The following is a 71918-nucleotide window of genomic DNA, read 5'->3' as shown; positions in this document are numbered from 1 at the left end:
TGAGTTTGAGTTTATCTTTCAGGTTGTCAAATTGAATCGATAGGTCGGGTGCTGTTATCTCTGGCTATATTGATTTCCATGAGGAGGTATGATTATATGTACAAATTATTATACCTTTGCTATTTTACATGTAGTTATTGTGATTCCAAAACACAACAAGCCATTAAATCATGTCCTCAACATATTGTTCACACAGACACATGTGACTGCTGCTTCTCACACAATATTAAAGGAGAAGGTTCTGCTTTTTAATTTCCTTTTAAAGATAAGATTTAAATGAATCCTGTCACAGGATGAAGGGGCAATATTTTCATGATCTCGATCACCACGAGAATCAGGAAAATCCCCACAATCATGAGCAACAGGAAAATCCAAACTATGTTAACATCACGATAGACAGAAGAGGTGAGTACAGCTCTACTGTAACAATTGTCTCAGTCTTTAATTTTATATATAGAATACAATATATATATTTTTTACATTTTTGTAGACAAAGGGTATATTTTTGAAACAAGCTGAAAATTGCAACGTATCAACTCGATCCTTCAACTCACAAATTAACTTACATTCATTTCCATCTCACCTACTGTTTAAATTCCTTGAAATCCTGAACATTTTGAAAAGTTTTTAAAAATTATTTTATGATATTTATGATGACCAAGCAACAGACAAGAGGTCACATGAAGGTAGGGCGTCTTTTTCACTTGTTCTAATATTCTTGGGTGTAGTTTGGACACAGTACGTTGTTGTTACGTTCTCTCTAATTCTTCATATTTAGCATCTTGCAGTTACTGTGAGCGCTCTGAAAAAAACTGCAGTATACCTCTGTGCTGCTAAGCTAATTGGTTTTTGATTTCTGTTTTGGATGAATTTTGGTGTTAACCAAATCAGGAGGTGGAGGTCTCAGACACAGCAGGTGAGAAGAACAGCAGCAAAGTGACCAGATTCAAAGCAAAGAGTAGGAGGAATGGAGATGGGGAGACAAGTCAGGAGTGTGGTTGTACTGCCCTCTATTGGTAACTCCGGGGAGGAGCCAGGCAGGATGACGGGGTTGGTGGAGAGGGCAAGCTGCTGAGGAGGACTGGAGGAGACGGACGGTGGCCTGGAGGAAGGGATCGACTGAGGAGAGAGGAAGCTTAGAGGCAGGAGTGAGGGACACACTCATCCGTACTTGGTGGGGAAAAATCCACCATCCAAAAGTCCACAATACCTATCCAGGTCCGATCAGTACAGTAAAGTTCCAGAATCCTTATCCTTAAGACAGTTTCCATCAGAGAGTTGCGTATCCAAGAGCTCAATAAACAGACATCAAACTAGAGAAGCAGACTGGAAAGTTCTCAGAGCTGCGTTAAAACAGGCAGCGGCACAGGTGAAAACAATCAAGGCTGATGAGGTGACCAAAAACAACGCCACAACAGGAAGTGGAGTAGAGGGACTACAAAATAAAAGTCAGGAAACAGGAAGTGGAGATTTTGCTAGTTTTAATCCTTCCTCCTCTTCACACTGTTCACGTGGAGACCTCGTCTTAACCTTTTTTCAGTGTAAGTGATGGTGGTCAACTCTACCGTCCTTTAACCGTTACAGCAAGTCCAGACTTAGTGCATCGCTGCATTACATCAAAGTGACCACAAGGTGGCAGCATTGTATTGTAATAGCTAACAGGCAGCAACGCATGGATCTAATCCATTAAAACTAGATGAGTCCCCAGTATTTCTTTTTCATTTTTGTCGTCTTTGACTGATGTTTGATAGAAAGTACAATGCCCAGCTCTATAAAGGAACTATTTAAACATTATAAAACAATAACATGGACATTTTTGAAGGAAATTAAGATATTTGGGTTTGAGTGTGTGATGGAAAATCAAGTATTATTAAATGATGACTACATTTAATCCTTAGCATTTTACCTAGTTATAACAGCAATAGTATTCAGTGTACTTTTGAAGACTGTTTAAAAGATTGTATGTTGTTTGTCTTATAAAACTTTGTCTCATCTGTATGTTTTGTGTTGAAGTGTTTGCAGAACTGCTCCAAGGTCAGTTACTGTCTAACAGCAGACCATCCCACACTGAGTCACTCCATGCTCACAGGTGCTTATCAAAGTGCTGGAAAAGGGAAAAGGTTTCCATAAAAGAAGAAAAAGGCCGGGGGCAGTGTCCTGAGGGTGGACAATGTTCTGCTCAGCAACAGATGCATGACCTGCTTAGGTTTTTGGCCAAATGATTGGGTTCAATAATTTAGTGCAAAGGACTGATGGAAAAGACTCACAGTCTCTTCCCACTGTCTTGTTATACTGCCTCATATTCATTTTGCAAGGTGCCCCTTACTGGTTTTAATGGTATTTTGCCTAATTTTAAGCCATACTGTACATATTTTAACCATTGAACTTTTAAATTATGAATTGTCACATATGTATGTTGTCACATATCTAGAATAATTTTGACAGAATATATATTCAGGTCTTTCTAGTTAGTGTTGGTGTATGTGGTTTGTGTTGATCTCACAAGAGGCAGTAAAAAATAGGAAACAACAAAAAAATAATAGGACAAGAATGTTATTGCATAATTCCACAGTTTTTTACCTGAAACTTTAAAGCACCTCATCTCACAAATGACCAAACTGTAAATTGCACCATTTGCAACATTGTGGCCCAACACACACTGAGTAATTACAGCATAAACTGTTTGACACTTGGCTCATTTATATCGTCTCACAACAAATATCAGCATATTAGCCATAGTCACATGTTATCGAGTATAATAAAGGAAGGCAAGGTGATCTATGTAATTATCTGTCTTGCAAACAAATGCAGATTTTAACTATTATCAGCATCAGTATAATATCAGTTAGAAAATAGGGTGTTAAAGAAAGGAAAGAATGAAGGTAAAGCTTTCAATAAAGATTTAAACATTTTGAATTGATGATGTTTGAAGATCACACCTGAATTTCTGCAACACCTTTGAATGTGTGGCCTAAGATCTAAACCACAGAATTATAGCAGCCACAAAATTCCCAGGATTAACTAATTGCTTTGACTCTCCAACGAAGAGAAATGTCCTTTAAAACAGGTAATTAACATTTTCTGACACTTTTCCTTTTTAGTGTCATTAATGTCCTTAAAACACAAAAGGGAAATAAACCAGTTCAGACACGATCAACACGATCACGATCTTTGAGAAACATTTGGTCATGTTGGTAATAACCAGGACTTCAGAGAGGAAGCCTTTCACGTCAACGTCTGCTGCAATACTCCATCAATCCACAGGGTGGAGGTAACACAAAGATAAACAGAAATAAGAATTTACCAGGGCGACTGCAGGTTCTTAAAATGCCTTCAATTCACATCCTATTGGTCTGAAATATTTGAAGATTTCCAGCTCACACATGCAGAACAGGAAGCATAAAATATCAAAAGCAGAGACCACCAGCACGTTGTAGGAGCGCTCGATTTTCTAACAGTTCATCCCAGACTAGCAACTGAAAACAAACGTACCCTTGGAGGTCAGGCTGACGGGCTGCAAACACTGCAGGGGGCACAGAGGGAATCAGAGGAAACTGGAAAGAAACCACAGCCTGATCAGAAATAGTCACCTGTCAAATGAAAGATCAGAATGTAAGTAGTTAGTTCTGAGTCCTTAAGTGAGTCTAAAGTGATCAAACAGTGTTTGATCAGCCTTCAGTTCATCACGTTGTTAGGAACCTGTGTTATCTCCACTAGATGAACTAGTTCAAGTCTCAATTGAAGGACGGGTTCTATATTTTAGAGTTACTGCTGAATAGAAAGGAGAGAAAGTCAGGATGCTACAGAAACATGGAGAAAGGAAAGAAAATCCACAGAAACTGTCCATCTTACAGTTTTAACATGCAGAATCGAATATTGGAACCTGTTATATATTAAGTAAAATGTGTCTGGGTAAATGTTGTATGAAGTAAATCAAAAATTATAACCAAAAAATGATTCAATGTGCCTGCAGCTTCTCACCTTTTGTCTCCTATACAACTCAACTGCATTGTTCTGTCTTCAGAATGAGGGCAAACAGATTAAAGCTCATTTTCTGTTCTCATGACATTTCATCCTGAGTCCAATATAATGTAATGAGTCACAAAAAGTGAAGTAGAGAGTGAAAGCAGACGTATCTACACCATGGATCAATCAATGCACACCTGAGCACACCTGATCCAGGTAATCAGCAGTGGCTAGTGGGAAAACAAGCAGGTTTGCAGCCCCCAAGGCCCAGAGGTCAACACTCCTGCTCTAAATCAAAAGACAATTAACCAAAATTGATGGGAATTTTTGGGAAAGTAAATCTATCTATCTAATATCTAGATATTTTCTGAATGACGATATGTCAAACGTTCTGCCATTTACATACTGGAGTTTGTCGACATGAATCGCACAGTTTAGGCACAGCTGACTTAAATGTTTCTGGCCAGGCAGTGTGTACCTTGAGTCTAAAGTAACATTGTACAAAGACAGTTTGAAACCGTCTGGACATGGACATGTGAATATGACATCCAGTTCATCATCTGCTAAGAGACTTTATGTTTTGTTCTGAATGTGTTTCAAAGGAGTAATTTCCTGTGTGGTCAAGTGAGGCATCATTTGTTTTTATTGTTCCTGTTCTTATCCCATGAGTTCAGGGTCCCCCTATCAGACCCTATCAGCCTGAGAGACAGTGTGACCCATTTTTGTTATTTCACTAATTTGTAGATGAAAACAAATGATGACAGACAGGAATGAGCCTACAGAACATCAGATGTTGGCTTCACAATATTTAGCTACTTAGTAGCTGAATAGTTCTTTCTCCTCTGATAAAAAAGTTACCCAACGTGTCTTTGCCCGTGTTATTTACTGTGGGTGTGGACATTGGTAGAATGTGGAGCTTTAGTTGTCTTGTCTGCTTTCAAATGCGAATCCTGCCATATTATTTTGTCTTTTACATTTGCTACTTTGTATCATGTAACTCGTGATCCTCCAGACAAGAGTCATACTGCTGAAAACCTTTGTTGAATGCAGATACATCACTGAGCAAAAATGAACTGACCTGTCTTGCAAAGTGAGTTTCATGTTCAGATGCCCCACAGCTGCAGTATTTTTATTTCAATTTGGATTCATTCTTGGATATGGACGTATTTTGACAGAGCAACTCTGGGATATTCAGGAAATGATCTCACACCACCTCTGAAATGCACTAAATAACCATCTTCCTTTATAGAATATGCTGATCATCCACTACATTAATATGACTGTTTGACTTTAATGGTCTTAGAAGAATAGATTCTTCTACACATAATTAATGTCTGTAATTTGTTCAAAGTGTTGGTTGAACACTTTATTCTAAATGGATAATAAATGTTTGAATTGATTTGCAGTGAGAAGGGCAGCTTGGGGCCTACTGCTTCTATTCCAACTACTCTTTTATACGTTAGAGACAAATGTCAATAGAAAAGAAATAGCCTGTCTTTAAATCAAACATTTTTATTTGACCTTAGTTTCTTGCAAAGCAGAAACACACAAGCATCCATAAATCACATGTACTCTACTGAATTTACACACATTTTGGAAAAAGAACAATTTCAACATTTATTTTAAAACTTAAAAAAATCAAGAACAAGCAAATAATGTCTTATTGAACAACTTAAAACAAAGACTGAAATCTTCTAACATGTTACATTGTCAGGCCTAACTAGCTCTCAGCGGAAACACAATCAAAAGAGAACAGATCAGAACAAGCACAGGAACAAATGAAGTGTATGATGCAATCACAAAGCAGGCACAGCACATCACCAATCTTTAACCTTTGTCACCTTCACAAACGGTCCAAGGCCACCACCTCCTGCTCCTCCTGCTGGACATAGGAGTCAGTCGTTAGTGTCAGTGTAAGCCCACCTTCACACACACATACACACACTGCACACACATCACATTACTTAGAAGCTCTGATCTACAGAGGAGGAGGAGGAGGAGTTGCTATGGATCAACATCAGAGAAAACAGGAAGTGTTTGTGAACAAGCCAGTAGTTGGCCAAACTTACCTGAAAGAGAAAATGGGGAAATTATAACCCAGGAATCATTTTTCTAGTGCATTAAAGACGTTCTTAAAGCACATAAGTGAGAAAAATGCAGACATTTTCTCTGTGTGTGGTTCCTGTTTTATCCTCAACTATTCATCCACGACAATAGTTACCTGTTCATCAGGGCCGTTGTTGATGACTCCATGGACTCTAGGTCGACAGTTTCCTTACTCTCTGCAACGTGACCATCTCTATCACGTCATCTTTGGGGGTCCTCTCTGAGGTGCTGTTGACAGAAAGGAGGATTGGCACAATAAGTCTTCCCAGGTCCACTTGACTCATAATTTGAACATTTTGGATACAGTCCCAGGATTTAACAGTGCATTTGTTGAAGACTACATGACGACATTTTCTTTTTCTTTCTGAGGATTAATACATATTTACTGTACTGAGTAGCAGAGACAATACTCACATGTCCAGATTCCCTGAGCGTCCAGGTGGGATAATTCCCTTCCTATACAGGAAGTAGAGGACACTGCTGATGGCCAGCAGCAGCAGACACAGTATGATGACTACTATGATCACCCCACTGCCCTTAGCTGCATGAACACACAAACACAGAGAGCAAGAAAATCCTGTTAGTTCACTTCATCTAACAATTGTTCTCATCTCTGAGCTGCTACTTTGACAGCTGCGGTGTTTAAGAGGATTTGACCTTTGCTTCACTGTGTACCAACCACATAAAATAGTTTGGTTTCTTTATTTGTAGAGCACTTTTTGGCTTATCTTTGAATACATCCATACATACATACATTCCTCCAGCTACTCCAGTTTTCTCCCACAGTCCAAAGACATGATGTTAGGTTAATTGGTGACTAAATGACCTGTAGCAGTGAATGTGATTGTGATGATGGTCTTTCTCTGTATGTCTCTCTGTGATGGCCCTGAGACAGACTGGAGACCTGTCCGGGCTGTACCCTGCCTCTCACCCAATGACTTCAGCCCCCTTTTCCTGAATTCTATTGTTCAGATCAGATGTTTGAATTTGTTAAAAACTAAGATTGTGGTATTTATTCTATCACACATATTTTATTATACATGATTGATTATTAGATTTTCCACTAGTTGTGTGTAGAAACCGTTTCCTCTGATTGTACAAGTATTTTTAGTTAAGTCAAACTGATCATGTAACACCTGGAAGAGGTTCAGCCCCTCAGGACATCAGTGGATATTTAGAAAAGCAAACAAACATTTATTTTATTAATAATTCTCAAGAGAGAATCAACACTACATGTATTTAGCTTATTTTTGTTTTCTTTCAAAATTCCGGGACATAAAAATAATGTTTTTACCACTGCAGAGCATTCGGGCAGAATATCATGATTGAATTGCTGGAATTTTCTGGTGATCTGACTTTTCATCTTTTATGAAACGGGACATTTAATATGTCAAAGATCTGCCAGCAAACCAAAGAGTCCCTGCATGAAACTATAAATAATGTATGGAATTGTCTCACACAGAACTTAGACTAAAGCGTGAACACAGAAAGAAGAGAGATGGGGCAAAGGGGAAAAGGCATCTGACAAAAGAGCTGTCAGGGCAAAACTCTTACCAGGAGTGAAGGGAGCTGGTGTGGTGACACTGGGAACTGTGAGGAAGAAAAACAACACTTAGAGAGTGAGCGTCTGTCCAAGTCCACCACTGTTAACCCAACACACACACACACACACACACACACACGGAATTACACCCAATCTCATGTCACACTGCAGGTGTAAGGGAAGATTGCTGACTTCATCCACCTGTTGAAGTGACAGCTTTTTGTCCTTCACATACAAACAACTTTCACATAGATCATAGATTCATTCTTGCTTTATTTGAGCAACGATGCTCACGTGATATCAGTCCCCAGAGGGACTAGTGGTAGCACTAAAGATCAGCATGGAGAAAGAAGAGCACAGCTCTCTCACAGGACACACTAGTGAGGGTAACCTGGTAACATTCGTGTCATGTGATTTTTCCCTTAACTGTTGCTAAATGCTGATTAGTGCGAGCTAGTACAAGACACCATCTTCTTGTCTTTGGTGAAAAGAGCTTAGAGAAAAAGACAATCTATGAACTTAGCAAACTGTGCTTTATCCCACTGTTAACAATAAGTAAAGGATTAACAAAATTGGTTTTCAGAGCCTTTAAACTTGATTTAGCAGTTTAAACCTTAATGAGCATTGAGGTCACCCTACGTCTCCTAGTTCATCCCCTAATGTACAATCGCTAGTTTGGTCCCTAGTTAGAAGCCACATTCTACTGCCTGTACCATTAAAGCCCGACAGTGACCAAAACTTTTCAAACAGGCTTTGAAACTTTCAATCCAAAATAACTCAAATGCTGTATGAAAAACCTTTTGCTGGTTATTCCAGATTTCATACACTTAGAATTGGTGAAACACATACAGAAGCACAATGTTCTGACTTTACTGTGGTTGTGCTATTTTGTTTGTTTTTTTCCAATATGATGGAAAAATGAATAACATGAAATCAATTCAACAATTCAAAACCTGGCTGTTCCCTGCACTAGACAACTGAGAATAAAGATTAATGGTTCACTCGCTAAATGGCCCCTTTTTTAATAATCCATCCACTCATACATGGAAAGTGAGAGAGAAGCTCTTACTGGCTTTAATGTTGAAAGCTTTGACTTCAGTGCCCACGTCATTGGAAACGTTGCAAAGAGCTCTGATGTCCGAGGTGACATTTACTGACACCACACTCTGAGCCACGTACTCGTTCGACTTTCTTACCACCTCCTTCCAGTTCTGTGGAGACACAAACACACCTTGTTGATGAAGAAACCATGTGTTTTATATTGGCACAATAGAAATGCTCTTCACAGCTGGTATAACTACAGTTGGGTGCAAAGCTTTGCATCTGTACCAGAACAAACGTTTCTTCATGAGAAGTGAAAGTGAGTGGAATTTTCATCCCATCAGGCTGCGTATCTCATTTGAATTTAAAGCAAACATCATCTTAAATAATGACACTCTTTGTATTCTCTTTGTATTCATTCAGAAATAATGGCTCCTGCACCTACAGAGAAACGATCTATGTACAAGAAGAAAGCAGGAAACTCTACAATGACTAGAATCAGCCCCCAAATCTGGGTAAGTTGGAAGTCGGACTCTACCATGAGAGAAATTTGAGGGCTTCAATGAAAAACACTGCTCCCACCATTGACATGACTACAAACAAAGCTCCTCTAACAGAAGCAGGTTAGTGCTGTGTCGTGAGCCTTCTTGGTGACCTGGGTGCCGATGATGTTCCAGGAGATGCTGGGCAGTGGAGAGCCTTCAGCCTCACAACTCAGGTTCACCATCCTGCCTATTGCCTCCTCCAGCTGCACTTCCTGATCCTCTCCAACCAGCTGGGGACCACCTAGACACACCCACACACACATATATTTGCTGAGTGACATAAAGCATTTCCTCAGCCCTTTGCCCTCACCTCACCTTAGAATTGAAATTCTTAACCCTCAAACATCCCAGTTCATATCTACTCTCCTTTAATGCTGAGCTAGTGTCAGTGGAAGTCAACGCTTCCTGCACAGATGTTTCACATGAAAAGCCCTCCAGTGACCTGAAAGGGTCCAGTTCACCTTTTTATGGTAGGTTTGGAATGTGAGAAAAAGAGGAGGAGGTGGCTGAGCTAGGGAGCCGTGTGGGGCCACTGACCTCGTACAATGATGTGAACAGAGCCGCTGCTGTGCAAGGCCGGGAAAGAGGGAGCAGAGACCTCACAATGGTACTGTCCTGTTGTTCCATAGGTGGCGTCCTGCAGGTGCAGTGTGTTTCCCGTGCCTACCTGCTTCCCATCCTACACACATGTAAACCATAAACACACACACTAATGCAGCTATTTATTAGCTTTCACATCATCTAAACATATTCATTATCCTTTTCTTTTCTACTGTTTTCAGTAAGATTTTCAATCCAGTCTCTGGTCTACTGTGTACATACCTTGTACCAGACAGTGTGTGTTTTCAGAGAGGACAGGGCATTGCAGGTTGCAGTCAGATCTTCCCCTTTGAGCATCACCTCTGAGTCTTTTGGCACCACAACAGCTGGGTCCAAATCTGAACACAACAAACAGCAAAGAAAAGGAAATCAAATGCTGTAGGAATGGATTTATCGCTTTCTTTCACATGAGACAATCAGTATGGAGGTGGAGTCTTTGTGTGTGTGTGTGAGGCCACTTCTCACAGTGCACAGGGAGCTGAATTTCTCCTTTGACGTCTGCGTATTCGTCAGAGTCCAGAGGGCGACACTGATAGATTCCGCTGTGGTTTCGTGACACCGGTGACAGGATCAACACGTGGCCACTGCTCTCCAAGTCCACATCCTGGTCCTGCTCAAAAATGAATGAAAGTTGTCATCTCTGTCCATGTTGTGGAATGTTACTAGCTAACGCCAACAATCTCAAGGGGACAGGGAGTGTAAAAAGAATAGTTTCCCTAACCTTACTGGATTTCAAGTTTTAATGTTGCACACTGCATGTGATACTCATCATGTGGTGAAACAGACTCCATTAGGGGGATTCAGTGGGCCGACAATATATTTAGGCCCAATATCTAAACCCACGGTATTTGAAAGTAGAGATGGAGGCAGACAAGGCCGAACCGATATTACACCACGTACTGTGAAACTTACTTGTTTTCTGTGGAAAATGAAGGATGGAGGGGGGTTGCCATCACCACGGCAACGCAGCTCCACTGTATCCCCCTCTTTGACCAAACCCTGGGGCAACTCCCTCCACATCTCCACCTTGGTGCTAGGGTCTAAACACACACACACACACTCAAATTAAGAAGGCTTATTCAGCGAGCTGCTAAAGTCATTTTACAAGGTCATTTCCAAGAAAGGCTCAACGTTAACTCACAGTAAACAGTGATGTTGACGCTGTTGGACTCCAACGTTCTGACGCCTCCTGGGACAAAGAAGCTGACCTCACAGGAGAAATAGGCATCTTCATCCTCCCTCACCGCTTTATACTCCAATGTGCTCTGGACCGAGAAAAAGCCTCTGGGATCTCTGCTCACATTTGCATCTGTCAAACACAATACAGATGTTTAGTGTAACAATGGACAGAAGTTCTATGAAACTGACACCTATTGCTGTAGAGGTCACAAAGTGCATATTCCAACTGTTTCTCTGTTGCTGTCAGCTGGTAATTAGGTGATCTAGACATCTGGTCCTCATGATTACAACCCTGGCAAGACTACAGCTGCTATCAGGCTTTAATAGAAACACACTGATGCTTCACATTAACAGCTTCGATTGCTAACAGAAAATTCAAAGTGTGATACAGGTGAGACCCAGACACAGTGTCTCATCTACACTTTGCACTTACGTCCTGCTGAGGACATCAGTGGCATGCTGTTCTTGTACCAGGTGATGTTGGGCTCAGGGAAGCTGTTACGAACCTCACATGATGCAACCTGGATGGAAAGTCACATTGGCCAATCTTTAGCAGCACTGTACAGGAAACTTGATTTCAGGGACTAACAGTGTCTAAGATTAAGTAGGCCCACCTTAGATGGCATCTCATTGGTCACAGATATTCCTGTCATAACACCCTTGATCACTGGGGCGTCTGGAGGAGCTGAGTTAGAAAAAGAATAATTACAAATCTTACAGATTGGAATGTTCCTTTAAACAACAGCTATTTTGAAATCCATTTAATGTTTGGTGGGTTTCCTTACCAAACACTCTGAGATCGGTCGTGACCACAGCAAACCCAAAGACCTTCTCCTGCACGTGGCAGATAAACTGCCTGTTGTCAGAGAGCTGGACATTCTGGATGGTGAGTTGAGCTTCCTGATGGTCCAAAGTCACATTGATCCGATCACTGTAGTCAGTGTTGTCGACTACTTTCTGTTTTTTGTCATCACCGTAGAAGATCAGTTTCCGAGAGACCCTTATGTCAGATGTCTGCAGAAAAGAGGACATGTAGTCAGGCTGACACATCACCTTTAACTGTGTATCATGGAGTAAAATGCTGTGTAAAATGTGTGTCCAGCTGACTGCTGCTGTGAAACAAACATACAATGTGAGCCATCGCTCAGCTGAGTCATAACATACGATATTGATTGATAGATTCTATGAGCTCAGCCCTGAATGACACATTATTCAACACTACACTGATAGAAAAGTTATTCACTCACACAGCCTGTGTGTCTCCTTTGTCCTGACAATATGATTAAAGTGAACACAATCAAAAGCTGCCTGCAGGACAAACATTGATGTTGATGTAAAATTTCCATTGGAAATAAATTCTCTCTTATAAAAAAATGGTTTTATTGTTATGCTGCATTATAGCTTAGATTTGTCTGTGGTTTATTTTATGTTTTCAACATTTTTTATCCTTTTTTACTGTTGCGTCGACAATGAGGGAGGCAATTAAATAGCCTGATGATTCAATTACAGTTGTGGGTCACTGGCCATGATTCAAATTACTGACTTTTAAGCAGCAGACCTACACAAGAAGTGAGCAGTTGAATTGTGTCAGAGAGTTTCAGTTATACTCACCACAAACCACTGGACAAATAAATCACTGGGCTGATTGTTCCCATCAGTGACGTTATACTGGCAGAGGATTTGAGCAGAGTCACCCAGGTAAACCTCAACAGTCTCCTGTGTTGTCAGCTCCCCCTTTGTCCAGGCTGAAAAACACATAGACATGCACATAAATCCACTACACAGTCAGCATTGGTTCTTCCTGACCTACATCTAATTCTGATTATGACCCTCAATCCTAATTGTGCTCACATCTGGCTTTAGATTCCCTGCATTCATTAACAGGAAAGGTCAGTACAGTCCCTGATCCCTCCCTCGACTGTAACTTCTTATAGCAGCCCATGGATTTGTCATCACAGTCTAAGAAAAAGTGTCACTTTACTGCTGAATTTTTAATGTCATGAAATAATGTATCTGTGAGTACAAATCATCTGAAGGTGGAATTATCAAGCTCCTCAAAAGTGGAACTTAAGCTCGGTTTAGTCTTTAGGACTACAATTAAAAACTATCTTCTATTAATATGGGTTAACTTTAGCTGCACTTTACAGATGTATTATGTTGGAAACTGTCACAGTTTAGTGTTGGCAAATACTGAGGGACACAAAACAACAAGAGCACAAACATAGACATTTACTTTTGAATAAGTGTTTTAAATATGAAGAAAACCACTTTGCAAGACCGAGACCTTGGTGTTTTAAGAGTCCAGCTGCCACCCTGCTGCTCCCCCCCCACCACCCTGTCAGCCCTCCTCACAAACAATCATTTTCTGGCCTGTGCTCGGCCAACCGTTCCTTTTTTTTTTGAGCATTCAAATATCAGGACCTTGATAGTTACTGAATTAGAATAATCAGCACAGACAATATTTCAGCAATGCAATGTTTTTACTGGAATTATGCTTAATTTTCTTAATATTCTGTTAAGACATGTTTGTCATACAAAATACAATCTAAATACAATCTAATTGAAAAATCTTCATATATTCCTTAAGTACTGGAAAACAGGACTTTGTTTAACTCACCCATATAGATGAGGAGAAAAACCACAAATGTTCTTTTCAGGAAAGCCATGTCCGCGTTGCTCGTCGTATCACACCAAAGTGGCTTCTTTACTTGAACTTACCAGAAACCCGCAGGAACTAGAATCGAAGTATCTTTCTATTCAAAGGCAGCTTATCAGTCATGTAACAGTTTCAGCATTCTTTGCGTTTCTTACGTCACCAAAAGTTTAATCGGAATGTTGCAAAATTGATACAAATGTAATAAAATCATTCTTTTACATCATTTAATAATTTAAACTGGCTGTATGAACATAAGAAAAATAAAATGGTGAGAACACATTAAAGTAACAACCACAAACAACAAAATATATTTTTTATTAAATGGCCAAAATCACATGGGTAACAATAATAACTACCTGGAATCACATCTGATAGTTTTTAAGTAATAATCTCAATTAAGAGCTGGAAAACTACATGTTAATTGAATAATAATATTGCAGCTCCTCAGCATTGAGGCATTTTAAATCATAGTAGCTGTATAGGTCACAAAGCCAGGCCCCTTTATGTCAGCAGATATAAAGCTTTTCCTCTGTTAGTCTTGTTCTTTTAGGATATTAAAAAGGTGCATCTTGTTATCTTGCCTGAGAACCTGAGGGCACCACAGACTGTGGACTGTTTCAAAAAACAGTTAAAGACTTTTTTGTTTAGAAAAGCATTTTAAAGTGATCATTTTAAAATGATCATTACTTTTTACTTTAATGCTGTGCTATTCTATGTTTTATATGTTTTGTAGGCTTTACATGTTTTATGTTTTATTCCTGGTCTTAATCCGCTTGTGTAGCACTTTGAGATTTGTTAGCAAATGTAAAGCGCTTTATAAATAAAATGAATAATTATTATTATTATTATTATTATTATTATTATTATTATAAACTGCTTTGATTGACAGCTGAAATGAGATGTGCCAGAGGAGAAGAGGAAGCAAAGCGATATTTAAAGAAAAGCTTAAACATTTTTAATATTGTAAGTTGACCTGATCATGTTGTCAATTCTCACTGAAACAAACTTATTGCAGACAGTGCTGCATATTCTGTTTTATCAAAGAGAATAAAAAAGATAGATCCTTTAAGTGTAGGTCTATGAATATCTGAATATATCTGAATATGAATGAATATGAATATGAATATATCTCATCAATAACTCCATTACTAACCATTTCAATCAATATTTAGTTCAATGATGTTCTTTACTGTTCACAGATCAGGGTTCAATGAGCATAAGTCATAAGCATAAGACCTACATATAAATTACAATAGTTTTATATGCAATTGATAAAAAATTTAAAAATTGTATTTTATATTTGGATTTTTTTTGTTTATGGCGTGATGTGGATAAATTAAAATGAGACATCTCTTCTGTTCATGGTCAAATTGACCCGTTTTAAAGTTAAGAATTTAAAATAATACTTAAAAGTATTTTTTCACTTTGAAACTTTCCTGCTTGGCTTTTTTAGTGTAATCAATCAAAATAAAAATGCTTCAGTTCACATATTTCTAACCCTCGTACATGTTCATGTTACAAAGATACTGTTCGGGTCAATTTGACCCAGTGACAAAATACAAGCTAAAAACAGTCAGAAAAATCAAATACTATTTGTTTCTTTGCAACGATGAGACATAATACACCGCTGTCTCACACTCACACACACTCTTGACTTCATCTTTGAAGTGTGAGAATGCAGGTGTTGACTTTTGACAGGAACCTTCTCAGTTCTCGTAGACAAACTCCACCCACATTGAGTGGTCACTCAGATGTGTATTTGGGGACAAAGACCACTGAATTTGACCATTTTTTGATGTGAATGGCTTCAAAGAAGAGGTCAAGAAAATGTGTGTGTGTGTATGTGTGTGAGACGGGGGTGTATTATGTCTCGTAGTTGCTCTAACACTTGCATCTCGTGAAATGTGAACTTTTCTGATAGGACTTTGCTTTGATGTTTTTTTCCTTGATTTAGATTTTTGCTGCCTTGTACCTCACTTGTAAGTCGCTTTGGATAAAAGCATCTGCTAAATGTAGCTGCTCTAAATGTCAGCTTTCAACAAAGAGACAGAGATAAGGCTGCACTGATACTCACCCACTGATCAGACCCTACAAACAAAAGCTTTTCAGCTCTGTCTATATGATCATGGTAAAGTTAAACTTGCATTGGGAGGCAACACTCCTCCCAAAGCACCAACCTCACAGTTAACATGATACCAACATCTTTAGGAATAAAACCCAAACTAACTACATATGCTACATGTCACTAATCACTAAAAAATACATTCATCTTTAAAAAAAAAAAAAAAAAAGGTTCACAGACTTCAGAACCCAATAAGGTGCTTGAGAACTTCTCAGTTTGAATTAAGTTTATTAAAGAGTGTTATTGTTGGCAAAGCAGGATGATGATGATGATGATGATGATGTTGCCCTACGTCTCGCTGGATGGCGCTGATCTCCAGTCTATGAGGGAGACGAGCTGAGTCTGGAGGGAAGTTAGGGATCTTACGGGGAGGGGTGGAGTATGGTCCTGGCAGTGTGTGCGTGGAACGGAGCCGTGGTGGATCTTCAATCCCTCACGTGGAGGGAACTCCACAAACCTTAGTGAAACAATATTCAAAAACCCCCAAATCCCCTTTGAGTGAATATTAATACTTGGTAACACTGAAGAAGTCCGTGATGCTTGATTCAATAAACATCAGTCTGAGCTTCACAGGTAGGAAATCACATGGAGAGACAAACACTTATGCACGTGAATCAAACATGGACATGACATGGAAAACATTCCCTTTGGTTGGCATGGTTACAAGGGTCCGTGATGAAACCTTAGCAGTACTCACAATCCTTAGCGTCATTTAGATAGTCGGCACCAGAGAGAGTCAATATGGAGCCGTTACTCCCTAACACAGAGCGGCAGGCGGAGTCAGGTCAACACACGCACCGTGGATCGCAACGATGAACTCTCATGAAGGCTGGAAAGTCGCGGTGATCACGCAGACAATGTGACAGCTCGGTGAGGGAACTGAGGAGGTATATAAGCAAAGTGATGAGAGCAGGTGAAACCGATTACCGGAAGTATTACAGGAAGTGGCTGCAAAATAAGAGTCCTGAGGGAGGAAGTGAACTCGGGGATCCTGACATTTTTAGATGAAAGCAAATGATGGCAGAGAGGAATGAGCCTACAGAACATCAGACTTTGGCTTCACAATCAGTACTTTGCCCGTGTTATTGACTGTGGGTGTGGAGGTAGAGATGAGTTTTCCTAAAATGTAGGAGTCCATAAAATGAACATGACTTGTTTTGTCACAGAGAAACCATCCAAAACTTTCAGCAAATCACAAGGCCATCAGCCTTATAATACACTTTTTAATCGCTTTTCTGGTTTCTGAATAATCACAGATTTAGTTTGAGGCACTTTTTGGTGAATGTTCAGCTACAATAAAGGTCTTATGGTGCTGCCTGATTTCTCTGTTCTTCATAGGCTCTTTTTTTTAAACATTGAGTTTCTGTAAAATGTCATAATAAACATTGAAAGTCTAAAAAAAAAACAGTATGTATGTTACAGTGTGAATTTAGGTAATAGGACCCAGAAGAACAGACACAAGGGGAAGGTATAAGATAGTTTATTGATAATGGTGGAAATAGATGATTGGTGATTCAAAGGTTGGGGAGTCTGAGTTCAGGTTGCAGTTTACAGAGCGATAGAAGGGGGGAGATCGAGCATTGTAGCTGGAGACAGCAGGGGATTGAACATACGGTGCACTTGGAACAGGTGAGTGAGTGGGGAGAGCAGAAACAAGCAGAGCAAAAAACAAATGAAATCAAATAGATTTCATACAACAGAGTGAAATGAAGCTGACATATATTTGAAGTTCAAACAACTACCCACCTTTTTCAAATCTAAATCAACCAAACAAGGACAACTGTTTACCCAACATGCAATAATTCATCCAGATAAAATGAAACACTGTTAATAGAAGGAATTAGATTTTTGATTTGAGCCAACATTTTAAGAAGCTCCTTTGATTTATATTTTACATTTTACACTTAGTAAATGCTTGTGGTGCGTCAGAAATATTTAATTCAGTTGGCCAAAAAAATCCATAAGAATCCTTTCAGTCCCACCTCTGTCCCCAAGTCCTTCCTGTGGTCAGTGCCAGAGTGTCTGCTGTCTCCCACACACTCATCCTCACAGTTACTGGTAAACTCTGCTGGTCTGCTGATGAATATCATAGGTGGTATAATATATATAACATAACATAATAATTAGCCTTTTCAATATGAACTAAAAAGTTCTCTTCATTACTTTATTGCTGTGTACATTTTAATAATACTCCACATTCATTTGCTGCCACGTTTTATTTCTTCATTGGATCTGTGTGGTTTGTCCATTATGACTAAAAGCCATTGGATGCTGCATCTCTGTTCACTGTATCTATAGATTATTTTGAAGAATATTTTTGGAAATGTGGAAAGAGCATTTCTCAGTCCAAAGTGAACAAAAGTGATCTCACACCACCTCTGAAATGCACTAAATAACCATCTTCCTTTATACAATATGCTGATCATCCACAACATTAATATGACTGTTTGACTTTAATGGTCTTAGAAGAATAGATTCTTCTACACATAATTAATGTCTGTAATTTGTTCAAAGTGTTGGTTGAACACTTTATTCTAAATGGATAATAAATGTTTGAATTGATTTGCAGTGAGAAGGGCAGCTTGGGGCCTACTGCTTCTATTCCAACTACTCTTTTATACGTTAGAGACAAATGTCAATAGAAAAGAAATAGCCTGTCTTTAAATCAAACATTTTTATTTGACCTTAGTTTCTTGCAAAGCAGAAACACACAAGCATCAATAAATCACATGTACTCTACTGAATTTACACACATTTTGGAAAAAGAACAATTTCAACATTAAGTTTTAAACTAAAGCAAATAATGTATTATTTACCAACTTAAAACAAAGAGAAAACATGTGATTAGTGTTAATGCTGCAAATGTGAGCATTGTTAAAATCAGACTGACACCACATTACTTACAAGCTCTGTTATGTGAAATAACTCCTGCTCCTATGGATCAAAACAATAAACAATAATAATAACAAACAATAATAACAAACCAATAGTTGGCCAAACTTATCTGAAAGAGAAAATGAGGAAACTTTGACCCCTGAATCATTTTGCTAGTGCATTAAAGACGTATTTATCTCTAAATTTCAGCCCCAGAACATTGCATTATTTCTACAAAGAGCAAATATTAGTTTTCTGCATGTTGGCAGCTGGTGCACATTTATGAGACAAATCACAAAACTACACATCCCCATTCATTTAGATTTCTCTTGTGCCTTCTTCAGGTCTGACCTCACAACGTAGCCCCACGACTGGTGTAACACAAGAAAAGTAAACATGTCTGTTGGGGAATAATGAACATTGCAGCCTCATTTTTGTGGTTTGTGGTTCCTGTTTTATCCTGAACTATTCATCCACTACAATAGCTAACTGGTCATCAGGGCCATTTCTGTCTCTGTTGATGAGCATTAGGTCGACAGATTCCTCATTATCTTCAATGTTCTTCATCTCTATCACAATGTCATTTATGGCGGTCTCCTCTGAGATGCTGTTGACAGAAAGAAGGATTGGCACAATAAGTCTTCCCAGGTCCACTTGACTCATAATTTGAACATTTTGGATACAGTCCCAGGATTTAACAGTGCATTTGTTGAAGACTACATGACGACATTTTCTTTTTCTTTCTGAGGATTAATACATATTTACTGTACTGAGTAGCAGAGACAATACTCACATGTCCAGATTCCCTGAGCGTCCAGGTGGGATAATTCCCTTCCTATACAGGAAGTAGAGGACACTGCTGATGGCCAGCAGCAGCAGACACAGTATGATGACTACTATGATCACCCCACTGCCCTTAGCTGCATGAACACACAAACACAGAGAGCAAGAAAATCCTGTTAGTTCACTTCATCTAACAATTGTTCTCATCTCTGAGCTGCTACTTTGACAGCTGCGGTGTTTAAGAGGATTTGACCTTTGCTTCACTGTGTACCAACCACATAAAATAGTTTGGTTTCTTTATTTGTAGAGCACTTTTTGGCTTATCTTTGAATACATCCATACATACATACATTCCTCCAGCTACTCCAGTTTTCTCCCACAGTCCAAAGACATGATGTTAGGTTAATTGGTGACTAAATGACCTGTAGCAGTGAATGTGATTGTGATGATGGTCTTTCTCTGTATGTCTCTCTGTGATGGCCCTGAGACAGACTGGAGACCTGTCCGGGCTGTACCCTGCCTCTCACCCAATGACTTCAGCCCCCTTTTCCTGAATTCTATTGTTCAGATCAGATGTTTGAATTTGTTAAAAACTAAGATTGTGGTATTTATTCTATCACGCATACATATTTTATTATACATGATTGATTATTAGATTTTCCACTAGTAAACACTAGTTTCCTCTGATTGTACAAGTATTTTTAGTTAAGTCAAACTGATCATGTAACACCTGGAAGAGGTTCAGCCCCTCAGGACATCAGTGGATATTTAGACAAGCAAACAAACATTTATTTTATTAATATTTCTCAAGAGAGAATCAACACTACATGTATTCAGCTTATTTTTGTTTTTTCAAAATTCCGGGACATAAAAGGGGAAAGGGGAAAAGGCATCTGACAAAAGAGCTGTCAGGGCAAAACTCTTACCAGGAGTGAAGGGAGCTGGTGTGGTGACACTGGGAACTGTGAGGAAGAAAAACAACACTTAGAGAGTGAGAGTTTGTCCAAGTAAAGGATTAACAAAATTGGTTTTCAGAGCCTTTAAACTTGATTTAGCAGTTTAAACCTTAATGAGCATTGAGGTCACCCTACGTCTCCTAGTTCATCCCCTAATGTACAATCGCTAGTTTGGTCCCTAGTTAGAAGCCACATTCTACTGCCTGTACCATTAAAGCCCGACAGTGACCAAAACTTTTCAAACAGGCTTTGAAACTTTCAATCCAAAATAACTCAAATGCTGTATGAAAAACCTTTTGCTGGTTATTCCAGATTTCATACACTTAGAATTGGTGAAACACATACAGAAGCACAATGTTCTGACTTTACTGTGGTTGTGCTATTTTGTTTGTTTTTTTCCAATATGATGGAAAAATGAATAACATGAAATCAATTCAACAATTCAAAACCTGGTTGTTCCCTGCACTAGAGAACTGAGAATAAAGATTAATGGTTCACTCGCTAAATGGCCCCTTTTTTAATAATCCATCCACTCATACATGGAAAGTGAGAGAGAAGCTCTTACTGGCTTTAATGTTGAAAGCTTTGACTTCAGTGCCCACGTCATTGGAAACGTTGCAAAGAGCTCTGATGTCCGAGGTGACATTTACTGACACCACACTCTGAGCCACGTACTCGTTCGACTTTCTTACCACCTCCTTCCAGTTCTGTGGAGACACAAACACACCTTGTTGATGAAGAAACCATGTGTTTTATATTGGCACAATAGAAATGCTCTTCACAGCTGGTATAACTACAGTTGGGTGCAAAGCTTTGCATCTGTACCAGAACAAACGTTTCTTCATGAGAAGTGAAAGTGAGTGGAATTTTCATCCCATCAGGCTGCGTATCTCATTTGAATTTAAAGCAAACATCATCTTAAATAATGACACTCTTTGTATTCTCTTTGTATTCATTCAGAAATAATGGCTCCTGCACCTACAGAGAAACGATCTATGTACAAGAAGAAAGCAGGAAACTCTACAATGACTAGAATCAGCCCCCAAATCTGGGTAAGTTGGAAGTCGGACTCTACCATGAGAGAAATTTGAGGGCTTCAATGAAAAACACTGCTCCCACCATTGACATGACTACAAACAAAGCTCCTCTAACAGAAGCAGGTTAGTGCTGTGTCGTGAGCCTTCTTGGTGACCTGGGTGCCGATGATGTTCCAGGAGATGCTGGGCAGTGGAGAGCCTTCAGCCTCACAACTCAGGTTCACCATCCTGCCTATTGCCTCCTCCAGCTGCACTTCCTGATCCTCTCCAACCAGCTGGGGACCACCTAGACACACCCACACACACATATATTTGCTGAGTGACATAAAGCATTTCCTCAGCCCTTTGCCCTCACCTCACCTTAGAATTGAAATTCTTAACCCTCAAACATCCCAGTTCATATCTACTCTCCTTTAATGCTGAGCTAGTGTCAGTGGAAGTCAACGCTTCCTGCACAGATGTTTCACATGAAAAGCCCTCCAGTGACCTGAAAGGGTCCAGTTCACCTTTTTATGGTAGGTTTGGAATGTGAGAAAAAGAGGAGGAGGTGGCTGAGCTAGGGAGCCGTGTGGGGCCACTGACCTCGTACAATGATGTGAACAGAGCCGCTGCTGTGCAAGGCCGGGAAGGAGGGAGCAGAGACCTCACAATGGTACTGTCCTGTTGTTCCATAGGTGGCGTCCTGCAGGTGCAGTGTGTTTCCCGTGCCTACCTGCTTCCCATCCTACACACATGTAAACCATAAACACACACACTAATGCAGCTATTTATTAGCTTTCACATCATCTAAACATATTCATTATCCTTTTCTTTTCTACTGTTTTCAGTAAGATTTTCAATCCAGTCTCTGGTCTACTGTGTACATACCTTGTACCAGACAGTGTGTGTTTTCAGAGAGGACAGGGCATTGCAGGTTGCAGTCAGATCTTCCCCTTTGAGCATCACCTCTGAGTCTTTTGGCACCACAACAGCTGGGTCCAAATCTGAACACAACAAACAGCAAAGAAAAGGAAATCAAATGCTGTAGGAATGGATTTATCGCTTTCTTTCACATGAGACAATCAGTATGGAGGTGGAGTCTTTGTGTGTGTGTGTGAGGCCACTTCTCACAGTGCACAGGGAGCTGAATTTCTCCTTTGACGTCTGCGTATTCGTCAGAGTCCAGAGGGCGACACTGATAGATTCCGCTGTGGTTTCGTGACACCGGTGACAGGATCAACACGTGGCCACTGCTCTCCAAGTCCACATCCTGGTCCTGCTCAAAAATGAATGAAAGTTGTCATCTCTGTCCATGTTGTGGAATGTTACTAGCTAACGCCAACAATCTCAAGGGGACAGGGAGTGTAAAAAGAATAGTTTCCCTAACCTTACTGGATTTCAAGTTTTAATGTTGCACACTGCATGTGATACTCATCATGTGGTGAAACAATGCAGCTGCAATTCCCAACAGACTCCATTAGGGGGATTCAGTGGGCCGACAATATATTTAGGCCCAATATCTAAACCCACGGTATTTGAAAGTAGAGATGGAGGCAGACAAGGCCGAACCGATATTACACCACGTACTGTGAAACTTACTTGTTTTCTGTGGAAAATGAAGGATGGAGGGGGGTTGCCGTCACCATGGCAACGCAGCTCCACTGTATCCCCCTCTTTGACCAAGCCCTGGGGCGACTCCCTCCACATCTCCACCTTGGTGCTAGGGTCTAAACACACACACACACACACTCAAATTAAGAAGGCTTATTCAGCGAGCTGCTAAAGTCATTTTACAAGGTCATTTCCAAGAAAGGCTCAACGTTAACTCACAGTAAACAGTGATGTTGACGCTGTTGGACTCCAACGTTCTGACGCCTCCTGGGACAAAGAAGCTGACCTCACAGGAGAAATAGGCATCTTCATCCTCCCTCACCGCTTTATACTCCAATGTGCTCTGGACGGAGAAAAAGCCTCTGGGATCTCTGCTCACATTTGCATCTGTCAAACACAATACAGATGTTTAGTGTAACAATGGACAGAAGTTCTATGAAACTGACACCTATTGCTGTAGAGGTCACAAAGTGCATATTCCAACTGTTTCTCTGTCGCTGTCAGCTGGTAATTAGGTGATCTAGACATCTGGTCCTCATGATTACAACCCTGGCAAGACTACAGCTGCTATCAGGCTTTAATAGAAACACACTGATGCTTCACATTAACAGCTTCGATTGCTAACAGAAAATTCAAAGTGTGATACAGGTGAGACCCAGACACAGTGTCTCATCTACACTTTGCACTTACGTCCTGCTGAGGACATCAGTGGCATGCTGTTCTTGTACCAGGTGATGTTGGGCTCAGGGAAGCTGTTACGAACCTCACATGATGCAACCTGGATGGAAAGTCACATTGGCCAATCTTTAGCAGCACTGTACAGGAAACTTGATTTCAGGGACTAACAGTGTCTAAGATTAAGTAGGCCCACCTTAGATGGCATCTCATTGGTCACAGATATTCCTGTCATAACACCCTTGATCACTGGGGCGTCTGGAGGAGCTGAGTTAGAAAAAGAATAATTACAAATCTCACAGATTGGAATGTTCCTTTAAACAACAGCTAATCTGAAATCCATTTAATGTTTGGTGGGTTTCCTTACCAAACACTCTGAGATCGGTCGTGACCACAGCAAACCCAAAGACCTTCTCCTGCACGTGGCAGATAAACTGCCTGTTGTCAGAGAGCTGGACATTCTGGATGGTGAGTTGAGTTTCCTGATAGTCCAAAGTCACATTGATCCGATCACTGTAGTCAGTGTTGTCGAGTACTTCCTGTTCTTTGTCATCACCGTAGAAGATCGGTTCCAATGAGCCCGTGATGTCAGGTCTCTGGAGAAAAGAGGACATGTAGTCAGGCTGACACATCACCTTTAACTGTGTATCATGGAGTAAAATGCTGAGTAAAATGTGTGTCCAGCTGACTGCTGCTGTGAAACAAACATACAATGTGAGCCATCGCTCAGCTGAGTCAGTCTGATTCAGACACATTTCGTCTTGTTAAAAATCTCAAATTCTCAAATAATTTTGGTTTTTGCATATATTTATTTTTTTGCACTTGTCCTTAATGTCTGTCCCATGTTTCACTGGGACCCATATGTCCCTCAAACTGAATATTAAATCAAAAGTTGTATAATTTCTTCTAACATCACCAGAATAGGTCTTTGTTTTAGGTATTATGGAATGTGGAACAAGTTTTGAAGGTGCTGAAAGCAATAAAGGCATCAATTAGTTATTATTAATACATTTAATTCAACTTCAATTCAACTTTATTTATATAGCGCCAATTCACAACAAAGTCATCTCAGGGCACTTTACAGAATAAAGTCAAGATTATAAAGATATATAAAGAGAACCCAACAATTCCCCCTGGAGCAAGCCATAGGCAACAGTGGAGAGGGAAAACTCCCTTTAACGTAAGAAACCTCCGGCAGAATCATGCTCAGGGTGGACGGCCGTCTGCCTCGACCGGTTGGGGTGAGTGGAAAGGAGAGAGAGAAAAGAACAGAGCAACAAAAGCAACAACAAAACATCGGGCAGATTGGTAGGATCAGTAGCTTCACGCTGGAAGACACACAGCTTCAAAGCCGGGGGACACCTGCAGAAAGGGACAGAGAGAGGGGGACAGAGGAGGACAAAGACAACTACGGGAGAGAACACACAGAGTTAATGACATACAGTGGTGACAATTGCTGGATGAGAGGAGAGGAGAGATGGTCAAGAGGAGGAAAGGAGCTCAGTGCATTGGGGGGTGGGTCCCCCAGCAGTCTAAGCCTATAGCAGCATAACTATAACTAACTATATGCTTTATTAAAAAGGAAGGTTTTAAGCCTAGACTTAAAAGTAGAGAGTGTGTCTGCTTCCCGAATCTGAACTGGGAGCTGGTTCCACAAGAGAGGAGCTTGATAGCTAAAGGCTCTACCTCCCATTCTACTTTTGGAAATTCTGGGAACTACAAGTAGGCCTGCATTCTGAGAGCGAAGTGGTCTACTGGGATGATATGGTGCTATGAGGTCTTCTATATATGATGGAGCCTGACCATTCAGAGCTTTATATGTAAGAAGCAGGGTTTTAAATTCTATTCTAGATTTAATGGGAAGCCAATGGAGAGAAGCTAGTGAAGGTGAAATATGATCTCTCTTGCTAGTTCCAGTCAGCACTCTTGCTGCAGCATTTTGGATTAATTGCAGGCTCTTTAGGGAGTTACTGGGGCATCCTGAAAGTAGGGAATTACAGTAGTCCAACCTAGAGGTAACAAATGCATGGACCAGTTTTTCGGCATCACTTTGAGACAGGATGCTCCTAATTTTGGCAATGTTCCGTAGGTGGAAGAAGGCTGTTCTAGAGATTTGTTATATATGTGAGTTAAAGGACAGATCCTGATCAAAAATAACTCCAAGGTTCCTTGTAGTAGTACTGGAGGCCAGACTTATGCCATCTAGTGTAACAATATGGTTGGACATCATATCTCTGAGATTTTTGGGCCCAAATACTATGACTTCAGTTTTGTCTGAGTTTAAAAGTAAAAAATTGTGGGACATCCAGGCCTTTATGTCTTGTAGGCATGAAGCTTTATTAACAGTGGAAATTTATGGAGTGTTTTCTAATAACGTTGCCTGAAGGAGACATATATAAAGTAAAAAGTATTGGTCCTAACACAGAGCCTTGTGGAACTCCATAGCTAACCTTTGTGTGCATGGAGGATTCATCATTAACATGAACAAATTGAAATCTATCAGACAGATAGGATTTAAACCAACCTAGTGCAGTTCCTTTAATCCCAATTTCATGTTCCAGTCTCTGTAATAAAATGTTATGATCAATGGTATCAAACGCAGCACTAAGATCTAACAGAACAAGTATAGAGATGAGTCCAGTATCTGAGGCCATGAGAAGATCGTTGGTGACTTTTACCAGTGCTGTTTCTGTACTATGATGAACTGTAAATCCTGACTGAAAGTCTTCATACAAATTATTCCTATGAAGGTGATCACATAATTGTTTTGCGACTACTTTTTTAATTATTTTAGAAATAAAGGGGAGATTAGATATTGGTCTGTAATTGGCTAACACACCTGGGTCAAGACAGGGTTTTTTAAGTAGTGGTTTAATTTCAGCTACCTTATAAGCCTGTGGTACATAGCCTGTTTCGAAAGATAGATTGATGATATCTAATATGAACGTAAGGGTAAAGCTTCCTTGAGCAGCTTAGTTGGAATAGGGTCTAGCAGACAGGTTGTTGGTTTAGATGAGGTAATAATAGAAGTTAGCTCAGAGAGATCTATGGGTAAAAAGCAGTCTAACAGGGATTGGGGCCTTATCGATGACTCTAGCACTGCTGTACATGAAGATCTATCTGTAATTTTTGGGGGGAGGATCTGGTGAATTCTTTCTCTAATAGCTACAATTTTATTCATAAAGAAGGTCATGAAGTCATTGCTGCTCAAAGTTAAGGGAATAGTAGGCTGAACAGAACTATGGCTCTTAGTCAGCCTGGCTACAGTGCTGAACAGAAACCGGGGGTTGTTCTTGTTTTCTTCTATTAATGATGAATAATATGCTGTTCTGGCATCACGGAGAGCTTTTTTGTACATTTTTAAACTATTTTTCCCGGCTAAATGAGATTCTTCTAAATTTCTGGAACGCCACTTCCTTTCCAACTTTCGTGTTGCCTGTTTTAAGTTGCGTGTTTCTGAACTATACCATGCAGATCACCTCTGCTGGTTTACTGCCTTCTTTTTCAGAGGGGAAACACTATCGAGTAATGTATGTAGTGATGCTGCAGAATTGTCAGCAAGATAATCTACTTGTGCAGGAGAAACATTAAGGAAACTACTTTCCATTGTATTAACATATGGTGAAGCAAATGATGAAGAAATAATTTCTTTAAATTTGTTGACAGCTTTTTCACTTAAGCATCTGCTATAGTTGAATTTTCCCCTAACTGCTATATAGTCTGTTATTGTAAATTCAAATGTTATTAAAAAATGGTCAGACAGAAGAGAGTTGTGAGGAAATATGGTTAAATTATCCGCTTCAATTCCATACGTAAGGACAAGGTCTAACGTGTGACTAAAACAGTGAGTGGGTTTATTTACATTTTGGGAAAAACAATTGAATCTAATAATGAATTAAACGCAGTGCTCAGGCAGTTACTGTCAGCATCTACATGAATGTTAAAGTCACCCACTATAATGACTTTATCTGTACTAAGCACTAAATCAGATAGAAAATCAGAAAATTCAATCAAAAACTCTGAATAAGGGACTGGAGGACGGTACACGATAACAAATAATAGTGGTTTTTGAGTTTTCCAGTTTGGGTGTGAAAGGCTAAGAGTAAGGCTTTCAAATGAGTTATAACTATGTTTAGGTGTAGGGTTAATTTATAAGCTACAATGGAAGATTGCTGCAACTCCTCCACCTCGACCTGTGCTTCTAGGAACATGATAATTAATATGACTTGGGGGGGTTGACTCATTTAAACTGACATATTCTTCCTGCTGCAACCAAGTTTCAGTGAGACAAAATAAATCGAATTGATGATCACTTATTAAGTCATTTACTAAGAGATTTAGAAGAGAGAGATCTGATATTTAATAATCCACATTTAATAGTTTTGGGGTTTTGTTCTGTAAGAGGAGTAGTCTTAACTTTTATTAGGTTATTATGATTAACTCCTCTTGTTGTCATATTTACTTTATGTAATTTAGGTCGGGGAACAGACACAGTCTCTATAGGTATGTGGGAGTTGTGGGGGGGTGACGGTTGTAAGGACACTGCAGAGAGGCGTGTAGGACTGGATCTCTGCATCCTAGGCCAGCCAGTGGTTGAATGACGACATGCGGGTGTACATGTCGTCACTGGTCAGATTTGGCAGGGGGCCAGAGAGGGAACTGCCGGGGGACAGCTAGCAGGGGCTACGCTATGTCGGCCCGCACCAGCTACCGGGGCCTGACTAGCTGAGTTGTTTTCCATGGTGCGGAGCCGTGCTTCCAATTCCGTGAGCCTCGACTCCAAAGCTGCAAAAACCTTACACTTGTTACATAAACCATTATCACTAAAGGAGGCAGAGGAAAAACTGAACATGAGACACACCGAGCAAGTGAGAGAAGGAGAAACAGAGGGAGACAGAGAAGCCATTGCTAATTGATAACTGCTAAGCTAACGAAGCTAATATAAGTGAAATGTGGAATTTGTAAACTTTAGCTGGTTATGTTTTGCAAAAGCAGGTGCTTGTGTAATACAAGCGTATGTTATGACTAAGTATTAATTCTTGTGTGAAGGAATCACTTATTTAAGTAAAAATAACAGCTACAATTAATCAGTAAACAGTCTGGTAGAAACCCAAGAGCGTGCAGAAACAGGAAGTGACACGATACGCATTTCTTTTGTTTATAAATATACTATAATTATATATAGTTATTACTCTGTGATTACACTTTTAGGATAACATATGATATTGATTGATAGATTCTATGAGCTCAGCCCTGAATGACACATTCTTCAACACTACACTGATAGAAAAGTTATTCACTCACACAGCCTGTGTGTCTCCTTTGTCCTGACAATATGATTAAAGTGAACACAATCAAAAGCTGCCTGCAGGACAAACATTGATGTTGATGTAAAATTTCCATTGGAAATAAATTCTCTCTGATAAAAAAATGGTTTTATTGTTATGCTGCATTATAGCTTAGATTTGTCTGTGGTTTATTTTATGTTTTCAACATTTTTTATCGTTTTTTACTGTTGAGTCGACAATGAGGGAGGCAATTAAATAGCCTGATGATTCACTTACAGTTGTGGGTCACTGGCCATGATTCAAATTACTGACTTTTAAGCAGCAGACCTACACAAGAAGTGAGCAGTTGAATTGTGTCAGAGAGTTTCAGTTATACTCACCACAAACCACTGGACAAATAAATCACTGGGCTGATTGTTCCCATCAGTGACGTTATACTGGCAGAGGATTTGAGCAGAGTCACCCAGGTAAACCTCAACAGTCTCCTGTGTTGTCAGCTCCCCCTTTGTCCAGGCTGAAAAACACATAGACATGCACATAAATCCATTTCACAGTTTGTGTAGGTGCTGAACCATGGTCCCATATTATTTATGAGCCACAAACCTTGTAAACCACAGTATTAACGTCAAAACAATAGAAACATTTCAGTGTAACTTGAACTCAGCATTGGTTCCTGACCTACATCTAATTCTGATTATGACCCTCAATCCTAATTGTGCTCACATCTGGCTTTAGATTTCCTGCATTCATTAACAGGAAAGGTCAGTACAGTCCCTGATTCCTCTCCTTCACTGTCCCTTCTCACAGTTTGATGCTGAATATTATTTGTAACAAACTCATTGTGAAAAAGCTCAGGGTCATTTGTTTAAGCACCAACTGAGTTGGCTGATTACAGAGTCGGTCTTTCTGATGTTTTACATGCTACTGTACATGTACAAATGCTGGTGTTAGTCACTTAACCAGTTATATTTTTTCCTCAAAAGGTGATGTCTAATGCTTTGATAACTACAGCACAGACTAGTCAGATGCTGTAAAGGCGACTTGCTTTGCCTTTGTGTCAGTTATATGATGTTCATGATCTTGTCTTGACATCCAGTTTCCCTAATGATGATTAGGAACTGTGCCCTAAATCAAGATCACAAACACACCCACTGCTCTGAATGTGTCATTGTGAGCATTCACTCTTTGATTGTTTGTCCTGTGTCTGTATCAGGGTTTATTAGCATTCATGTAATGCTCATTCTACAACAAGGCCTGTTTGTGCATCTCTTTCCTTTCATACCATCTGTGAGACATGAGGTGAGCTGTCGAGCGAGTGTGCCATCTCCAATTCACTGGGATCAAACAGCGAACCCCAGCACCCCCCTCACAGCCCCCGCTGAGATGCTCTGAAAGAGACTATCAGAGTGATCACAGTCGTCCACAGACCATAGGGTCAGTGGTTCGATCCCCATTCTCAGCTATGTGTCATAGTGTCCTTGGGCAAGACATTGAACCTCAAGTTGCTCCCAGTGGTCGGTGAGCACCTTGCATGGCAGCCACTGCCATCGCTGTGTGAGTGTGAATGGGAATCAACATTGTAAAGTGCTTTGGATAAAAGTGTTATGTAAGTGGCCATTTACACTGAAAATATGCCCAGTTTATTCTTTACTTGACATATGGCTGGCTGATATTTACAAAAAATATAATCTTGATTTTGTTCATTTTGATGTTGAATGTTTGATCTTGTTAATCAGTAAATGATTTATTTGTTGAGTTAACATTCAACAAACACAAATCAGACAACATGGCGTACTTTTTGTGTTATCAATGACAAACACTTATGAACTGTGTCTGCTTTCATACGTATAGTGCAGCATAATAGGAATGTTGTCTGATTTCTCCCAGTAACATAACTTGTTGTGTGCATGTAGACACAATGAGATTCAAAGGGTCACAACATGTTCACCTTCACTGCAGCATATGACACATTTCACAGATCTACAACTTTTCACAACAAACATGTATTTCAGGTCCAAATAAAGCTTTTGTCCTGAGGAAGTAACACTTTGGCCTATTTCTTTGCAGATGCCTGCCGTTGGTCAGACATAATGTCAAACACAATTATACATGTGTTCAAAACTAATAACCAGCAGCATTGTGTGATACGGGAGGAGGGAGCCGCTCTACACCTACTTCATCTTAAGCTCCAGACTCCAGTTCTCAGGGCTCAGCAGACAATATCCATCACTGTGTGTGTGTGTGTGTGTGTGTGTGTGTGTGTGTGTGTGTGTGTATGTATGTGTGTGTCCACTGTGTCTCATGTGGGAGAAAATCTGTCAGGTAAAGTGTTTGGACACAGCTCTGAAGCTGATCACATGACCTGATTCAGCTGTGTCTGTTACCATGGCAACGACAGCTTTGAACCTGCTGAGTCACTCACTTATGCTCAAGACAGGTTCTAAACTGCTCAGACTTTGCCTCACAAAATGTGCAAAATCCTATTAACAAAATTCAAAAAACTGTGGCAGAAGGCTTCACCAAACACAGTGATATACTTTACTCAAAGATATTTAATAAAATGAAGACAGGCGGTGATTTTAAAACAACCCCCGTTTGTGATTTGAGGAGAATTTCTGGATCTCCGTTATATTGGCTCCAATGAGAGATTCAGACAGCAAAACTTTAAGGGAGGTTGGCTTGAGCGTGTCCCAACAAACAGCAGCTCACTTTACCGCAGTTTATTCCTTCAAATTCTCCGTCACTGACCTTGGAAGAAATTTCTAGAGAGACTTCGGCTTAGTTTAACTTACCGCTGCAGTTAAAGAGGCAGAAATGAAGGAAGAGAGGTAGAAATGTCCTGTGTAGAAAAGCCATGTCTGCACTGCTCGTCGTATCCAGTCCAAAATAAACCCAAGTGGAGCATCAACGAGAAGTTACCATTAGGAGACTGAGAAGGAGCAAGGAGCTCAATTAAAGTCTCAGTCTAACGGGGTCCTTTAATTGTGTGTAGCAGCAGCTTAGCAGTTTTTTCTTCTGCTACAAACTCCCTCTTCCATTTCTGCCTTGGTGGAAAGTCCTCAAGGTCGCGACTAAATAAGCCCCTTGTAGAGCTACGTTTACCTGTGTCCGGTGGTCCAACTATCAACTCCACAGGTCGTTCTATGATAAAACACTGAACATTTATTACCTTGTTGCTCTCGCATCCAATTGCATTAAACTGCCAAGAAAACAGTTTCCCTGACAACTGGTTAGGGAAACTTCAAAGGCAGGTACAATATGTGATGTCTTGGATGATGTCATTGATACGCTGTTTAAAAAAAGTAAAAATATGGTCAAAACTCTGGCAGCACGGGTTGTCATGCAAGGTGCCGGTGATTACAGTCAAAAGGAAATAGGCCTGTAGATAAGCTTACAATAAAGAAAAGACTGGACCTTTATTTCCACCATTCATTGTGGCATTTTGTGCTTCTACGACTAATATTCATGTTTAGTAAAAACATAATTACTGCTAACTGTAATAAGTTAGTTTTCAACAAACAAAAAAAACAAGAAAGCTAAATCTCCAAAAGTACAATCATTGGCTGAAAATGTTCCTAACCTGCATCATTGTGAATATACAATTCCCAATCTGACACTGAATGGTACATTTATAAACATCCATTACATGAATGAAGCACAACATGGCTAAAGTAAAACGTCCAAAGTTACCAGTGTAACAGAGGATAAGGCAACACAAAGCAGGGTATGGTCACAGCTGCAATCTAATTAGCTGGACGAGGCAAATGGAGCATGTTTTGGCTCTGCAGCCTATAGAAACTAGAGAAAGCAGAGCATAAGTTACAATGTCAGAAAGTACATGCACGTAAACAGAGTGGATGACCAGACCTGATCACACTGAACAGAGTTTGCCATTTTTGATAAAATCTCCAAATGGCCAACAGAGTGACATTACTTCAGAAACAATGCTATTTAACTGTAAGGGGATGAAACCATTTGTCCAACGACTGGTCTTTGGACAAAGCGCCGTGTGCACCTCCAACAACTGATCCTATACAAATAGAGGCTTTTACACAAACAGCAGGTTAAAGTTGATGAACCAATCTGGAGGTGGAATGGAGGAAAAGCCTGCGGTTCAGACGATGTCCTGTGTGTTAAAGCACTAGATAACTTGCTTCTTTGCATGGAGCTACCTCCTGGGCTCCATACATATAATAATTGCAATTAATTGGAAAATCACTGTTTCTTCCAGGCCTATGTCCTACATTCATCTTTACTAAGTAAATTTGGCCTCTAAACTTCCTGTTAGTGATCATGATTGACTACAGCTGGTGTCTTTTCTGTGCACATAATGAGGATGAGTTTGACAGCACTCACTGAACTGACCAACACAACACTTACAATAGGAAGGTCCACAACTGCAGATTCCAAGATCATCAGTTCAAATAATTGTACATAGATACAAACTATTGAGAGGTTTGGCCGTTTTCTAAGTGGTAGAAGAAGACTGTCTCACTCAGCTGAGAGAAAACTGGTTTGGATGGTCAGGAACATCCCAGGAACCCTCACAGAACAGGTCTGCACTGTAGTGGTGGCATCATGTTCTCAGCCTGTTCTGCTGCCAGTGGACCCAGTGTATAGCACAGAGTAGATGAAATCATGAAGGACGAATACTCAGAATTGGTCAACAGATGGTTGAAACTTGAATACACGTGGTTCTTTGTACAGGACAATGACCCCAAGCACACAAAGCTGGTTGTGGAATGGATAAATCAGGTTATTGGAATGGCCTCCTCCAATATTTAAACTGTCCATCCAAGTCAGGTCTGTGCCACAGAATCAACAAATGTGATTGAACTCAACAATGTCTGCCAAGAATAGTGGTCAAATGTCCAACCAGTGTTCTCGTTTTAGACTACTAAAAGTTGTGTTGTGTTGATGATGTGCTGTACGTGTCGTTTTGACCGTGTATGTTATGCAAGTGTTGTAACTTGGAGATTCTGAAACTGATGCTGAAGACCAGCTGGTGGTTTTACTCCAAAAGGTGTCTCACTATGTTTTGAGAGTTTTGGGGAATTACAGAGACATTCAGTCCACTGGTGTTTCAGAAGTGTTCTAAAATGAAAGATCTTACCTGATTCAATTTTTGGCTACAGACGGTGAGCAGTGTTGAATCCTGTTTCTCCTTGATCTGTTACAGAAAGCCTACACGCTGACAATGGCATGTTCCATTTGTTCTCTAAAAAGATTTGTAGGCAAGAGACAGAGCTTTGAACCTGATGGGAGCCGCTACAGGAAGCCAATGTAGAGATCTGAAGAGTGCTGTGACATGAGTCAGTTTTGGCTGATTAAAAATGAGGCGAGCTGCTGCGTTTTGCATCATCTGCAAAGGTTTGGTTGTGGATACTGGTAACCACATCAACAACGCGTTGAAGTTTACAATGCTGATGCTGATGCACTGCTATGCTGATAACACATGTCCTTTCCACCAGATGACTCCACTGTCTCATCACCCATTTCTGCCTTTCTCTCAGACATCTCTGGCTCGATGAGAGAGAGACATCTTTAGCTCAACCTTTCCAAGACCAAAGTCCTTGTCTTCCCACCCAGACCTTCGACATGACACAACATCAGCATCAACATTGGAGCTACAGTGACTGTCCCCACTAATCATCGTCGATATCATCGACGACCAACTGAGCTTTAAGAACCACATCTCCTCAGTCTCTGGGGCAGCAGATTTGCATGCAAGAATCCATGTCACACCACTCTTCAGATCTCTGCACTGGCTTCCTGTAGCTGCTCGCATCAGGTTCAAAGCTCTGTCTCTTGCTCACAGGGTGGTTAACTCAACAGCTCCAGTTTACCTCAACTCAATCATTCAAGTCTTCAATCCTTCCCGTCCGCTGCTGTCTTCCAACAAATGACGTCTGGTGGTCCCAGCACCACACAGAACACATCAAGCAAAACTCTTCAGCGCAATGATCCCACGATGGTGGAACGAGCTACCAAACTCTGCTCGCTCAGCAAACTCACTCCCAATATTCAGAAAACTGCTAAAAACAGAACTCTGCATCTTCCTATGCACTTAAATCTATTAAAAAACAAAAAAACTTCCTTTCTGCTCTTTCTCGCACTTGCATCTCATGAAATGTGAACTTTTCTGACAGGACTTTGCTTTGATGTTTTCTCCTTGACTTAGATTCTTGCTGCATTGTTCCTCACTTGTAAGTCGCTTTGGATAAAAACGTCTGCTAAATGACTTAAGCAAATGGATTTTGTGGTTTCAATTCAGTGTTTATTTTAAATCAAAGAATCAACAGAGTAGTTAATAAATACTAAAGATATTACATTATACTCATATACTCTAATATTCATGTAACATGCTACTGTTTGTACCACGTTTAACAGGAGCTTGGCTGCAATAAAGTGGAGAAAGCGTCATTGCTTCGGTCGGCTGATTGTAAAGACCAGCAGGTCTACAGCAAGCAAGTAATAGTAATTCTCAGTGTGTCATTGTTTTTCTCTGACTTTGACTTTGACTGACTTTAAAGGTTCTACTTCACATCCCAGGAAAACAAAATCTGGAGTTTCCAAGTGGTCATGATGCTCAACACTTTGAAGACATCTCAAAAGGTAACCACTTTTGGAAGGGGGCGGAGATGGGAGTTTTGAACAGCCTTGAAGATTTACTGTGGTTTATGTACATGGCACATATGTCAGACTGAGAAATTATTTTAACATTGCAGTACTGCAGATATTCCAATAATTCTAAAACATGTATATTTGTGAATCCAGAATTCAAATAAAAAATAGTGATTAGATATTTGTTGTTATATGTAAGATTAGATATCTAAAGTCTTCTTTTCATCAAACAGCTGGGTTTTCACTAATGCTGCATTTCTAGTATCATTATTTGGTTATAAATATGAAACTAAGTCACTCTCACTATAATTCTATTTTGAAATAGAATATTACATTGTCCAACTGAAATATTTATGAATCCATGGTAGGACCCCCACAGTTTTTGTCTGAATCTTTTGTAATCTTTCAGGTCTTTGCTGTCTTATCTAGTAGCATGCAGGCTCCAAAGATTTTCACCTGAAGGATCTGCAGAAGCTACTTGATACGGTTTCAGATGATGTAAATGAAACTTCAAGTCCCACCAAAGCCCCAAGGGCTGAAACATGGATTGTCTGTCAGTTGCTGGGGGATGAGAAATGGCTGAAAGCGAGACCTCACCTTCTCGAGGGAGGAAATCTCCCAAAGGGCCTTTGCCAGCTGTGGAAAATAAAGCATGCAGTGGTATCATGTGCAGATTTCCTTCTCAAACAACTGCTTTGTGCAGAATGTGATGTCATTGTCCACGAGCAGTACTGCTTGGACAATAGATGTGCTCTTTAAGGAGCATTCACCAAACCCTTCCTCCAACAAAGACTGTTACAGAAGATAGCAATCAACAATTTAATGAAATATACAGTACTGACTAAAGAGTTTAGCAGAGCTTAATTTATATAGTTACATATTTACTCAGAGTATTATATATATTATACTCTAAGTAAATATGTAAACTAAATATGTAACTATATATATATATATATGGATGACGAACTGCTTGGTGAGAAATGGTTTATACCACATCGTGTGTGTGTGTCTGAGTGAAGAAAACACACCTTTGTCCGTTGGAGTCTCAGCTCCTTGTTGATGCAGCAGCTCCACCTACTGTCCAAAGTTACTACCCATCAGCTCAAATCTCCATCTGTGTTTAAATCCCATCTCAGACGTCCTTCATTCTCACTGCTGCTGCGTCTTATAGCAGACACACACTCAGTTTCCTGCAGCTACAGCTCACTGAAAATCACTACAACACTCTGGACCAGTGCTGATGGATTGTGGCGCACAAGTCTTGGTTTATTCTGGGTCTGATGCTCTCAGAGAAGTCACTGATTTTATGGGGGAAACGCACAAATGTGGATTCTCTAATAAAACCTCTACAGTCCGTGGCTGATGTGGGGACCATTGTCTCCAACACTAGCAGCAAGACGTCACTCCTGACAATACCAGCAGCATCTGAAGCCCCCTTGAGCTCTGCTGGAATCACAGGATGTTCCACTGCAGGCTCACAGCAGGGAAGAAACCCACTGAGCTGGGATATTGGGCTCCTGCTTCACAGTGGGCTCATTCTGGGACAGCGTCCTCCTTAATCCAACTGGGTTTGGAGCTAAACTGGCTCCACGTGTGCTTTAGGTGGCTACAGAGAAAGCAGCTTTTTCTAATGTCCAGCTGCGAACATAAAGATGATGGACGAATAAAACATAGGAGAGAGACTGCAAGACTCTGTAAGATCACAAGAGATTTGAGTGGAACGTGGCAGATACAGAGTGGAAAGCTACTGGATTTCATCAACCAGGACCAGATCGGATTAAAACAAATAATAATTTCTCAGAAGCACAACATAACTGAGATGGAGGAGCAGAACCAGGACCTGGAGAACTGGAGCAACAAGGCCAGTGTCAGTGCCAAGACCATTTCCTGGTTTCCTGAACAGATTACTACTTTCATCTCATGGCTGCTAGTTTAATATTTATTGTTATCTTCTGAACACAGATTTTTTTTCTGATGTTCATTGAATTTATAACTGGGAAATCACGTTTCATTGTAATGCATACTGATACTGTCATTTAAAACAGCAATAACAATAATGTAGGATAATACAATAATAACCACGAGAAATAACTGTTTAAATGTTTTTCTGCCTCATAGTGTTCAAATGTGAATCCTGCCATATTATTTTGTCTTTTACATTTGCTAATTTGTATCATGTAACTCTTGATCCTCCAGACAAGAGTCATTCTGCTGAAAACCTTTGTGGAAAGCAAATACATCCACTGAGCAAAAATGAACTGACCTGTCTTGCAAAGTGAGTTTCATGTTCAGATGCCCCACAGCTGCAGTATTTTTATTTCAATTTGGATTCATTCTTGGATATGGACGTATTTTGACAGAGCAACTCTGGGATATTCAGGAAGTGATCTCACATGTTTCCAGCCACCTGTAGTTTGAAGCATTCATTCTTCAAATGGACTGAGAACTAACAAGCATGTTCAAAAAACAAATGAAATCAAATAGATTTCACACAACAGAGCAGTGAAATGAAGCTGTTCAAACAACAACCCACCTTTTTCAAATCTAAATCAACCAAACAAGGACAACTGTTTACCCAACATGCAATAATTCATCCAGGTAAAATGAAACACAAAAGTTTGGTTGAAAACACGGACGATTGGTTGAATTAATCGATGTGATTGAAACACTGTGAATTCCCTGATGGACTGGTCAGTATGAACAGAGTGGATCACCATGGTGACAGGTGAAGTAAACATGCGAACATACTAATGTTTAGCAAGCAAACCAAGAGCATTCAACAAAATATAACGTCCCAACTGGCCACTGTAGTTATACGATGCGGTGTATTAGCTTTTTGCAATTAAATAAAGTATATATGGATTTAATTGAAAAAGCAGTTGTTTTAATCTTTGATTTGTACTCAACAACATACACAATAACTAAGTGCAGGATATTTTTTCATCTTATTATGTCTGTTTATTTACACCAAAGCTGAGGTTACAGTAAGCAGAATGAGTGTTTACCTGAAACAGTTACGTGTCTCCTTTAAAGGTGAAGAGGTAAAGGAGGATTTCTACACTATTTCAATACAGTGGCACATTGAGATACGCTTTACAAGGCCACTTGGAAAATTAGTGGCAAACATTCTTTCTTTTTTCTTCTTTTTTTATATGTCAAGGCCCAGGGATTGGAATTCTTTATTATTGCTGAAGCAATTGATGCACATCTGTCGGTCACAAGTGCAAAAGTGATGACACATTGTTGAAATGTTTAATCTTCTATTATTGGGATGTACAGTGGGAATTTCTAAAGTCTGAAATACTACAGGCTAAGAATGTGATTCCACAGAGATTTAGGGGCTTGAAGTTTTAACCTTGAGTTTGAGTTTGAGTTTATCTTTCAGGTTGTCAAATTGAATCGATAGGTCGGGTGCTGTTATCTCTGGCTATATTGATTTCCATGAGGAGGTATGATTATATGTACAAATTATTATACCTTTGCTATTTTACATGTAGTTATTGTGATTCCAAAACACAACAAGCCATTAAATCATGTCCTCAACATATTGTTCACACAGACACATGTGACTGCTGCTTCTCACACAATATTAAAGGAGAAGGTTCTGCTTTTTAATTTCCTTTTAAAGATAAGATTTAAATGAATCCTGTCACAGGATGAAGGGGCAATATTTTCATGATCTCGATCACCACGAGAATCAGGAAAATCCCCACAATCATGAGCAACAGGAAAATCCAAACTATGTTAACATCACGATAGACAGAAGAGGTGAGTACAGCTCTACTGTAACAATTGTCTCAGTCTTTAATTTTATATATAGAATACAATATATATATTTTTTACATTTTTGTAGACAAAGGGTATATTTTTGAAACAAGCTGAAAATTGCAACGTATCAACTCGATCCTTCAACTCACAAATTAACTTACATTCATTTCCATCTCACCTACTGTTTAAATTCCTTGAAATCCTGAACATTTTGAAAAGTTTTTAAAAATTATTTTATGATATTTATGATGACCAAGCAACAGACAAGAGGTCACATGAAGGTAGGGCGTCTTTTTCACTTGTTCTAATATTCTTGGGTGTAGTTTGGACACAGTACGTTGTTGTTACGTTCTCTCTAATTCTTCATATTTAGCATCTTGCAGTTACTGTGAGCGCTCTGAAAAAAACTGCAGTATACCTCTGTGCTGCTAAGCTAATTGGTTTTTGATTTCTGTTTTGGATGAATTTTGGTGTTAACCAAATCAGGAGGTGGAGGTCTCAGACACAGCAGGTGAGAAGAACAGCAGCAAAGTGACCAGATTCAAAGCAAAGAGTAGGAGGAATGGAGATGGGGAGACAAGTCAGGAGTGTGGTTGTACTGCCCTCTATTGGTAACTCCGGGGAGGAGCCAGGCAGGATGACGGGGTTGGTGGAGAGGGCAAGCTGCTGAGGAGGACTGGAGGAGACGGACGGTGGCCTGGAGGAAGGGATCGACTGAGGAGAGAGGAAGCTTAGAGGCAGGAGTGAGGGACACACTCATCCGTACTTGGTGGGGAAAAATCCACCATCCAAAAGTCCACAATACCTATCCAGGTCCGATCAGTACAGTAAAGTTCCAGAATCCTTATCCTTAAGACAGTTTCCATCAGAGAGTTGCGTATCCAAGAGCTCAATAAACAGACATCAAACTAGAGAAGCAGACTGGAAAGTTCTCAGAGCTGCGTTAAAACAGGCAGCGGCACAGGTGAAAACAATCAAGGCTGATGAGGTGACCAAAAACAACGCCACAACAGGAAGTGGAGTAGAGGGACTACAAAATAAAAGTCAGGAAACAGGAAGTGGAGATTTTGCTAGTTTTAATCCTTCCTCCTCTTCACACTGTTCACGTGGAGACCTCGTCTTAACCTTTTTTCAGTGTAAGTGATGGTGGTCAACTCTACCGTCCTTTAACCGTTACAGCAAGTCCAGACTTAGTGCATCGCTGCATTACATCAAAGTGACCACAAGGTGGCAGCATTGTATTGTAATAGCTAACAGGCAGCAACGCATGGATCTAATCCATTAAAACTAGATGAGTCCCCAGTATTTCTTTTTCATTTTTGTCGTCTTTGACTGATGTTTGATAGAAAGTACAATGCCCAGCTCTATAAAGGAACTATTTAAACATTATAAAACAATAACATGGACATTTTTGAAGGAAATTAAGATATTTGGGTTTGAGTGTGTGATGGAAAATCAAGTATTATTAAATGATGACTACATTTAATCCTTAGCATTTTACCTAGTTATAACAGCAATAGTATTCAGTGTACTTTTGAAGACTGTTTAAAAGATTGTATGTTGTTTGTCTTATAAAACTTTGTCTCATCTGTATGTTTTGTGTTGAAGTGTTTGCAGAACTGCTCCAAGGTCAGTTACTGTCTAACAGCAGACCATCCCACACTGAGTCACTCCATGCTCACAGGTGCTTATCAAAGTGCTGGAAAAGGGAAAAGGTTTCCATAAAAGAAGAAAAAGGCCGGGGGCAGTGTCCTGAGGGTGGACAATGTTCTGCTCAGCAACAGATGCATGACCTGCTTAGGTTTTTGGCCAAATGATTGGGTTCAATAATTTAGTGCAAAGGACTGATGGAAAAGACTCACAGTCTCTTCCCACTGTCTTGTTATACTGCCTCATATTCATTTTGCAAGGTGCCCCTTACTGGTTTTAATGGTATTTTGCCTAATTTTAAGCCATACTGTACATATTTTAACCATTGAACTTTTAAATTATGAATTGTCACATATGATATGTTGTCACATATCTAGAATAATTTTGACAGAATATATATTCAGGTCTTTCTAGTTAGTGTTGGTGTATGTGGTTTGTGTTGATCTCACAAGAGGCAGTAAAAAATAGGAAACAACAAAAAAATAATAGGACAAGAATGTTATTGCATAATTCCACAGTTTTTTACCTGAAACTTTAAAGCACCTCATCTCACAAATGACCAAACTGTAAATTGCACCATTTGCAACATTGTGGCCCAACACACACTGAGTAATTACAGCATAAACTGTTTGACACTTGGCTCATTTATATCGTCTCACAACAAATATCAGCATATTAGCCATAGTCACATGTTATCGAGTATAATAAAGGAAGGCAAGGTGATCTATGTAATTATCTGTCTTGCAAACAAATGCAGATTTTAACTATTATCAGCATCAGTATAATATCAGTTAGAAAATAGGGTGTTAAAGAAAGGAAAGAATGAAGGTAAAGCTTTCAATAAAGATTTAAACATTTTGAATTGATGATGTTTGAAGATCACACCTGAATTTCTGCAACACCTTTGAATGTGTGGCCTAAGATCTAAACCACAGAATTATAGCAGCCACAAAATTCCCAGGATTAACTAATTGCTTTGACTCTCCAACGAAGAGAAATGTCCTTTAAAACAGGTAATTAACATTTTCTGACACTTTTCCTTTTTAGTGTCATTAATGTCCTTAAAACACAAAAGGGAAATAAACCAGTTCAGACACGATCAACACGATCACGATCTTTGAGAAACATTTGGTCATGTTGGTAATAACCAGGACTTCAGAGAGGAAGCCTTTCACGTCAACGTCTGCTGCAATACTCCATCAATCCACAGGGTGGAGGTAACACAAAGATAAACAGAAATAAGAATTTACCAGGGCGACTGCAGGTTCTTAAAATGCCTTCAATTCACATCCTATTGGTCTGAAATATTTGAAGATTTCCAGCTCACACATGCAGAACAGGAAGCATAAAATATCAAAAGCAGAGACCACCAGCACGTTGTAGGAGCGCTCGATTTTCTAACAGTTCATCCCAGACTAGCAACTGAAAACAAACGTACCCTTGGAGGTCAGGCTGACGGGCTGCAAACACTGCAGGGGGCACAGAGGGAATCAGAGGAAACTGGAAAGAAACCACAGCCTGATCAGAAATAGTCACCTGTCAAATGAAAGATCAGAATGTAAGTAGTTAGTTCTGAGTCCTTAAGTGAGTCTAAAGTGATCAAACAGTGTTTGATCAGCCTTCAGTTCATCACGTTGTTAGGAACCTGTGTTATCTCCACTAGATGAACTAGTTCAAGTCTCAATTGAAGGACGGGTTCTATATTTTAGAGTTACTGCTGAATAGAAAGGAGAGAAAGTCAGGATGCTACAGAAACATGGAGAAAGGAAAGAAAATCCACAGAAACTGTCCATCTTACAGTTTTAACATGCAGAATCGAATATTGGAACCTGTTATATATTAAGTAAAATGTGTCTGGGTAAATGTTGTATGAAGTAAATCAAAAATTATAACCAAAAAATGATTCAATGTGCCTGCAGCTTCTCACCTTTTGTCTCCTATACAACTCAACTGCATTGTTCTGTCTTCAGAATGAGGGCAAACAGATTAAAGCTCATTTTCTGTTCTCATGACATTTCATCCTGAGTCCAATATAATGTAATGAGTCACAAAAAGTGAAGTAGAGAGTGAAAGCAGACGTATCTACACCATGGATCAATCAATGCACACCTGAGCACACCTGATCCAGGTAATCAGCAGTGGCTAGTGGGAAAACAAGCAGGTTTGCAGCCCCCAAGGCCCAGAGGTCAACACTCCTGCTCTAAATCAAAAGACAATTAACCAAAATTGATGGGAATTTTTGGGAAAGTAAATCTATCTATCTAATATCTAGATATTTTCTGAATGACGATATGTCAAACGTTCTGCCATTTACATACTGGAGTTTGTCGACATGAATCGCACAGTTTAGGCACAGCTGACTTAAATGTTTCTGGCCAGGCAGTGTGTACCTTGAGTCTAAAGTAACATTGTACAAAGACAGTTTGAAACCGTCTGGACATGGACATGTGAATATGACATCCAGTTCATCATCTGCTAAGAGACTTTATGTTTTGTTCTGAATGTGTTTCAAAGGAGTAATTTCCTGTGTGGTCAAGTGAGGCATCATTTGTTTTTATTGTTCCTGTTCTTATCCCGTGAGTTCAGGGTCCCCCTATCAGACCCTATCAGCCTGAGAGACAGTGTGACCCATTTTTGTTATTTCACTAATTTGTAGATGAAAACAAATGATGACAGACAGGAATGAGCCTACAGAACATCAGATGTTGGCTTCACAATATTTAGCTACTTAGTAGCTGAATAGTTCTTTCTCCTCTGATAAAAAAGTTACCCAACGTGTCTTTGCCCGTGTTATTTACTGTGGGTGTGGACATTGGTAGAATGTGGAGCTTTAGTTGTCTTGTCTGCTTTCAAATGCGAATGCTGCCATATTATATTGTCTTTTACATTTGCTACTTTGTATCATGTAACTCGTGATCCTCCAGACAAGAGTCATACTGCTGAAAACCTTTGTTGAATGCAGATACATCACTGAGCAAAAATGAACTGACCTGTCTTGCAAAGTGAGTTTCATGTTCAGATGCCCCACAGCTGCAGTATTTTTATTTCAATTTGGATTCATTCTTGGATATGGACGTATTTTGACAGAGCAACTCTGGGATATTCAGGAAATGATCTCACACCACCTCTGAAATGCACTAAATAACCATCTTCCTTTATAGAATATGCTGATCATCCACTACATTAATATGACTGTTTGACTTTAATGGTCTTAGAAGAATAGATTCTTCTACACATAATTAATGTTTGTAATTTGTTCAAAGTGTTGGTTGAACACTTTATTCTAAATGGATAATAAATGTTTGAATTGATTTGCAGTGAGAAGGGCAGCTTGGGGCCTACTGCTTCTATTCCAACTACTCTTTTATACGTTAGAGACAAATGTCAATAGAAAAGAAATAGCCTGTCTTTAAATCAAACATTTTTATTTGACCTTAGTTTCTTGCAAAGCAGAAACACACAAGCATCAATAAATCACATGTACTCTACTGAATTTACACACATTTTGGAAAAAGAACAATTTCAACATTTATTTTAAAACTTAAAAAAATCAAGAACAAGCAAATAATGTCTTATTGAACAACTTAAAACAAAGACTGAAATCTTCTAACATGTTACATTGTCAGGCCTAACTAGCTCTCAGCGGAAACACAATCAAAAGAGAACAGATCAGAACAAGCACAGGAACAAATGAAGTGTATGATGCAATCACAAAGCAGGCACAGCACATCACCAATCTTTAACCTTTGTCACCTTCACAAACGGTCCAAGGCCACCACCTCCTGCTCCTCCTGCTGGACATAGGAGTCAGTCGTTAGTGTCAGTGTAAGCCCACCTTCACACACACATACACACACTGCACACACATCACATTACTTAGAAGCTCTGATCTACAGAGGAGGAGGAGGAGGAGTTGCTATGGATCAACATCAGAGAAAACAGGAAGTGTTTGTGAACAAGCCAGTAGTTGGCCAAACTTACCTGAAAGAGAAAATGGGGAAATTATAACCCAGGAATCATTTTTCTAGTGCATTAAAGACGTTCTTAAAGCACATAAGTGAGAAAAATGCAGACATTTTCTCTGTGTGTGGTTCCTGTTTTATCCTCAACTATTCATCCACGACAATAGTTACCTGTTCATCAGGGCCGTTGTTGATGACTCCATGGACTCTAGGTCGACAGTTTCCTTACTCTCTGCAACGTGACCATCTCTATCACGTCATCTTTGGGGGTCCTCTCTGAGGTGCTGTTGACAGAAAGGAGGATTGGCACAATAAGTCTTCCCAGGTCCACTTGACTCATAATTTGAACATTTTGGATACAGTCCCAGGATTTAACAGTGCATTTGTTGAAGACTACATGACGACATTTTCTTTTTCTTTCTGAGGATTAATACATATTTACTGTACTGAGTAGCAGAGACAATACTCACATGTCCAGATTCCCTGAGCGTCCAGGTGGGATAATTCCCTTCCTATACAGGAAGTAGAGGACACTGCTGATGGCCAGCAGCAGCAGACACAGTATGATGACTACTATGATCACCCCACTGCCCTTAGCTGCATGAACACACAAACACAGAGAGCAAGAAAATCCTGTTAGTTCACTTCATCTAACAATTGTTCTCATCTCTGAGCTGCTACTTTGACAGCTGCGGTGTTTAAGAGGATTTGACCTTTGCTTCATTGTGTACCAACCACATAAAATAGTTTGGTTTCTTTATTTGTAGAGCACTTTTTGGCTTATCTTTGAATACATCCATACATACATACATTCCTCCAGCTACTCCAGTTTTCTCCCACAGTCCAAAGACATGATGTTAGGTTAATTGGTGACTAAATGACCTGTAGCAGTGAATGTGATTGTGATGATGGTCTTTCTCTGTATGTCTCTCTGTGATGGCCCTGAGACAGACTGGAGACCTGTCCGGGCTGTACCCTGCCTCTCACCCAATGACTTCAGCCCCCTTTTCCTGAATTCTATTGTTCAGATCAGATGTTTGAATTTGTTAAAAACTAAGATTGTGGTATTTATTCTATCACACATACATATTTTATTATACATTATTGATTATTAGATTTTCCACTAGTTGTGTGTAGAAACCGTTTCCTCTGATTGTACAAGTATTTTTAGCTAAGTCAAACTGATCATGTAACACCTGGAAGAGGTTCAGCCCCTCAGGACATCAGTGGATATTTAGAAAAGCAAACAAACATTTATTTTATTAATAATTCTCAAGAGAGAATCAACACTACATGTATTTAGCTTATTTTTGTTTTCTTTCAAAATTCCGGGACATAAAAATAATGTTTTTACCACTGCAGAGCATTCGGGCAGAATATCATGATTGAATTGCTGGAATTTTCTGGTGATCTGACTTTTCATCTTTTATGAAACGGGACATTTAATATGTCAAAGATCTGCCAGCAAACCAAAGAGTCCCTGCATGAAACTATAAATAATGTATGGAATTGTCTCACACAGAACTTAGACTAAAGCGTGAACACAGAAAGAAGAGAGATGGGGCAAAGGGGAAAAGGCATCTGACAAAAGAGCTGTCAGGGCAAAACTCTTACCAGGAGTGAAGGGAGCTGGTGTGGTGACACTGGGAACTGTGAGGAAGAAAAACAACACTTAGAGAGTGAGCGTCTGTCCAAGTCCACCACTGTTAACCCAACACACACACACACACACACACACACACGGAATTACACCCAATCTCATGTCACACTGCAGGTGTAAGGGAAGATTGCTGACTTCATCCACCTGTTGAAGTGACAGCTTTTTGTCCTTCACATACAAACAACTTTCACATAGATCATAGATTCATTCTTGCTTTATTTGAGCAACGATGCTCACGTGATATCAGTCCCCAGAGGGACTAGTGGTAGCACTAAAGATCAGCATGGAGAAAGAAGAGCACAGCTCTCTCACAGGACACACTAGTGAGGGTAACCTGGTAACATTCGTGTCATGTGATTTTTCCCTTAACTGTTGCTAAATGCTGATTAGTGCGAGCTAGTACAAGACACCATCTTCTTGTCTTTGGTGAAAAGAGCTTAGAGAAAAAGACAATCTATGAACTTAGCAAACTGTGCTTTATCCCACTGTTAACAATAAGTAAAGGATTAACAAAATTGGTTTTCAGAGCCTTTAAACTTGATTTAGCAGTTTAAACCTTAATGAGCATTGAGGTCACCCTACGTCTCCTAGTTCATCCCCTAATGTACAATCGCTAGTTTGGTCCCTAGTTAGAAGCCACATTCTACTGCCTGTACCATTAAAGCCCGACAGTGACCAAAACTTTTCAAACAGGCTTTGAAACTTTCAATCCAAAATAACTCAAATGCTGTATGAAAAACCTTTTGCTGGTTATTCCAGATTTCATACACTTAGAATTGGTGAAACACATACAGAAGCACAATGTTCTGACTTTACTGTGGTTGTGCTATTTTGTTTGTTTTTTTCCAATATGATGGAAAAATGAATAACATGAAATCAATTCAACAATTCAAAACCTGGTTGTTCCCTGCACTAGAGAACTGAGAATAAAGATTAATGGTTCACTCGCTAAATGGCCCCTTTTTTAATAATCCATCCACTCATACATGGAAAGTGAGAGAGAAGCTCTTACTGGCTTTAATGTTGAAAGCTTTGACTTCAGTGCCCACGTCATTGGAAACGTTGCAAAGAGCTCTGATGTCCGAGGTGACATTTACTGACACCACACTCTGAGCCACGTACTCGTTCGACTTTCTTACCACCTCCTTCCAGTTCTGTGGAGACACAAACACACCTTGTTGATGAAGAAACCATGTGTTTTATATTGGCACAATAGAAATGCTCTTCACAGCTGGTATAACTACAGTTGGGTGCAAAGCTTTGCATCTGTACCAGAACAAACGTTTCTTCATGAGAAGTGAAAGTGAGTGGAATTTTCATCCCATCAGGCTGCGTATCTCATTTGAATTTAAAGCAAACATCATCTTAAATAATGACACTCTTTGTATTCTCTTTGTATTCATTCAGAAATAATGGCTCCTGCACCTACAGAGAAACGATCTATGTACAAGAAGAAAGCAGGAAACTCTACAATGACTAGAATCAGCCCCCAAATCTGGGTAAGTTGGAAGTCGGACTCTACCATGAGAGAAATTTGAGGGCTTCAATGAAAAACACTGCTCCCACCATTGACATGACTACAAACAAAGCTCCTCTAACAGAAGCAGGTTAGTGCTGTGTCGTGAGCCTTCTTGGTGACCTGGGTGCCGATGATGTTCCAGGAGATGCTGGGCAGTGGAGAGCCTTCAGCCTCACAACTCAGGTTCACCATCCTGCCTATTGCCTCCTCCAGCTGCACTTCCTGATCCTCTCCAACCAGCTGGGGACCACCTAGACACACCCACACACACATATATTTGCTGAGTGACATAAAGCATTTCCTCAGCCCTTTGCCCTCACCTCACCTTAGAATTGAAATTCTTAACCCTCAAACATCCCAGTTCATATCTACTCTCCTTTAATGCTGAGCTAGTGTCAGTGGAAGTCAACGCTTCCTGCACAGATGTTTCACATGAAAAGCCCTCCAGTGACCTGAAAGGGTCCAGTTCACCTTTTTATGGTAGGTTTGGAATGTGAGAAAAAGAGGAGGAGGTGGCTGAGCTAGGGAGCCGTGTGGGGCCACTGACCTCGTACAATGATGTGAACAGAGCCGCTGCTGTGCAAGGCCGGGAAGGAGGGAGCAGAGACCTCACAATGGTACTGTCCTGTTGTTCCATAGGTGGCGTCCTGCAGGTGCAGTGTGTTTCCCGTGCCTACCTGCTTCCCATCCTACACACATGTAAACCATAAACACACACACTAATGCAGCTATTTATTAGCTTTCACATCATCTAAACATATTCATTATCCTTTTCTTTTCTACTGTTTTCAGTAAGATTTTCAATCCAGTCTCTGGTCTACTGTGTACATACCTTGTACCAGACAGTGTGTGTTTTCAGAGAGGACAGGGCATTGCAGGTTGCAGTCAGATCTTCCCCTTTGAGCATCACCTCTGAGTCTTTTGGCACCACAACAGCTGGGTCCAAATCTGAACACAACAAACAGCAAAGAAAAGGAAATCAAATGCTGTAGGAATGGATTTATCGCTTTCTTTCACATGAGACAATCAGTATGGAGGTGGAGTCTTTGTGTGTGTGTGTGAGACCACTTCTCACAGTGCACAGGGAGCTGAATTTCTCCTTTGACGTCTGCGTATTCGTCAGAGTCCAGAGGGCGACACTGATAGATTCCGCTGTGGTTTCGTGACACCGGTGACAGGATCAACACGTGGCCACTGCTCTCCAAGTCCACATCCTGGTCCTGCACAAAAATGAATGAAAGTTGTCATCTCTGTCCATGTTGTGGAATGTTACTAGCTAACGCCAACAATCTCAAGGGGACAGGGAGTGTAAAAAGAATAGTTTCCCTAACCTTACTGGATTTCAAGTTTTAATGTTGCACACTGCATGTGATACTCATCATGTGGTGAAACAATGCAGCTGCAATTCCCAACAGACTCCATTAGGGGGATTCAGTGGGCCGACAATATATTTAGGCCCAATATCTAAACCCACGGTATTTGAAAGTAGAGATGGAGGCAGACAAGGCCGAACCGATATTACACCACGTACTGTGAAACTTACTTGTTTTCTGTGGAAAATGAAGGATGGAGGGGGGTTGCCGTCACCATGGCAACGCAGCTCCACTGTATCCCCCTCTTTGACCAAGCCCTGGGGCGACTCCCTCCACATCTCCACCTTGGTGCTAGGGTCTAAACACACACACACACACACTCAAATTAAGAAGGCTTATTCAGCGAGCTGCTAAAGTCATTTTACAAGGTCATTTCCAAGAAAGGCTCAACGTTAACTCACAGTAAACAGTGATGTTGACGCTGTTGGACTCCAACGTTCTGACGCCTCCTGGGACAAAGAAGCTGACCTCACAGGAGAAATAGGCATCTTCATCCTCCCTCACCGCTTTATACTCCAATGTGCTCTGGACGGAGAAAAAGCCTCTGGGATCTCTGCTCACATTTGCATCTGTCAAACACAATACAGATGTTTAGTGTAACAATGGACAGAAGTTCTATGAAACTGACACCTATTGCTGTAGAGGTCACAAAGTGCATATTCCAACTGTTTCTCTGTCGCTGTCAGCTGGTAATTAGGTGATCTAGACATCTGGTCCTCATGATTACAACCCTGGCAAGACTACAGCTGCTATCAGGCTTTAATAGAAACACACTGATGCTTCACATTAACAGCTTCGATTGCTAACAGAAAATTCAAAGTGTGATACAGGTGAGACCCAGACACATTATTCATCTACACTTTGCACTTACGTCCTGCTGAGGACATCAGTGGCATGCTGTTCTTGTACCAGGTGATGTTGGGCTCAGGGAAGCTGTTACGAACCTCACATGATGCAACCTGGATGGAAAGTCACATTGGCCAATCTTTAGCAGCACTGTACAGGAAACTTGATTTCAGGGACTAACAGTGTCTAAGATTAAGTAGGCCCACCTTAGATGGCATCTCATTGGTCACAGATATTCCTGTCATAACATCCTTGATCACTGGGGCGTCTGGAGGAGCTGAGTTAGAAAAAGAATAATTACAAATCTTACAGATTGGAATGTTCCTTTAAACAACAGCTATTTTGAAATCCATTTAATGTTTGGTGGGTTTCCTTACCAAACACTCTGAGATCGGTCGTGACCACAGCAAACCCAAAGACCTTCTCCTGCACGTGGCAGATAAACTGCCTGTTGTCAGAGAGCTGGACATTCTGGATGGTGAGTTGAGCTTCCTGATGGTCCAAAGTCACATTGATCCGATCACTGTAGTCCGTGTTGTCGAGTACTTCCTGTTCTTTGTCATCACCGTAGAAGATCAGTGTCCATGAGCCCGTGATGTCAGGTCTCTGCAGAAAAGAGGACATGTAGTCAGGCTGACACATCACCTTTAACTGTGTATCATGGAGTAAAATGCTGAGTAAAATGTGTGTCCAGCTGACTGCTGCTGTGAAACAAACATACAATGTGAGCCATCGCTCAGCTGAGTCAGTCTGATTCAGACACATTTCGTCTTGTTAAAAATCTCAAATTCTCAAATAATTTTGGTTTTTGCATATATTTATTTTTTTGCACTTGTCCTTAATGTCTGTCCCATGTTTCACTGGGACCCATATGTCCCTCAAACTGAATATTAAATCAAAAGTTGTATAATTTCTTCTAACATCACCAGAATAGGTCTTTGTTTTAGGTATTATGGAATGTGGAACAAGTTTTGAAGGTGCTGAAAGCAATAAATGCATCAATTAGTTATTATTAATACATTTATTTTGTTTAGAAATATACTATAATTATATATAGTTATTACTCTGTGGATACACTTTTAGGATAACATATGATATTGATTGATAGATTCTATGAGTTCAGCCCTGAATGACACATTCTTCAACACTACACTGATAGAAAAGTTATTCACTCACACAGCCTGTGTGTCTCCTTTGTCCTGACAATATGATTAAAGTGAACACAATCAAAAGCTGCCTGCAGGACAAACATTGATGTTGATGTAAAATTTCCATTGGAAATAAATTCTCTCTTATAAAAAAATGGTTTTATTGTTATGCTGCATTATAGCTTAGATTTGTCTGTGGTTTATTTTATGTTTTCAACTTTTTTTTATCGTTTTTTATTGTTGAGTCGACAATAAGGGAGGCAATTAAATAGCCTGATGATTCAATTACAGTTGTGGGTCACTGGCCATGATTCAAATGACTGACTTTTAAGCAGCAGACCTACACAAGAAGTGAGCAGTTGAATTGTGTCAGAGAGTTTCAGTTATACTCACCACAAACCACTGGACAAATAAATCACTGGGCTGATTGTTCCCATCAGTGACGTTATACTGGCAGAGGATTTGAGCAGAGTCACCCAGGTAAACCTCAACAGTCTCCTGTGTTGTCAGCTCCACCTTTGTCCAGGCTGAAAAACACATAGACATGCACATAAATCCACTACACAGTCAGCATTGGTTCTTCCTGACCTACATCTAATTCTGATTGTGACCCTCAATCCTAATTGTGCTCACATCTGGCTTTAGATTCCCTGCATTCATTAACAGGAAAGGTCAGTACAGTCCCTGATCCCTCCCTCGACTGTAACTTCTTGTAGCAGCCAATGGATTTGTCATCACAGTCTAAGAAAAAGTGTCACTTTACTGCTGAATCTTTTCTGTTTTTAATGTCATGAAATAAAGTATCTGTGAGTACAAACCATCTGAAGGTGGAATTATCAAGCTCCTCAAAAGTGGAACTTAAGCTCGGTTTAGTCTTTAGGACTACAATTAAAAACTATCTTCTATTAATATGGGTTAACTTTAGCTGCACTTTACAGATGTATTATGTTGGAAACTGTCACAGTTTAGTGTTGGCAAATACTGAGGGACACAAAAGAACAAGAGCACAAACATAGCCATTTACTTTTGAATAAGTGTTTTAAATATGAAGAAAACCACTTTGCAAGACCGAGACCTTGGTGTTTTAAGAGTCCAGCTGCCACCCTGCTGCTCCCCCCCCACCACCCTGTCAGCCCTCCTCACAAACAATCATTTTCTGGCCTGTGCTCGGCCAACCGTTCCTTTTTTTTTTTGAGCATTCAAATATCAGGACCTTGATAGTTACTGAATTAGAATAATCAGCACAGACAATATTTCAGCAATGCAATGTTTTTACTGGAATTATGCTTAATATTCTTAATATTCTGTTAAGACATGTTTGTCATACAAAATACAATCTAAATACAATCTAATTGAAAAATCTTCATATATTCCTTAAGTACTGGAAAACAGGACTTTGTTTAACTCACCCATATAGAGAAAAACCACAAATGTTCTTTTCAGGAAAGCCATGTCCGCGTTGCTCGTCGTATCACACCAAAGTGGCTTCTTGCCTTGAACTTACCAGAAACCCGCAGGAACTACAATCAAAGTATCATTTTATTCTGAAGCAGCTTATCAGTCATGTAACAGTTTCAGCATTCTTTGCGTTTCTTACGTCACCAAAAGTTTAATTGGAATGTTGCAATATTGATACAAATGTAATAAAATCATTCTTTTACATAATTTAATAATTTAAACTGGCTGTATGAACATAAAAAATAAAAAAAATAAAATGGTGAAAACACGTTCAACTAACAACCACAAACAACAAAATATATTTTTTATTAAATGGCCAAAATCACATGGGTAAGAATAATAACTACCTAGAATCACATCTGGTAGATTCTAAGTAATAATCTCAATTAAGAGCTGGAAAACTACATGTTAATTGAATAATAATATTGCAGCTCCTCAGCATTGAGGCATTTTAAATCATAGTAGCTGTATAGGTCACAAAGCCAGGCCCCTTTATGTCAGCAGATATAAAGCTTTTCCTTGTTCTTTTAGGATATAAAAAAGGTGCATCTTGTTATAATAAACTGCTTTGATTGACAGCTGAAATGAGATGTGCCACAGGAGAAGAGGAAGCAAAGAGACATTTTAAAGAAAAGCTTAAACATTTTTAATATTGTAAGTTGACCTGATCATGTTGTCAATTCTCACTGAAACAAACTTATTGCAGACAGTGCTGCATATTCTCTTTTATCACAGATAATAAAAAAGATAGATCCTTTAAGTGTAGGTCTATGAATATCTGAATATGAATATGAATATATCTCATCATTAACTCCATTACTAACCATTTCAATCAATATTTAGTTCAATGATGTTCTTTACTGTTCACAGATCAGGGTTCAATGAGCATAAGTCATAAGCATAAGACCTACATATAAATTACAATAGTTTTATATGCAATTGATAAAAAATTTAAAAATTGTATTTTATATTTGGATTTTTTTTGTTTATGGCGTGATGTGGATAAATTAAAATGAGACATCTCTGCTGTTCATGGTCAAATTGACCCGTTTTAAAGTTAAGAATTTAAAATAATACTTAAAAGTATTTTTTCACTTTGAAACTTTCCTGCTTGGCTTTTTTAGTGTAATCAACATAAAATAAAAATGCTTCAGTTCACATATTTCTAACCCTCGTACATGTTCATGTTACAAAGATACTGTTCGGGTCAATTTGACCCAGCGACAAAATACAAGCTAAAAACAGTCAGAAAAATCAAATACTATTTGTTTCTTTGCAACGATGAGACATAATACACCGCTGTCTCACACTCACACACACTCTTGACTTCATCTTTGAAGTGTGAGAATGCAGGTGTTGACTTTTGACAGGAACCTTCTCAGTTCTCGTAGACAAACTCCACCCACATTGAGTGGTCACTCAGATGTGTATTTGGGGACAAAGACCACTGAATTTGACCATTTTTTGATGTGAATGGCTTCAAAGAAGAGGTCAAGAAAATGTGTGTGTGTGTATGTGTGTGAGACGGGGTTGTATTATGTCTCGTAGTTGCTCTAACACTTGCATCTCGTGAAATGTGAACTTTTCTGATAGGACTTTGCTTTGATGTTTTTTTCCTTGATTTAGATTTTTGCTGCCTTGTACCTCACTTGTAAGTCGCTTTGGATAAAAGCATCTGCTAAATAACTAAATGTATTATTTTTAGATTGCTAAACTTTAAAATGGGTCAATTTGACCCTGAACATAACAGGAGGGTTAATCTTCCCCAGCATCAGCCTGATAGGGAGCAGAACACCACTGACAAAGCTGCAAACAGATGAATCCTCACACATCCAAGACTGTTCAGAGACCTTGATTTTGTGAATGTGTTTATAAGGAGTTAACCAATTTCCTGTGGGGTCAAATGTGGCATCATTTGTTTCACATTTGTCCTGCAGCTGCTCTAAATGTCAGCTTTCAACAAAGAGACAGAGATAAGGCTGCACTGATACTCACCCACTGATCAGACCCTGCAAACAAAAGCTTTTCAGCTCTGTCTATATGATCATGGTAAAGTTAAACTTGCATTGGGAGGCAACACTCCTCCCAAAGCACCAACCTCACAGTTAACATGATACCAACATCTTTAGGAATAAAACCCAAACTAACTACATATGCTACATGTCACTAATCACTAAAAAATACATTCATCATTAAAAAAAAAAAAAGGTTCATAGACTTCAGAACCCAATAAGGTGCTTGAGAAATTCTCAGTTTGAATTAAATTTATTAAAGAGTGTTATTGTTGGCAAAGCAGGATGATGAGGAGGAGGAGGATGATGATGATGATGATGATGATGATGTTGCCCTCCGAATCGCTGGATGGCGCTAAACTAATGCATGTTACGCCACCAGATCTCCGGTTTGGATGAATAACTTGGGTGCTGGCTCTGCTATTCGGGTTTAAGAGCACTGAAATACAGTAATTAAGACTTAAGAAAACGTGTCTTGTATCATACACATGAGGGCAGGCAGAGTTCAAGTTACATCAGAGGAAAAGTCTGAAAGTAAAATCTTTGATTTTAATGCAACTGTATTATATCATAGCACTGTGTCACCCTCATCACACCACAATATGTCTTTTTGTTATAGCAGACAGGATAAATTGCTCCCCTGTCTGGTTTCTAGGCACAATGAGGAGATACAGTGTTTGTCTTCAATTAGTGTGTGGCCATTGCATAATTAGTACCACCAGTACTCACGGCTGTCTTGTTTTCAGGTTGATACTTTGGGGCATGACTTAGTTTTGCTAGTGCAGGCCACATGCTGCAAGGCATGTGTGAGTGTGAGTACGTGGACAGCACTAGCAGAATTACAATGCCGTGTTGTAAACCTTTGCTATTTTACATGTAGTTATCGTGATTCCAAAACACAACAAGCCATTTAATCATGTCCTCAACATATTGTTCACACAGACACATGTGACTGCTGCTTCTCACACAATATTAAAGGAGAAGGTTCTGCTTTTTAATTTCCTTTTAAAGATAAGATTTAAATCCTGTGAGTTCAGGGTCACCACAGCGGATCATTGTCCGCATGTTGATTTGGCGGTTTTTACACCGAAAGCCCTTCCTGACACAACCATCCCCAATTTCTACTGGGCTTGGACCAGCACTGCACAGGTGGGGATGGGAAAGGGCTGTTAGAGGTTCAGTCTCTTGCCCAGAGACTCTTTGACATATAGCTGTGACCAGGGATCGAACCACTGACCCTGTGGTCCGTGGATGACTACAGCCTACAGCCGCCCCAAGATTTAAAGACGTGTGCCAGCCCATTATTACTTTATTTAATCATTCATAATAAGAAGTAACAGGTATCCCCATTACTAGTTCCATTTCATACCTCTGTGCTGCTAAGCTAATTGGTTTTTGATTTCTGTTTTGGATGAATTTTGGTGTTAACGGCTGAGAACAGTCAGCCGATCAGGAGGTGGAGGTCTCAGACACAGCAGGTGAGAAGAACAGCAGCAAAGTGACCAGATTCAAAGCAAAGAGTAGGAGGAATGGAGATGGGGAGACAAGTCAGGAGTGTGGTTGTACTGCCCTCTATTGGTAACTCCGGGGAGGAGCCAGGCAGGATGACGGGGTTGGTGGAGAGGGCAAGCTGCTGAGGAGGACTGGAGGAGACGGACGGTGGCCTGGAGGAAGGGATCGACTGAGGAGAGAGGAAGCTTAGAGGCAGGAGTGAGGGACACACTCATCCGTACTTGGTGGGGAAAAATCCACCATCCAAAAACTTGGACTTCCAGGTCCAAGTCCACAATACCTATCCAGGTCCGATCAGTACAGTAAAGTTCCAGAATCCTTATCCTTAAGACAGTTTCCATCAGAGAGTTGCGTATCCAAGAGCTCAATAAACAGACATCAAACTAGAGAAGCAGACTGGAAAGTTCTCAGAGCTGCGTTAAAACAGGCAGCGGCACAGGTGAAAACAATCAAGGCTGATGAGGTGACCAAAAACAACGCCACAACAGGAAGTGGAGTAGAGGGACTACAAAATAAACGTCAGGAAACAGGAAGTGGAGATTTTGATAGTTTTGATCCTTCCTCCTCTTCACACTGTTCACGTGGAGACCTCGTCTTAACCTTTTTTCAGTGTAAGTGATGGTGGTCAACTCTACCGTCCTTTAACCGTTACAGCAAGTCCAGACTTAGTGTATCGCTGCATTACATCAAAGTGACCACAAGGTGGCAGCATTGTATTGTAATAGCTAACAGGCAGCAACGCATGGATCTAATCCATTAAAACTAGATGAGTCCCCAGTATTTCTTTTTCATTTTTGTCGTCTTTGACTGATGTTTGATAGAAAGTACAAGCTCTTTAATGGAACTATTTAAACATTATAAAACAATAACATGGACATTTTTGAAGGAAATTAAGATATTTGGGTTTGAGTGTGTGATGGAAAATCAAGTATTATTAAATGATGACTACATTTAATCCTTAGCATTTTACCTAGTTATAACAGCAATAGTATTCAGTGTACTTTTGAAGACTGTTTAAAAGATTGTATGTTGTTTGTCTTATAAAACTTTGTCTCATCTATATGTTTTGTGTTGAAGTGTTTGCAGAACTGCTCCAAGGTCAGTTACTGTCTAACAGCAGACCATCCCACACTGAGTCACTCCATGCTCACAGGTGCTTATCAAAGTGCTGGAAAGGGAAAAGGTTTCCATAAAAGAAGAAAAAGGCCGGGGGCAGTGTCCTGAGGGTGGACAATGTTCTGCTCAGCAACAGATGCATGACCTGCTTAGGTTTTTGGCCAAATGATTGGGTTCATTCATTTAGTGCAAAGGACTGATGGAAAAGACTCACAGTCTCTTCCCACTGTCTTGTTATTGTTATTGTTACTGTTGGTTGCTGTTGGTGAGTGGAGAGACGGGTGGGGGCTCTAGTCACACACTGTTGTAGTGATGACTAAACTCAACCAACTGGGCCCTATGTTTCTCACAATAATAGAAACGCATGATATATTTACAGACTAAGAAAAGGACTGTAGAATTGGACAAGGAAAAGGAAAACATGAGAACAGCTCTGCAGACAACACACAGTGAAATGCATCAGTGGGTGAAAGATGTGGAAGAGTGAGCTGCATAAAGTAAGATGTTTGAAGAAGCTGCACATTTTGCTGCACGTCAACTGTTTCTTGATATTTTACTATAAAGGGAATGTTGTTAATTGCCTTTGCAATGTTTGCATTAAATTAACGTTGATTTTTACCTGCAACATGTGCCTAGTTCAAACCTTTTTAATTTGTTTTTTGGCTTTTATTTTATAACTTCCTGTAAAACTGAAGTATATTATTTTGAAAGGACATCCAACAAATAAAAACACGAAGACAGTAAAAAACATTTAAACGTCTGTGTTGATTAAGTTGCTAATTTGTCTTAATGTTAGCTTAACGTAAACCTGCTATCCGGCATATTTACGGTCTAATATGGTTTTGTCTGTGTTTACTTTGTATAGCTCTTACGTTGGTTTGATAAAAAGGATAAGGAAAACTAGAATGGGCATTTCCTACAGAAAATGAGTGTGATTACTGAAAGCCAGCCGCTGCAGCTGCTGCAGCCATCGCCGAATCTGCAGCTCTGAACATTTTAGAAGCGACACCACTCGAACAAAACAATAAAAATCATTTGCAGTTCGCCCAGCGGAGCAATAGAAGCAACTGTCAGGATCTTGTTGTGCTTCCTGTCCCTGGACTTTTATTTTGTGGCCCCTTCTCCTTACTTCCTGTCCCTGGTTCTGTTCACCCAGCTTTACCCTCGTTGTCCCTCATTGTTTGCACCTGTTCCACCCTCTATTTAAGTTCAGTCTTCCCTTCACTCCCCTGCCAGATCCTCGTCATTGTTAATGTGGTCTCTGCCATCGTGGTTATTATCCTCACCAACCCCACCAAGTTTTCTCCGCTTGTTTTCTCCTGGTATTTTCATGTTTAGGTTTGCTTGTGTGCTCTTCAGTTTGCCAGTGCTTTATGTTGAGTTTGTTTGTGACTGCCTCCCTTAGTCCTTGTGTGTATGTGCTCCCCCAACTCTGTTACTTTGGTATTGTTCCCTTCCAGTGTGTTTTTAAGTTGTGCTCCGTTTTACTTTAACCATTATTACGTGTTAGCCTTTGTTCAGTAGTTTGTTCTTTGATATTTCTTAGTCTCCTTAGCCTTACCCTTGTGTTTACCCGCTTTAGTGGCTTAACGTTTATCTGTGCCTTATTTTATCAGTAGCCTCTGTTAGTTCTTTCTCTAACTTGTCCCCTGAGCCTTAGCTGTGTTTATTTCTGGTAATTCGGTTCCCCTCTTGTTTTCAAGTTAACTCCTTTCGTGTGCTGGTCCTGTTCATCATTTACATCTCTTTCAATAAAAGCCCCTTATTTTGCAAACCCTCGCTCTGTCTCTTCTCTTGGGTCCATCCCTTAACCAAGACCGTGACAGCAACACTGTAACATGTGAAGCATTTCATCACGGGGCAGCTGTCCACCAAGGTTCATCACGTTAGCTTGTGTAGTTTTTGAGATATTGAACTATTTAGAAGTGACAGCACATGAAACAATGAAGTAGTTTTCAATTGCTATTCACCAACTGTCCAGCAGATGGCAGCCTGTCCAAAGGAATCAACTGTTGCCATCTTCCCCTCTCAACACTAATGAAGTTCTGATATAAGATGACAAAAATGAAAGTACCCACCATGGCGCCCCCCAGTGGAGAAACGACATGTAATTTGTTCAGGACAGTGTCCTGCACATATGTGTAAAGTTAGTCATTGCATCAGCTTAAATTGTTGCACTGGAGCAACAAGGCCACCAAAAGGAGCAAAGCAGGCTTGTTCTCCAGTTCCAGTAATCAACAGGTCAGTGTTGATGAGTTGATCTGGAGTGATAGAGATACGAATCCCTGCAAACTGTTGCTAAGGAGGAGAAAGTTGGGAGACACACACATTTCTGCTCCCCTGGATCCTGCCTGCTGATCTATTATCAATTGTAATAAGAAATTCTCAGCCCAGGAGCCCGTGATGACTGAAACTGCCATTGTTATTCCCTTTCAGCACTACAGAAAGCATCAGTGCTCCATTATTAAAAATACACAGATGAATGAATAAACCGTCATAATGCTGAGGTTTCCCTCTATATCTTGAATACACATTTCCTGGTTTCCTGAACAGATTACTACTTTCAACTCATGGCTGCTAGTTTAACATTTATTGTCATCTTCTGAGCACAGATTTTTTTTCTGATGTTCATTGAAATTATAAATGGGAAATCACGTTTCATTGTAATGCATACTGATACTGTCATTTAAAACAGCAATAACAATAATGTAGGATAATACAATAATAACCACTGTAAAATGTTTTTTTGACTCATTGTGTGGGAATAAAAAAGCAATGCTGCCATCTAAAGGCTGAAATGTGTAACAGATTTCACACTAAACTGCAATGGAAAATATTTTCCCAAAAATGCCCTCCATCAAAAATTAAACATATTTGATGGTTAATATATTCCATCAAAATTGTACCGAGTCTAGTTGACGTAGTAGTAGTATTCCTGTAGTAGTATTAGTAGTCGTCTTAGTATTAGGTTTGAATTTTAGAAGAGGACACATATTTTAATCACAACAGAATTTCTCAGTTCCTCGTTTAAATACAAACCCAGTCTGCTCGTATAAAGAGGAAATGGGGACAGAGATAGCGCATGTAAAATCACGTCTATGTTTGTACTAAACGTGCGTTGATTACGTGCGTTCAGAGTGTTGCAATACGTCCACTGCACATCCAGGAAGAACTTTTTCAAAGTAAAAGACCGGAAGTAGTAGCGCAGGAAGATCTGCAAACGTTATTAGTTCTTGAACGTTAAACCAGAATGTTGTCAAACCGTATAAATATATTATAAAGACAAATGCATATTACAAAAATGGTTTATAGTTGATACAAAAAGGAAGCAGAATTGTTAATTAATTTTACCATAGTGTCATATTCAGCAGCAAACGGAAGTACACCACAAAAGAGGAAATGAAAAAAAAAATTACATTGGCGGGCGGTATAAGATGTCGCGCTCTTTTCCGAACTCAGACACCTGCGAAATGGCCGGGAGGGGTTTTCATGCGAGTGGGTTGAACACTCTGAGACCAAATCCACGCCGGTTTCGACCGGCTGTCGGAACGAGAACGAGAACGAGAACATTCTGGCAGTGACAACATAGTTGAGCGGTAACGTCACTTAACGTTAGTTGATAATATTTACGAAGCTAAATCCCTTTAAAAGTGTAGCGAGGATAACGCTTGTACAGTAAAACAACCTTACGTTAACTTTGACTTATCATTGTGCAGTTAGGCTTTTTTTGCTTTATCAACTAACAGTCAGTTGTCGAGTATGTGTCACTTTTTATTAGCTTCATTTTATTAGTTTCTTTACTGGTTTCTGCAGGCGCTGCAGACATCTTGTTCAATACTCGAGTGTTTATATTTTTAATTTTTTGCATAATTGCCTCTTATAAAATTCTATATACATTTCAGCACAAAGTACTAATCATAACTATTTTTCTAACTCTTATATCTAACTATCTGTTTTGTTTTTGTTACAGGCCTCCACGTTTCAGCGACAGGTATCCTCTGTACCTCCAGAAAGAGCTTTGTAAAGAGCACAAAATTCAGTAATTCCATAATGTACAGAGGGTAATGGAAACCATTCCTGACCTGCAGTACGTGTTTTATAGGCTAATGCTATATATATATATATATGTGTGTGTGTGTGTGTGTGTGTGTATATATATCTTCTTCTTTTCTTCTTTTCCTTTCGGCTGCTCCCTTTCAGGTGTCGCCACAGCGAATCATGTGCCTCCATCTAACTCTGTCCTCTGCATCCTCTTCACTCACACCAACTAACTTCATGTCCTCCCTCACTACATCCATAAATCTCCTCTTTGCTCTTCCTCTAGACCTCCTGCCTGGCAGCTCCAACCTCAGCATCCTTCTACCGATATATTCACAGTTTCTCCTCTGAACATGTCCAAACCACCTCAATCTGGCCTCTCTGACTTTATCTCCAAACATCTAACATGAGCTGTCCCTCTGATGTCCTCATTCCTGATCCTGTCCATCCTCGTCACTCCCAAAGAGAACCTCAACATCTTAAGCTCTGCTACCTCCAGCTCTGCCTCCTGTCTTTTCTTCAGTGCCACTGTCTCTAAGCCGAACAACATCGCTGGTCTCACCACTGTCTTGAGCACCTTTCCTTTCATTCTCGCTGATACTCTTTTATCACACAACACACCTGACACTTTTCTCCAACCGTTCCAACCTGCCTGCACTCGCCTCTTCACCTCTTTTCCACACTCACCGTTGCTCTGAACCGTTGACCCTAAATACTTAAAGTCCTGCACCTTCTTCACCTCTGCTCCCGGTAACCTCACCGTTCCACCTGGGTCCCTCTCATTCACACACATGTATTCTGTCTTGCTGCGGCTAAGCTTCATTCCTCTGTTTTCCAGAGCAGACCTCCACCTCTCTAGATTTTCCTCCACCTGCTCCCTGCTCTCACTACAAATAACAATGTCATCTGCAAACATCATAGTCCAGGGAGATTCTTGTCTAACCTCATCTGTCAGTCTGTCCATCACCAGAGCAAACAAGAAGGGGCTCAAAGCTGATCCTTGATGCAGACCCACCTCCACCTTGAACTCCTCTGTCACACCTACAGCACCTCACCACTGTCTTACAGCTCTCATACATGTCCTGCACCACTCTAACATACTTCTCTGCCACTCCAGACGTCCTCATACAATACCACAGCTCCTCTCTCGGCACCCTGTCATACGCTTTTTCTAAATCTACGAAGACACAATGCAACTCCCTATGACCCTCTCTGTACTTCTCCATCAGCGTCCTCAAAGCAAATACTGCATCTGTTGGACTCTTTCTAGGCATGAAACCATATTTCTGCTCACAAATACTCACCTCTGCCCTTAGCCGAGCTTCCACTACTCTTTCCCACAACTTCATTGTGTGACTCATCAGCTTTATTCCTCTGTAGTTTCCACAGCTCTGCGCATCTCCCTTGTTCTTAAAAATTGGTACCAGTACACTTCTCCTCCAGTCCTCAGCATCCTCTCACTCTCCAAGATCTTGTTAAACAAACTAGTCAAAAACTCTACTGCCACCTCTCCTAGACACTTCCATACCTCCACAGGCTTGTCATCAGGACCAACTGCCTTTCCACTCTTCATCCTCTTCAATGTCCTTCTCACTTCACTCTTACTAATCTTTGCTACTTCCTGCTCCACAACAGTCACCTCTTCTACTCTTCGTTCCCTTTCATTTTCCTCGTTCATCAACTCTTCAAAGTTCTCCTTCCATCTTCCCATCACACTCCTGGCACCTGTCAATACATTTCCATCCTTATCTTTAATCACACTAACCTGCTGCACATCCTTCCCATCTCTGCCTCTTTGTCTGGCCAACCTGTACAAATCCACCTCTCCCTCTTTAGTGTCCAACCTAACATACAAGTCCTCATATGCTCTTTGTTTGGCCTTTGCCACCTCTATCTTCACCTTACGCTGTATCTCCCTGTACTCCTGTCTACTCTCTTCAGTCCTCTCAGTGTCCCACTTCTTCTTAGCTAACCTCTTTCTCTGTATACACTCCTGAACTTCCTCGTTCCACCACCAAGTCTCCTTGTCCGCTTTCCTCTTTCCAGATGACACACCGAGTACTTTCCTACCTGTCTCCCTGATCAAATTAGCTGTAGTAGTCCAGTCATCTGGAAGCACCTCCAAACCACCCAGAGTCTGTCTCAGCTCCTCCCTGAAAACTAAACGACATTCTTCCTTTTTCAACTTCCACCACTTCGTCCTCTGCTCTGCCTTAGTCCTCCTTATCTTCCTCACCACCAGCATCATTTTATACACCACCATCCTGTGTTGTCTGGCTACACTCTCACCTACCAATACTTTACAGTCACTGATCTCTTTGAGATTACAGCATTTACACAAGATGTCATCCACCTGAGTGCTTCTACCTCCGCTCTTGTACGTCACCCTATGTTCCTGCCTCTTCTGAAAGAAAGTGTTTACTACAGCCATTTCCATCCTCTTTGCAAAGTCAACCACCATTTGTCCTTCTGTGTTCCTGTCCTGAACACCAAACCTGCCCATAACAGTCTCATCACCTCTGTTCCCTTCACCTACATGCCCATTGAAATCTGCACCAATGACAACTCTCTCACCTCTGGGGATGCTCTGCATCACTTCATCTAACTCACTCCAGAATTTCTCCTTCTCTTCTAACTCACATCCTACCTGTGGGGCATAACCACTCACAACATTGAACATCACCCCTTCAACTTCCAGCTTCAGACTCATCAACCTGTCTGATACTCACCTCTAGAACATTCCTCACAAACTCCTCTTTCAATATAACTCCTACTCCATTTCTCTTCCTATCTGACCCATGGTAAAACAACTTGAACCCTGCTCCTAAGCTTCTAGCCTTGCTACCTTTCCACTTGGTCTCCTGGACACACAGTATGTCCACCTTCCTACTCTGCATCGTGTCAACCAACTCTCTATCCTTCCCTGTCATAGTACCAACATTCAAAGTCCCTACTGTCAGTCCTACATTCTTAGCTTTCCTCTTCTCTCTCTGCCTACGAACACACCTTCCTCCTCTTCTTCTTCGTCTTCGACCAACAGTAGTCCAATTTCCAGGTCAACAATTTGTAGGTCAACAGCACCGGTGGCGGTCGTTGTTAACCCGGGCCCCGACCGATCCGGTATGGAAGTCTTTGTCACGATTCGCATGTTTGATTTGGCATGTGTTTTACGTCGGATGCCCTTCCTGCCACAACCCTCTGCATTTATCCAGACTTGGGACTGGCACAAGAAGACACTGGCTTGTGCCCCCTTGCGGTTGCATTGTGTGTGTGTGTGTGTGTGTGTGTATATATATATATATATATATATATATATATATATATATATATATATATATATATATATATATATATATATATATATATATATATATATATATATATATATATATATATATATATATATATATATATATATATATATATATATATATATATATATATATTAGTTGCCTTTCAGCACTACAGAAAGCATCAGTGCTCCATGACTTTGAAATATTAAGATGAATGAATAAACCGTCGTAATGCTGAGGTTTCCTCTATATCTTGAATACACCTTTCCTGGTTTCCTGGACCAGATTACTTTTATGTAGTGTATGGTGGGACTCCTGTATGTCCTCACCCTGGGCGGGTAATAACAATGTCTTCCTTTCGGGATCTGCCCGGCATTCTTACATGACCAACATGCTTTTGGATCTGCTCTATGCATATGATGTATTATGATGGATGAAGTATTACTTATTGATTGCTCTGCCAGTATATCAGTGCGCAAAGGAAGCAAACCTGTAAATTGCGTAATATACTTTAAATGTAATTTCTTGCCTACATTATTCTTCAGTCCTGCTTGTTGCTGATAGGATGTCTGATGCAATTAATGCATTCTCCTGGTTGTTTTCCTCAATCCATTGTGCTGATCCTCTGTCTGGTGTTAAAAAGGGAAAATAATATGAGCATAGAGTCTATTGGAAATGTCTTCAAAGCTAACAACATTAAAGACATTGGGTTAGTTTTAACAAGGTATGTGATGTTAAGTCTTTGATTGAGACGAACTGCCGTCGCCCTTTATTCAACATCTTATTTGTTTTGATACAAGAATGCGTCGGAAATCCAGTCGACAAGTCGTTTAGTGTGTGCTACTTCCAGACTGCCAGAGACTAGAAATCCGTCATAGCTGGTGGAAACGGTGTTTGCCAGTCCTAAGGTGGGGCTCCATCTTAAGTGTCTCCCGGCCTTCAGTTAAATCCATACAACTTCCTTTCACAAGTTTGTAAGTGCAATTCTTTGTTCAAACATGTGGTTAAAAATAATCTAGTTTTAAATCAAATTTTATTTTGTGAATGCCACGTCCTGTCATTTACAGAATGGAAACACTGAGACGGAGTCTAGAGTGGGCGAGAGGTAGGATTCTCGACGATGCAGCATTAGAAGATATAATTCAGAATGTGGATGAATATATCCAGGAGATCAGAACAACCAGGTATTTAGCACAGACTAGTGCAAACTGATGACAAATTAAACCTTTAGAAAGAACAGAACCTTCCTCTCAGTTACTAATTACTTAAAAAAGTAAATTACATTGTGTTTGCCTTATGTTGCATTTTATTCTTTTTCTTGGTGTTTATTGTGTTGTGACAATATGGATAATTTTGAATGGAATTGTCTATCAACGCTGTAGTGTCACGGTATTTATGAGATTAAGCTAATCTTTATTGTTTTTACAATTGGTTTAAATAAACGTATTCGTTCATACAAGGTAATTGGGAATTAAAATATACAAAATAGAGATTTTTTCAGCACAAACTCAACACCGGCCTTCGCTGATGTGGACTGGAGCTTGTGGCCCACCACTGTATGGTATCACTCGACATCAGCTCTCGTTTCTCTTTACATGCAGTTTTAAGGCGTCATGGCTCAAATATTGGGTGTGACTCTGTTCACCATCAAATGACGTGTAAGTCTCTGTTGATGATACACAGGGATTACAGTCTGTTTGGGTGCAGTTGTGTTGTCATATCTAACTTTCGTATAAAAAAAAATTAAATATATTTGAAGTGTCATCTGCAGTGAGCCCCACAACTCTCAAAGAGATTGTAAAGTGTGGTGTTCTATATGTGGTGGTTAAATCACTCAATAAAAGGAGGAGGCAGATGGAGACGGATAACTTTCTTTCACAGTTCGGACTTCCACTTTATTAATCTCACGCTCTCGCTTCACTTCCCCTAACATCGACACCTGACAAGCCAAAAACCCAATCAGGAACCAGAACAACCTAAACTCAAGCAAATGCAATTAAGGCACAGAGAAGCAGATTCAGTCCACCAATACAAACTCAAACATGGCAAACAAAATTGGAATTATTATTATGATATATAATAACTAAAAATAAGATAAAATTAGATCCTTACACTTTAACTCAAATACACATTACATTAGTTCTTAACAGAACCTTACAAGATTATATTCTGTTGTTTTGGGGGGAAAGATGTGTATAATTCCTAAGAATTTTCAGATACTTCGGGCCATCTGCTGCATTTGCAGACATGACGGATTCAGAGCTTAACAATCTAATCAGGGATATTGTGGCAGGAAATGATCAGCTTGGAGGGGAATGTGTCCGTGCTCGAATACGGGCAGATGGTATTTGAGTACAAAGGAGAGTAAGGAAAAGTTTCCGACGGATCAACCCACATGGCGACTTCCGTCCGTGCAATGTCCTACAGGTTTGAGAGGAGATGCTACAAGGTTCCTGGACCAAATTCATCATAGCACATCGACGGAAATCCTAAACTCATCAGATATCTTAATCTGCATAGTTGTTTTACACACTTACAGAATCAATTGTATGTATGACATAGGTAAACAATAGTCACAGCTGAATTGTTTTTATGCAGAATTCTTCTTCTCTCTTTTCAAAATATTATCATTCCACTCTCTTTTCTTTGCATGCAGCTGTAATTCTGTTTAGAAAGTTAGAATAAAAACAAGGTTAGTTGGATACATGGTGGAGAAATCTGCATTTTCCAGGAGAATTTAAACTGTGAACACCAGGTTTGTATAATCTAACCAATTCAGAGGCAGTATTTTTATATGCCATTTAACAAAGTAGGTGAATGACCCAATTGTAACCGATTCAAGTGACTGTTATTTTATGTATTTTTTATTTCAGGTGCAGAATAGTTATCCGTGGTAGTATTGATCGATACAGCTGGCTTGTGGTGTTTCTGAGTGCCTCCAACAACCGTAGTGCCATGGTATTGGAAGGATTCTTGACAGCAGCGACCAGGGTTGGAATCCCTGTTGCAGTGATAATTGTATAAATTATGGTTATTAATGAATGTCTAACGTGGCTCAAGACACAGTGCCTTCCGAGGAGCAAGTGTTCACAACCAGAGGATAGAGAGACTCTGGGGTGACCTGTGGCGTGGTAAATGTGTACTTTAACCTCTTCCATCTTTTAGAGGCTGAGGAATTGCTCAGTGTGGACAATGACTTGCACCTTTGGGCCCTGCACTATACGTGTACTTATGGGCCCTTAACCAGGATTTGAAAAAGTTTGCAGAGCAGTGGAACCACCATGGTCTGAGGACTGTGAGACACCAGTCACCTTTGCAACAACCATCAACAGCAGTCCAAGAACTGATTTCATCTAGACAATCAGTGGTTGACAGACAGATGGCCAGCACACAGGACATGGGAACTGACAGAAACACTGCTGCGGATGCAAGGGATGGCGGTTTTTCAGAAACGGATCAAAGTGATGCTGCAGCAGTGGTTCCTGATGTTGACTGGCATGAAGAAGTTGAAGTACCACAAACCCACTTCAACATCTCGCAGTTCACTTTGGCCTTCGTGGACGCCCCAGAGGACATCTAGGTGTTCGTCAAGCTGTTAAGTCCTACATTGAATAGAGAAGAAGAATAGAAGATAATGTGAATTGCATGTTTTATTTAAAATTTAATCTTAATTAAGAGGGATCACACACCTAAACTGAAAGAGTAAGTCAGTTAGGCAGTGCTGAACTGAGGTGCCTGGATGATTCCAGACACCATCCACTCCTTAAATTCCTCATAGGTTTGAGGTGTTGTGGGGATCCCTAGAATGACATTCCATGTGTTGGCAGTCGGCAAGTTGCATCCCTCAGACAGAAAGTCCAAGGTTGGTCTCTCTTCAAAACCTAGTAGTGGCACCTCTTCCACCCAAAGTTAAACACCAACACTTGGTTCAATGTGACCAAGGGGCAAAGTTGGCCTGTTAAATTATAAGCACATAATGGATATAAATTAAATACATAAAGTATGTGCATAACAACATATCTAGTTCATATCTACCTAGCTACTGAAAGTAGTTATTGTCTTTTTAAAATTATGGTTTGATACACTCAATATCAAGCAACCAGTCTCTAAAGAACCCATAGGCTTTAGCCTGAGTCCTCCTCAGGTTGGTCCCAGATTGTGCAAAGGACGGTTGGAAGAGCTTAGATATTTTTGCTGCAATAAGGGGGTTGAGGTTTTTGGTGAAGACACTCCTGAACAGATGAGGGTGTTTCTTCACTTCATCCAAAAGTCCCAGACAGCTGAGGCCTTGGAGGAATCTGTATACATTTGTTTAAAGCAGTCAGTGTGGAGCAATGGTTAGTCAGTGGCACAGCTGTAATAAGTCTTACAATATGCTCTTCATAACTTACTGTTTTAAGGCAGCTTCTAACCTCCCTTCAAGGTAAAATTTGGCAGCCAACGCAACCACCACATCTCGCCCGGCCAAATCACGTATGTTCACATTGAGCGCACCCAGCACTGCCAGATATTCATTTGCACCATCAGTAGCAGTTCTGGCTTCCTCAATGTTGGATCTATACAGTGTAGTCAAATTCATAATTACATGAGAGTTGTGGATATTTTTTTTATTTCAGCATTTGACGTTCATTTGTTGTCTCACAGAATTACAGCATTTCTATTTTTTAAAATAAAAGTCAGGAAACAGGAAGTGGAGATTTTGCTAGTTTTAATCCTTCCTCCTCTTCACACGTTCACGTGGAGACCTCGTCTTAACATTTTTTCAGTGTAAGTGATGGTGGTCAACTCTACCGTCCTTTAACCGTTACAGTAAGTCCAGACTTGGTGCATCGCTGCATTACATCAAAGTGACCACAAGGTGGCAGCATTGCATTGTAATAGCTAACAGGCAGCAACGCATGGATCTAATCCATTAAAACTTGATGAGTCCCCAGTATTTCTTTTTCATTTTTGTCATCTTTGACTGATGTTTGATAGAAAGTACAATGCCCAGCTCTTTAAAGGAACTATTTAAACATTATAAAACAATAACATGGACATTTTTGAAGGAAATTAAGATATTTGGGTTTGAGTGTGTGATGGAAAATCAAGTATTATTAAATGATGACTACATTTAATCCTTAGCATTTTACCTAGTTATAACAGCAATAGTAGTCAGTGTACTTTTGAAGACTGTTTAAAAGATTGTATGTTGTTTGTCTCATAAAACTTTGTCTCATCTATATGTTTTGTGTTGAAGTGTTTGCAGAACTGCTCCAAGGTCAGTTATTGTCTAACAGCAGACCATCCCACACTGAGTCACTCCATGCTCACAGGTGCTTATCAAAGTGCTGGAAAGGGAAAATGTTTCCATAAAAGAAGAAAAAGGCCGGGGGCAGTGTCCTGAGGGTGGACAATGTTCTGCTCAGCAACAGATGCATAACCTGCTTAGGTTTTTGGCCAAATGATTGGGTTCATTCATTTAGTGCAAAGGACTGATGGAAAAGACTCACAGTCTCTTCCCACTGTCTTGTTATACTGCCTCATATTCATTTTGCAAGGTGCCCCTTACTGGTTTTAATGGTATTTTGCCTAATTTTAAGCCATACTGTACATATTTTAACCATTGAACTTTTAAATTATGAATTGTCACATATGATATTCAATTCAATTCAATTCAACTTTATTTATATAGCGCCAATTTACAACAAAGTCATCTCAAGGCACTTTACAGAATAAAGTCCAGACTACACAAGTATGTAGAAGCAACCCAACAAATCCCCCTTGAGCAAGCCCTAGGCAACAGTGGAGAGGAAAAACTCCCTTTAATGGGAGAAACCTCCAGCAGAACCAGGCTCAGGGTGGGTGGCCATCTGCCTTGACCGGTTGGGGTGAGTGGAAAGTGGAGAAAGAAAAGAAAAGAGCAACGAAAAGCAACAACAAAACAACAAGAAAAGCAACAACAAAACAACAAAAAAGCAACAACAAAACAACAAAAAAGCAACAACAAAGCATCGTACAGGTTGTAGGATATAGAATATGTATGTTGTCACATATCTAGAATAATTTTGACAGAATATATATTCAGGTCTTTCTCGTTAGTGTTGGTGTATGTGGTTTGTGTTGATCTCACAAGAGGCAGAAAAAAATAGGAAACAACAAAAAAATAATAGGACAAGAATGTTATTGCATAATTCCACAGTTTTTTACCTGAAACTTTAAAGCACCTCATCTCACAAATGACCAAACTGTAAATTGCACCATTTGCAACATTGTGGCCCAACACACACTGAGTAATTACAGCATAAACTGTTTGACACTTGGCTCATTTATATCGTCTCACAACAAATATCAGCATATTAGCCATAGTCACATGTTATCGAGTATAATAAAGGAAGGCAAGGTGATCTATGTAATTATCTGTCTTGCAAACAAATGCAGATTTTAACTATTATCAGCATCAGTATAATATCAGTTAGAAAATAGGGTGTTAAAGAAAGGAAAGAATGAAGGTAAAGCTTTCAATAAAGATTTAAACATTTTGAATTGATGATGTTTGAAGATCACACCTGAATTTCTGCAACACCTTTGAATGTGTGGCCTAAGATCTAAACCACAGAATTATAGCAGCCACAAAATTCCCAGGATTAACTAATTGCTTTGACTCTCCAACGAAGAGAAATGTCCTTTAAAACAGGTAATTAACATTTTCTGACACTTTTCCTTTTTAGTGTCATTAATGTCCTTAAAACACAAAAGGGAAATAAACCAGTTCAGACACGATCAACACGATCACGATCTTTGAGAAACATTTGGTCATGTTGGTAATAACCAGGACTTCAGAGAGGAAGCCTTTCACGTCAACGTCTGCTGCAATACTCCATCAATCCACAGGGTGGAGGTAACACAAAGATAAACAGAAATAAGAATTTACCAGGGCGACTGCAGGTTCTTAAAATGCCTTCAATTCACATCCTATTGGTCTGAAATATTTGAAGA

General features: G+C 40.0%; 3 protein-coding genes and 2 long non-coding RNA genes across 6 annotated transcripts; 1 reads left to right on the top strand and 4 right to left on the bottom strand.

Annotated features, from left to right (window-relative positions):
- Nucleotides 1–5490: 5490 nt before the first annotated feature.
- Nucleotides 5491–13776, bottom strand: LOC137100608 (cell surface glycoprotein MUC18-like). Its single transcript, XM_067478479.1, has 16 exons — nucleotides 13571–13776; nucleotides 12592–12725; nucleotides 11766–11994; nucleotides 11595–11665; nucleotides 11414–11501; nucleotides 10943–11110; nucleotides 10714–10841; nucleotides 10267–10411; nucleotides 10024–10139; nucleotides 9739–9880; nucleotides 9312–9442; nucleotides 8685–8826; nucleotides 7627–7662; nucleotides 6487–6613; nucleotides 6188–6300; nucleotides 5491–5848 (listed from the first exon to the last, which is right to left on the bottom strand). Exons 1-15 carry the CDS (start codon nucleotides 13644–13646, stop codon nucleotides 6225–6227), a joined length of 1809 nt encoding a protein of 602 aa, XP_067334580.1. The 5' UTR covers nucleotides 13647–13776; the 3' UTR covers nucleotides 5491–5848; nucleotides 6188–6224.
- A 6491-nt stretch (nucleotides 13777–20267) lies between these two features.
- LOC137100158 (cell surface glycoprotein MUC18-like) lies at nucleotides 20268–41255 on the bottom strand. Its single transcript, XM_067477795.1, has 14 exons — nucleotides 41229–41255; nucleotides 39953–40067; nucleotides 29342–29475; nucleotides 24041–24269; nucleotides 23870–23940; nucleotides 23689–23776; nucleotides 23218–23385; nucleotides 22987–23114; nucleotides 22519–22663; nucleotides 22276–22391; nucleotides 21991–22132; nucleotides 21524–21694; nucleotides 20937–21098; nucleotides 20268–20377 (listed from the first exon to the last, which is right to left on the bottom strand). The coding sequence occupies exons 1-14, from the start codon at nucleotides 41253–41255 to the stop codon at nucleotides 20268–20270; spliced, it is 1806 nt and encodes a 601-aa protein (XP_067333896.1).
- Nucleotides 41256–44488: 3233 nt separating this feature from the next.
- On the bottom strand, nucleotides 44489–45566 carry LOC137100001 (uncharacterized). Its single transcript, XR_010910835.1, has 3 exons — nucleotides 45436–45566; nucleotides 45137–45249; nucleotides 44489–44797 (listed from the first exon to the last, which is right to left on the bottom strand). It is a non-coding gene; the product is annotated as an uncharacterized lncRNA (long non-coding RNA).
- A 924-nt stretch (nucleotides 45567–46490) lies between these two features.
- LOC137100157 (cell surface glycoprotein MUC18-like) lies at nucleotides 46491–52963 on the bottom strand. Its single transcript, XM_067477794.1, has 14 exons — nucleotides 52921–52963; nucleotides 51905–52038; nucleotides 50741–50969; nucleotides 50570–50640; nucleotides 50389–50476; nucleotides 49919–50086; nucleotides 49688–49815; nucleotides 49220–49364; nucleotides 48977–49092; nucleotides 48692–48833; nucleotides 48225–48395; nucleotides 47638–47799; nucleotides 46580–46615; nucleotides 46491–46495 (listed from the first exon to the last, which is right to left on the bottom strand). Exons 1-14 carry the CDS (start codon nucleotides 52961–52963, stop codon nucleotides 46491–46493), a joined length of 1638 nt encoding a protein of 545 aa, XP_067333895.1.
- An 8038-nt stretch (nucleotides 52964–61001) lies between these two features.
- LOC137100454 (uncharacterized) lies at nucleotides 61002–70121 on the top strand. 2 transcript variants are annotated; one of them, XR_010910903.1, is made up of 5 exons: nucleotides 61002–61205; nucleotides 61580–61696; nucleotides 65741–65914; nucleotides 66008–66124; nucleotides 67814–70121. It is a non-coding gene; the product is annotated as an uncharacterized lncRNA (long non-coding RNA). The 2 variants fall into 2 exon arrangements; XR_010910904.1 differs by having other exon boundaries at nucleotides 61002–61220.
- The last annotated feature ends 1797 nt before the right edge of the window (nucleotides 70122–71918 follow it).

The sequence above is a fragment of the Channa argus genome, chromosome 15, assembly GCF_033026475.1.
Source record: "Channa argus isolate prfri chromosome 15, Channa argus male v1.0, whole genome shotgun sequence".
In the NCBI taxonomy this organism is placed as follows: domain Eukaryota; kingdom Metazoa; phylum Chordata; class Actinopteri; order Anabantiformes; family Channidae; genus Channa; species Channa argus.
Note: the sequence above shows the minus strand (reverse complement) of the source record. Positions and strands in the feature narration are given on the sequence as shown.

Excerpts from the sequence above, each read along its gene's own strand:
- LOC137100608 (XM_067478479.1), bottom strand. The coding sequence starts at position 13,646 with ATGGCTTTCCTGAAAAGAACATTTGTGGTTTTTCTCCTCATCTATATG. Across the intron at positions 10,412-10,713 it reads TCATTTTCCACAGAAAACAA|GACCAGGATGTGGACTTGGA; the intron begins GTAAGTTTCACA and ends ATTTTTGAGCAG. Across the intron at positions 10,140-10,266 it reads AATTCAGCTCCCTGTGCACT|ATTTGGACCCAGCTGTTGTG; the intron begins GTGAGAAGTGGC and ends TGTTGTGTTCAG.
- LOC137100158 (XM_067477795.1), bottom strand. The coding sequence starts at position 41,255 with ATGAATATGAGGCAGTATAACAAGACA. Across the intron at positions 23,386-23,688 it reads ACTGATGTCCTCAGCAGGAC|ATGCAAATGTGAGCAGAGAT; the intron begins GTAAGTGCAAAG and ends TGTGTTTGACAG. Across the intron at positions 21,695-21,990 it reads TGTTCACATCATTGTACGAG|GTGGTCCCCAGCTGGTTGGA; the intron begins GTCAGTGGCCCC and ends GGGTGTGTCTAG.
- LOC137100157 (XM_067477794.1), bottom strand. The coding sequence starts at position 52,963 with ATGGCTTTCCTGAAAAGAACATTTGTGGTTTTTCTCTATATGG. Across the intron at positions 50,641-50,740 it reads GACCGATCTCAGAGTGTTTG|CTCCTCCAGACGCCCCAGTG; the intron begins GTAAGGAAACCC and ends TTTCTAACTCAG. Across the intron at positions 47,800-48,224 it reads CACAGCACTAACCTGCTTCT|GTGTGTTTGTGTCTCCACAG; the intron begins GTTAGAGGAGCT and ends TTCATCAACAAG.